At 42.9% G+C, this 72,089-nt stretch overlaps 1 protein-coding gene across 3 annotated transcripts; it reads left to right on the forward strand.

The window, feature by feature from the left end:
* The first annotated feature begins 24,897 nt into the window (after positions 1 to 24,897).
* RGMB (repulsive guidance molecule BMP co-receptor b) lies at positions 24,898 to 50,099 on the forward strand. Of its 3 annotated transcripts, none has more exons than XM_050945876.1 (6): positions 24,898 to 24,995; positions 25,155 to 25,461; positions 26,362 to 26,453; positions 29,945 to 30,159; positions 35,060 to 35,568; positions 49,191 to 50,099. In XM_050945876.1, the coding sequence occupies exons 3-6, from the start codon at positions 26,449 to 26,451 to the stop codon at positions 49,857 to 49,859; spliced, it is 1,398 nt and encodes a 465-aa protein (XP_050801833.1). In that variant the 5' UTR covers positions 24,898 to 24,995; positions 25,155 to 25,461; positions 26,362 to 26,448; the 3' UTR covers positions 49,860 to 50,099. The 3 variants fall into 3 exon arrangements, with proteins under 3 accessions (XP_050801833.1, XP_050801835.1, XP_050801834.1); XM_050945877.1 differs by having other exon boundaries at positions 24,976 to 24,995; positions 25,228 to 25,461; XM_050945878.1 differs by having other exon boundaries at positions 24,950 to 25,461; positions 26,393 to 26,453.
* Positions 50,100 to 72,089: the final 21,990 nt, after the last annotated feature.

Raw genomic sequence — 72,089 nt, forward strand, 5'->3', positions numbered from 1 at the left:
CCTCTACATCCTCAGCACTGTCCAAGGACAGAGACAGAGGAGTAGTTCAGGGGAAAAGAGAGAGAGAACTGCTGAAAGGAAGCCAGATTCCTACCCATCTCCCCTCTTCCATGCCAGAGGTAGGGGAACTAAGGGATGCTGCAAGTTGCATGAGATGCAGAGATGTTCCCCACCCTCATCATGCAAGGCCATGCCCAGGGCCAGTTTCCAGGCAGCCCATTGGGTTCAGGGATCTCAGTCAGACACTTTCTAATCAAGGGCTGCTCCAGGCACCAGCACACCAAGTGCGTGCCTGGGACGGCAAGCCATGGAGGGCGCTCTGCCGGTCGCCGCGAGGGCGGCAGGCAGGTTGCCTTCGGTGGCTTGCCTGCGGTGGGTCCGCTGGTCCCACGGCTTCGGCGGACCTCCCGCAGGTGAGCTGCTGAATCCGCAAGACTGAGGATCTCCTGCAGGCAAGCTGCCAAAGGCAGCCTGCCTGCAGTGCTTGGGGTGGTAAATTACCTAGAGCCGCCCCTGTTTCTAATGTTCCAACCACAATGGAACCCACAACATTTGTGACCATTTTAACCTAATCCTCTAAAATCAGACCTCCTTGGTTCCAGGTGGGAGGTGAAAAAAATCCAGGTGGGAGAAGGGTAGAGAGAAAACTTGCCCCTGTACACAGAAAGGAAAGGGGGCATACTGAACACTGCATCAACTGTTCCCCATCAAGATCACTTTCCACCAGCCCTGTCTCAAGGGTAGCTCCACTGCCTGCAGTGTGACCAAAGCCCCACCCTTTTAGCATACTAAAGCATTATTTTTAGGAAAAAAATAATATTTATTTACAGTTAAATTGTGTCTTTTTGCATTCTTCCTGTCATTGTGTACTTATAAATAGTAAGTTAAGCCTTGAAGTAAAGAAATGAGGCCATTGTATTTTGCTAAACTTTTTTTGGTTTTCATGTTATAAAGAAACACTAGCAGATGAAGAGTCCAGTTTTATTTCTCTCTCTGAAGACAGCTAGTTTTCATGAGCCATATGAGAGCAGAAATAATTAATGTACCTTTTATTCCTGACAAAAAAAAATCAAGTAAAAATTCAAGCTTCACACTCAATTAGTATAGTAGCTGATGTTTTGTTCTATAGGACAAAGACACGTGTATGTGTGAAAGCTGGGGCTAGAGGTGTGCGACGCCAGCAGATACCAGCCGAGCTCTGAAAAATTCATTGCTGAAAACCAGTCTGTTTCACCTGTGTGTTAATATGGTTATAACAATGAAATGCTTGTAAATTGCTGCATGCATTAAACTCCCTTACAGAATCTTTATCATATGCTATAAGGTAATTTTTAAGTTTTTGCTTTATGGCTGTAAAAAACGTTTGCTCTGAAATTGTGAACCAGGCGGGAGGAATGGACTTCTAACCATCAAGAAGTCTCATCAAAACTAAATAGGACATTGTAGGCTGTCACAATACTTGTTAATTTTCCCCTTTACATCCAGAGGAGGCTATGTGTAAAAAGGCTTGTACCATCAGCTTGAATTCTGGAAGAAGGAAATAAAAACACCTGACAAGAATTTTTTCTTTTCTCACTTTTGCTGTTTGGACTCCCATGAGGCTGGAGCTATGAAACCAAAGCACTGATCCCCAGAGTCTGCCTGAGTTAGCCCTAAAAGCCATTCAGAGCTGAGATTATTACAACTCTATCACGCTGAAAACCATAGACTGCAAGTCATTTGTGTGTATATGTTTTCTTGCTTTAACCTTGTAATAACGCTCATTTAGTTTTCCTAGTTAATAAATCTTTAGTTAGTTTATTACAGGATTGGCTACAAGCATTGTCTCTGGTGAGAGATCTAAGGTACATATTGACCTAAGATAAGCGCCTTGGGACTGGAAGCACCCTGAATCTGTTTGTGATCTGTGGTGTATAGCACCAAGACATCATTAGGCCAGCTTGCCTGGGTGGCAAGATACACTGGAATGCCCAAGAGGACTGGCTGGGACTCCATGGTGAGACTGTTACAGTGCTTTAGGAGTTCACACTTATTACTGGGTTGGTGAAATCTAATTACAGAACATACAGTCAGTTTGGGGTCTCTGCCAGTCTGCCCTGAGATTGGCACTCACGGTGGTGAACCACTTCAGACAGCCTGACAGGGTTCATCTAGCACATCTGTGCGTGCACTGAACATCATCAGAGAACATATATTATTTGCTCATAAATTACTAATGGAGGTTTTTCTTGAGAAGTGTTTATCAAAAGTAGGGCTCAGATGTTAAAGACCATCTCTGCAAAAACCTCACAAGTTTGGCAACATACGTGACGTATTCATAGTCAGTCTGCCTAAGGGTAACAGTTTTAGGAAAAACATCTTAACTTGCTTGAAAAGTGAGGCCAATTTGAGGCTTAAAGGCAGCCTGTAAAAGGAAAAAATGGTTTTGTGCCATCTTTTGTGCTTCTTTATAGGATATAAATTGTGATGGGGTTTTTGTGTGTGTGGTATTTTTTACATTAGAAACTCAGGGTTTGGCTAGCCTGGGAGACTGAAATGCTGAAATGCTGACATCACAAGAATCAAGAGATTGAAAGTTGACTGTTTAAAACTCACTGGTTTTTGTGTAGTAACTTCAGTGACTAATGAACGTTTTGGAGAAAAGATACTTTCACTACAAACACACCTGCAGTTAAGATGCAATTAATCAAAACACATACCTGAGATATCCAGCAAAATCACAGATCAGACTTCACTTTCCTGATATTACCAAGGCTTTAAGCAAGAAGGAAAAAAGGAAACAAACTACACAACTTCTGAGGCCTTCACTGTACTTTACAAAGAGGGTGTGGGGAAAACAAAGATTTTAATCCTTTTCTGGTCACTATTTAGGCCTCAGTCCAGCAAGATACTTCAGTAACTTTAAACATTAGTAGTCCCACTGACCACAATGGTACTGCTCACATGCTTAACTATACACATGTGCTTAAGTGTTTTATGGGATCAGAGCCTGAATGTTCAGCACCATACAGGGCTGAGAGTTTAGACCAGCCAGTCTCCACTGATTCTATCTCAAAATTCAAAATGGTGCTGATCATCCCCACTTATTTGGTTATACTGTGCTTGTCATCCATAGGCTCAACACGCAATCTAACTAGAATACTTTATTTAAAATAACCATAGAAGTCAAAATTCTCTGTAGATCCCATGGGATTTATGCAGATCTCATGTTATCCATTGACTGTGGGAGATGAAACTCCTACTTTTCCCCCAGGAGAAGCAAACCTTCACTCAAAGGGAAAACACGAAGGAAACAAATCAAGACTGGGTGCCTTCCTGAAAGAAGATACACTTTAGTCAAACACAAGTTACTGGGGGGTCAGACTCACTACAGAGTAACTGGGTGAAATTTAATGGTCTGTATTATGCAGGAGGTCAGACTGTTTGGTCTAATGGTCCCCTTAAAATATGTGCAAAACACCAGAAAGGGAACTTCATGGCATAGTCACATAGGGGATGATGTGATTCTGAGTGATGTGAAGAAAGCATCTGAGTTTGGAGAGGATACTCAGTTCTCAGCAGCCTAGCTTTCAGAGTGGAAGGTTAATCTCTCCAGGGGAGATTTTCAACAGCATCAGTAGCAGTTATTTGTATTACCATAGCACCTAGGAGCCCTAGTTGTGGACCAGGATCCCATTGTGTTAGGGGTTGTATAAATCCACAACAAAAAAGACAATTTCTGCCCCAAAGAGCTTATAGTCTAAGTATAAGATGAGAATGGATGTTGACAGATTGGGGAATACAAAGAAAAACTGAGACAGCGTTGTATAAATAGACAAAGCAGAAACAAGTTGGTGGAAAGGCTATATAACACATCAGTAGAGTGAATAGTGGGAAATGCCATGGTAGTGCCATTTTTAAAAAATATATATATAAGTCGGATTTACTTAGATGATCAGCTACATAGGAAGGGAGGTGGGGCAGGAGAGGAGCGGGTAAGAGGGGCAGGTGTGGCAAGATTAAGAAGCTGGTGTGAAGAGCTTGAGGAAGAAGCGGGGGTTGCAGCAAACAGCCAGTCCTCATAGGGCAGAGAAAGTCAGAGTTTTGACTGGAGTTTCTAAAGGTGCCTAACTCCTATTGAAAGGTGATGGAAGTTACCTTACCTGCTATGTGTGCCTTAGAAAATTGCTCTCTTTCTCAAAGACAAAGAATTGACTTTAGCTATAAAAACATTTTTAAAAATATAGAATCATCCTTCAGAAATAATGAAAATATGGCTTTATATGACAGGTGAACAACAATCAAAAATGATAACTTAAGGTTCAAAACACCCCCAAAACAGCTAGAAAATCTTGAGGTTCATCCATCTCCTGCAGCCTGGAACTCTTAGATGGAAAAGTTCACTCATCCCTGCTCCTGAAAAATGTTTTTACAACAATGCTGATTAGCATGTCAGTGCTTCATATGCCATTCACTTGCTCTACATAACTGCTGTAATATGACACAACTTTCTTCCATCATAGCCTGAAAAGGAAGTTAATAAAGTAGATTTATTAATAGCTGTTTGTTTTAGAATAATAGGCTAGGAACGATATATATATATATATATATATATATATATATATATATATATATATCGTTCCTAGCCTATTATTCTAAAATATATTCTATATATATATATATATATATTTTAAATGAATGTTTCTTGGCAGCACAGCAGTGCAAAGCAATCAAAGGTAAAGTCTCTGCTAAAGCTCAGGTATGCACACTAGCACTGAGCTCAATGTGTCGCTATATGAAACAATAATTCATAATGTTATGAATCAAAAGCCTTATATGTATCTCATAACAATTATGACATAATTCAGCTAAAAAATAGACCGGAAATTCTGTGACACTAAATTACAACAATATAGAGATAAAAATGGAACACTCACCAAGCTAATAACAGGAGGATGATTGGAAGCTCCAAGCATTTTATCAGTTGCCTGCTGTTCTTGGAACAAAGGCCAATAATAAAAGGAACGTGACTGCAGCACAGAAGCAGTCTTTCCCCTTGCATTCTAAGTGTAAGATTGCTTTAGGCTTTTAATTTGCCTGATCAAAAACAATTTGTGTTTCATTTTCCCCTGAAAATGTTTTTACTTTCACATTTTAAAAATAAATATATATAAGTGTTTTCAAAAAAGTTATATAGAAGGCAATCTTAAACACCATTCTCTTAATTTCCTAGCATCTTTCCTAGTCGTGGAACAGAGCAATCAGATAATAATGATGGGTGTGGTATAAGAATTTAGATAGACAGATTATTTGTCTAAACTAAGATTTGTATAGATAGCTGGATTTAAAAATGTAAAGAAGAATTGCAGTTTTGTTATTTTTAAGTATCATTGTCATCCTTTTCCTCATGCAAATAGCCCAAAAAACACTGATGGCTCACTTTACAAGTTTGGTACTGATTTTTCTTAAAAATCACAGATTATTTGGTGTTCCATACAGCCACAAATGACTGGCCTTTGAGATTTGTGAAAATCCTGCCCACACAGGTTCCTTGATTTCTGGAAGCACCATAGATCAGTTTGTGGGTGGGCAGGGAGGGGAATGACTGTGCTGCTCAGACTGCTGGTGATGGCCCTTGGGCTGACACATATTCCTTCGTAATCGGTTGCCTGCAGCTCAGCCCACTCTACTGGTCAGTCAGCACAACCTCTGCTCACAGGAGGGACAGCTCAGTAGCAAGAGAAGGAAATACTAGGAGCACAGGTATGTAACTGAATGCCAAGAGTTCCTGCATTCTAAATCCAGTGCTGATACTGACTCCTTCTGTGTCCTGGATCAAATCAGTGAATCTTTCAGCTTTAGATTCTCCAGCTGCAATTAAGAAGTTAGGCCCAGATCCTGAAAAAGGTATTAGGTACCTAACTTCCATTTAAATGAATGAGAGTTAAGCATCTGAATACCTTAGAGTATCTGGGACTTAACGTTGATAAAGTAATGTATGTGCTAAAATTTACTAGAATGCCACACAAAATCCTCCAGTGGAGGGAGTGAGGAGCAAGCTAGGGAGAACGGAATGGGGACTAAAGCCATCCAAGTCCCACTTTATTTATATAATTAACTCTAGCAAAATATTTTTCAAATTTGGATAGCAACTATGCACAGGCCCCAGTTCTGCAGCAAAAGGCTGTGTGAATACAAAGACGAACTTGAAGATGTAAGACACTCAGCTATATTTCGAATATGTCCCAAAGAATCCTTCTCGTCATCCACAGCCTGGTCCTCTGCCTAATGATGTGATGATCATTATGAGCAGAAGTCACTCACATATGGGAATTAGTGAAGCTGGCTCTACCAACAGACCTATATAAGTATCATGACACAATACACCCACTCATGAAATAACACAATGTACCTCCAGTACAAGTTTTAGCTTTCATTTACTCAGTATGAAATTTGTTTATAAGGTAAATTGGTCACAAACAATATTAATTTAATGTTGTATTTAAAACTTTTACCTGTGAAATAATTAACATTGCTGTAATTACTATTCACTGCAGCACAAAACAATGGAGAGGGAAAAAAAACCCCTCACAATCCTTACACTGCCCTTTTGTATAATGGAAAAGTAAGATTGACAATATTAACATTTATAAACAATTTCATATTAGTTTGCACATTTGTCAGATACTCATTTACTGTTCAGATTATCAAATAGGACATGTAGTGTTGCTGTTTGTCAACACAATACAATAATAAAATGTTTTAAAATGTATGCAAAGTTACAGATCAGTTACACTGCTCTACAGCCAAAATGCTTCTGAAATAAATGTAGTCTAATTTTACTAATTCTGGGTCATTGAGAACGAAAATGATGCTTAAAATTGTTGATTGGCTCTAGTTTTCAAGATATGCTATTGGGTCAGTATATACGACCCTTGACTTGCGAATGGCGGCGGATAAGTGAGTTATAAAGGGAAGGGATCTCAATTTAAACCAGAAATGACTAAAATACATCTTTGACTGGATCTATGAATAAATCTGTGACTGGGTTTGGACAGTACTTGCTTTTTAGGCAAAACAATGAATGATGCAATCTGAAGGTGGTATTGTGTCATACATGATATGAATTGCATCATGTTATTCCTAGAAGTCAAGGATGATGCAATCATAAGAAGCTTACATCACTCTGCTGAACAAATTGCCCTATATCAGCTCTAGAAATCATACAGTGTCGTGCTCTCTTATTTGTCAGTGTTTGATTTTGCAAAGAGACACATTTCTGTTTAGCCAAAGTGAGCAGAGATGCCTCGTACTTGTGTGAACAGTGCAGATAACTTCTGCTATGTTTGTGGTGAAGTGACTTTTGCATCACAAAAGCACAGTATAACCACTATGGTTAAGAAAGCCTATCACCTTTATTTTGGCTGTAAAATTGGAGATCAGGACAAGAGGTGGGCCCCACACATATGCTGCAACACTTGTGCAAGAAATCTTCGCCAGTGGTTGAACAGGAAAAGGAAATCTATACCTTTTGCAGTGCCAATGATTTGGAGAGAGTCAACAGATCATACCAGCAATTGTTACTTCTGCATGGTGCCTCCAGTCAGGAAAGGTGTGTCAAAGAAGAAAAAGTGGACTGTGCATTATCCAAACATTCCATCAGCTATACGCCCAGTACCCCACGGAGAAGGACTGCCGGTTCCTGATGCAGCAGAATCATTCTCACTTGAGTCAGACAAGGAAGAGGAAGAGGATGAAACTTCTGGTCCAGAACCATCAATGTCACAGGACCCACATTTTCTCCCATCCTCCTCCTCTGAACCACACCTCCTAACACAAGGTGAACTGAATGACCTTGTCAAGGATTTGGAACTACCCAAGAGTAAGGCAGAGCTGTTTGGGCTCCAGACTACAGCGGTGGAATCTCCTGGCAGGCTATCAGGGCAAATGGAGCCCATGAATGCTTGCAGACTATTGCTGGACAGTGACAAGAGATGCTCCATTTCATGAATACAAGAGACAAGCCAAGAAGCGCCGAGTAGACACTGAATAGGACTAAACTATGTACAGAATAGTTTTTTGCCTTTTCTTTCATAATAAATTTTATTTATATAACCCTTTTGCTGATTTTAAAAGTGTTACATAAACAGGACAGGTGAAATATTATCATGTCAAGCAACCATAAACACATGAAAAGACCTAGGTTTACAATTTATGATTAAAACTCTACTATCTACACAATATACATAGACATAAAATGTAAAAACTTAAATATCTTAGAAACAGTAGGCAGTTGTTTTAATTGTCATATTTGAATTAAGCACATCAAAATACATAATAAATATCATATTTTATCTCTGAAGCAGACGACTTCTCAAAAATTGTAGACCAGTGTTATTGGTCAGTCAAAGACAGATTTACAATGAAACACACAGTGCCCTGGCATGGGGCTCTGCAACCACTGTAGGGTCAGAAGCTGTGGGGGTGAGCAGAGAGGGAGCCATTTAAAAGCCATGCTGGAGGTGTAGCGTGCAGTGTGCTCTCCCAGCCGGTGAGCCAGGCTCCTGCTGCTAGATGGCACTGGCAGCCAGGTGAGGCAGGCTGGTGAGGGGCTGGTGAGGGGCGTGCTCCCCTGGTGGGGCATCCGCCCATGCCTATCCTGCTCCTCTAGATGCCAGGCAGTGCACGTGCAGTCCCTGGCATGCCCTGCTGCTGGCGGCCCTTGGATAAAGGCCAAGGGAAGTGAGCAGCACACTGGGGGGCTCAACTCTCACATGCTGCTGCCGCCATAGCTCCCTTTGGCAGCGAACAGGAGCAGCAGTGGCAGCGGCAGGGCAGGGCCGTGTTTACCAGCCAACCAGGTAAGGTAACCCAGCAGCTGTAACTGGGACTGCCCCAGCCCCCGCGCACTGTCCCCTATACACACACACACACACACACACACACACTAGCCCCTCCCCTCACTCCTGCACCCTCCCACTCACACTCAACCCCACCTACCCACCCCTCTCATGACTCCTGAACCACCCACCCCCACTCTGACACCAAACGGGAACTCCTGCACCCACCCCATCCCCACCTCTCACACCAAACAGAAGGTTCCCCAGGTAAGCACTCCACACCCCAACCCTCTGCCCCAGCCCTGAGCTCCCTTCCACATCCTAACTCTTGGGCAGCTCCCACACCCCAATGTTTTTTAAATAAAGCACTCTTATCCAAAGCACTTTACAATAGTTAGCTAATAGTACAAACAATATTTGGAAAGATCATTAAGTGGTCCGCTGAGACCCTTAGCAATTTTCAAGTGGTCTGAGGAAAAAAAGTTAGTCTACAAAAACAATCATAGAATATCAGGGTTTGAAGGGACCTCAGGAGGTCATCTAGTCCAACCCTCTGCTCAAAGCAGACAGATTTTTGCCCCAGATCCCTAAGTGGTCCCCTCAAGGATTGAGCTCATACCCCTGGGTTTAGCCGGCCAGTGCTCAAACCACTGAGCTATCCCCAATCAAGGTATGTCACTTTATTTTCATTTAGTTCATGTTACTTATAATATAGGAGGAGGATGAAGAAAAAGAGAATGAAAACAGGGATGAGGGAGATAAGAGAAAATGTTCTTTTTCTTAGCTGCGTCTCGAGAGAGGGCCCCCAAAATGAAGCTGAGCACAGGGCCTCACTAATTCTAAATCCGCCACTGTAGACAGTGGAAGGACAGAGTAGAAATATAACATTTTACCATACAGCTGAGTAGTGGTACTGACTAATAATTACAACTGCTTGACTAATTTACTTTCAAGCAATAATTCAGTGAGTTTAGTCCTTTGTGCAGAGGCTGATTTATTTATTTACACACACAAATGTATGTATTTGTGTTTGATGGACAGTTCTGTCCCTGCCTGCAAGTATATGGGATCTTGGGGAGCAATTACCACACAGGTGGGGTGCCAATTAATTTCTTTATTAAAGGAAAAAGGAAGTGGTGGGAATTTAACAATGAAATACGATGGGATGGGGTGTATAGGGTGTTTACAATAGACAATGATGGGGGGGTTCTTCTTATTGAACAGTGTAGGGAGTTCTAACAGTGGGGTACAGTAAGTGGGGTTCAGCACAATGGGACACAGTACAGTCAATAAGAGTATCAAAAGAAATGCAAAATAAAATGGTAGCTTCTATATAAAATGGTCAACAATCTTAGACAGAATGTATTAAGTGGTTAGAGGCCTTATACACAACGTAACACAATGGTATCAATGCAAATACAAAGTATATCAGAAAAGTGGAAGCAACCAATGGGGTGTTATAATTACAAGTAAAATGTGAATTACAGTGCAATAATACAATATGGGTGATAAGTGAAATTATGCAATGTAACGGTATAAAAGAAAATTAATGACTTAATTTGTGAGGCTAGGATAGCAGATAATCTGCAAGAGTGTACCTAAAGGCTGGGTCAAAGAACAGGAGGAGGGAGGGGAGTGAATGATTAGTGGCAACTGATGAGAGGAGAGTGCGGCTGGAAGCAGCGAGAGACTCTGAAGCCCTGCAAGGTAAGGACAATGGAGCAGTGTGATGGTTATCTTCGGTAGGGGAGGGGCAGCGGAGAAGTGTAAAGAAGGGCTAGAGAGAGGTTTAAGCAACAAGCGGACACCAAAAACAAAGGAGAAAAAAAAAAGCAGCAAAGAGTTTGGGAAGTTTCACAGAGGGAGAAGCAGCAAGGGGTTTGGGAAGTTCGGAGGGTGATGCAGACGCGGGGGCGGGGGAAGCAGCAAGGAGTTGGGAAGTTCGGAGAGAGTGCAGATGCGGGGGAAAAAGCAGCAAAGGGTTATAACAGGGAGACACGGAGGAGCACACAGAGGGGGAGATTGGAGCGGGGGAAAAACAGACACGGGAAAGTTCAGGGAGAGATCGGGACAGCGGGAAGATGAATTTAAGCAGCAAAAACCTTATCTATCTTAACCAACGACTAGGCAAAACAACAAATATCACAATTCTAAGCAAAACTATAACAAGCAACTATACGTAGCAACAAAACAGTAAACTATAACAAGGCAGGTGGACTTACAAGCTCTACAATCTTAACAAACTATGACTTATTAAAATAAAAAAACAAAACCTATGGTGCACCTTATGCTATGGGGAAGTCACAGAGGGCAGAGTGGTATGTGCCCAGGATACAGCTCCCAAGGCAGCCCCCAAGGAGGCCAAGGGATGGTGGCTGCACCAATGGATACAGCTGAAAGCAAGGAGCCCCGAGGCAAAGCCCGCAGGAGCAGAGCTTAGCAGCGGCACAAACTTATCTTTAGCGGCAAAGTGCCGCGGAGTTTAAGAGAGGTTTTAAGACACAGACCAAGGTTTAGCTTGAGTCTGTGTGCTGGGGAAACAGAGCTAGCAGCTAAAATAATAAAATAAAAGTAGGGAAAGTTTCACAGAGGGATTCTTACCAGTTCCCAAGGCAGCAGCAAAGGCAGAAGCAGCAGCAACATCAGAAGAAGCAAGGAGGGCTCGGTACAGTCTCAATAATCAGATCTCTCAGGTACCAATTCGTTCTTCGTGGGGGGGGGTTTAAAAAACCGGGGGTACTCTCAAAAATAAAACGAGAGCGGAGAAAGGACCCCCCAAAACCCCTGGCTGATCAGACCAGGCAGCAATGCAGGAACCTTTCTGATGTTTGTTCCAAAAATGTCTGCTTTTAAAGGCAAACTCAGGCAGTTTCCCGCCAGTAATCCTGATAGGCTCCCTCTGTCACAGGGGAGTAGGCACGGGGAAAAACTGCAGGTGAGCACAGAAACATGTCTGGGCAGAGTCCTGTGCAATAGGTGACTCAAAAGCACATGAGGCCTATGACTTATGCCCAGGATCTTAAAAACACAATAGGTCTTTGTAACGAGGCAGTGTGGCTCCCCTCCTCATCTGGGAGGGTCAAGCCCCGTCAATCATCCAGAGGGGCGGGGCCTCTAAGCGGAAATGCCACCCCCCAGAGGGTCAAGTGGCGACCAGGAAGAATAAAAGCTGGCCCTCAGCCCTCAGTTGGAGCCCAGCCACTGTCAGGAGCAGACCTGTCTGTGCGAGCTCCTGACTGGGAAGCCGCAGGCCGGTGTCTGGACTGGCCAGAACCTCCCCGTGCCTGCTACAATGAGGAGTGGCTGGAGCTTCCCCGCGCCTGCTACGACAAGGAGTTGCCGGAGCCGCCCCGGCCCTGTTGCGGCCCGGAGGACCCCCTGGAACAGGCCTGGCCGGACTTCCCAGAAGAGCTGCCGGACGTGCCGCCCAGGCCTGGCCGTGAGGAGCCGATGTGGTGGGACGTCCCTGAAGGTGATCCCACAAGCCAGGTAGGCTCGGAGGGGGATACAGGAAGTAGCCCGGGGAAGCCTGACGCCAGTCAGGCTGTAGAGCAAACCTTGCCGATGTCAGTGTGTTTCGGTCAGGACTCCCTTCCCCACTGACCGCTACTAGCGGCGTCAGCCACTATTAGGGCCCCGGGCTGGAACGCAGAGGAGAGGGTGGGCCTGTGTTCTCCCTGCCACCCTTAACTGGGTGGCAGACTCTCCCCTTTGACCTTGCCACTGCTCTGCCCTGCTCCAAAGGCCAGAGCCGTTAGAACTGTGTTTGGTACCCTGCCCGAACCAAAGGCTGGGCCCCCTTTGACTTTGCCACTGCCCGGTCCTATCCACAGGGACCGACTACCCGCATGGTGGGAGACAGTCCGAGAACCGAGACCCGCAGAGGACAAGTTGAGGCCGGTGTGGCTCCCCTCCTCATCCGGGAGGGTCAAGCCCCCGTGAGTCTCGCCTACAGTCTTGCAGCTCTGGACATTGCCTGACCTACACCGAGCCCAGGTTCAATGAGGTGATAACAGGACTAACCCTTTGAACAGGGCAGTGGTCCCATTTAGCACACAGCCTTTGAGAAGGGCAATGGCTCTTGTTAAACAACTTAAGGGGCCCTCCCTTTGAAAAGGGCAGTGGCCCTGGTAAACAACTTAACAGCCAGGGAAGGGCGGCCACAGGAGGAGAACAAAAACAAAATGGAGTATGGGGACAGCTGTGAGAAACACAATGGAATAGGGGGATAGCTGTAACAGACAAGTTCATGCAGTAGTAGCTTTGGAGAGGCTCATACATTGCACTGTAATTTCAATGTGGATTTCATCCCTTCCACACCATATAGCTCTTTCCCCCAGTAGTCAGGTTTTGGCACTAAAGTTGCCCCTCAGCCCTGCAAACTGATCCACACAGGTAGACCCTTATGCTCACACACAGCCCCATTAAAGCCAGAGAGGCTTCACATAAGACACATGGATCGATCCCTGTTCAAGTACCTTGCAGGATTAGGGCCTTAGTGAATGCAAATCAGCGCAGCAGATTTAGTGCGTTTTAATGATAGCAAGACACTTAATATGGCTCCACTGCACAGTCTCACAGGAAAACTACAACAACAAAAATAATCTTCTAAGAAAGGAGAATACAATTAGCTACTGAAAAGCAAACATGAGAATAATTATTAATGGCAATGTGATCTGGGGGAGAGGGCATTAGATGGAAGTTAGGAGAACTGCCTTCTGTTTCTGGCTCTACCAGTGCCCTGCTTTGCAACCTTAAGTAGGTCACTTCAACCTTTGTCATGTCTATATAGATTGTAAGCTGTGGGGCAGGGATGGTTTCTTGCTATATGTTTGTACAGTATCTATCACAATGGAGCCCTGATCTTGGGGGCTCTGAGCACTACTGCAATACAAATGGATCATTGTCAGATTGGAGAGGTAATTATTCTGGACACAGATACTTAAACAACTTAAAGGGGAGAATGCTCTAATCAAATTTAGGGCTGTTACAATTCAATACAATATAGTCTTGAGAAAACAGAGATAAGATTTAAATCGATAAAGTCAAGGTAAGCAGGAAATTTCCTCAACCTTATTATAGAGGAGATTATTGTGCCTGGAAGCAAGAACCTGGATGATATTTCTCCCCACCCCCAGGAACTTCTACAAAATTTCAGACCTTAGTCTATAAATCTCACCTGCTGAGGATCATCTACATCATTTCTTCCAGGACAGCCATGCTCTACCCTTCAACTCTTTTTTCCACCCCTTCTTCCAAGCTTCCCCTCTTTTTCTTCTTGCTACTCTTTTACTTAACCTAAAGCTCAAAGGGGCCCATAGGTGCCACAACAATATAAATAAAGCATTCACTTCAATAGCCTCACTGAACTGAAAAGTGAACACATCCAAACTGATGCTACATGCCGTCGCATCAATGTAACTTCAATGAAGCCAATTATTTTATATTAGGATAAAACTGGTGTAATAGAGAAGATAATGTGATTCATGGTGCCAGATCTCTTATCCACAGGTTTAACACCATTGATGATCTGTGTGCAAGTGAGTTCAGAATCAGGTGTGATATGTAATCACCTTGTTTATTTTGTATTAATGACTTTAATTTTCTGCTTATGTACAGTCCATTCTTTATCCCTTCTACATATTGAAGAAAGATTTATTTTGCATTCAGCATTTAATAATGTACCAGATAACTTTTACTTCCCTAAAACAAAGGGTGAAATCCTGGCCCCATTGCAATCAATGGGAGTTTTGCAATTGGCTCAGGTGGAGCCAGGATTTCCCCGTTTAAGGTGCCTTGGTGGAAGTAGTTCAAATAGTGGCTGTACTGGCTAGGAAGTACCAAAGAAGGATCTGAGTTTTGTATGGATGAAAAAATAAACATGAATCAACAATATGATTTGGTCATAAAAGAAAGCAATAGAACCCAATATGAAATTTAATAGGAGAATTAGGGGTAAACGAGTAATTATTTTGCTTTACTTGTTATTACACAGAGCTCACTTGAAGCAGAACAATTAGTTTTGAGTACCTCATTTTTCAAAACACAGACAAATTGGAGAGAATTCATAGAGCAACAAAACTGATCAAAGCTTTGGAAAATATAAGTTTTGAGGAAAGGTTATTCTGGGCACTGGGCATCACCAATCCAAAGAAAAGATGAGGAATGAGGCAATATGCGTTGATCAGCAACCAATCCATCAAAAGATGCTAATAAGAAACTAGGGATCAGTTATTCCTTCAGCCAATAAGGACAGAAGTTATGGGATTATGGTAAATATTGAGAGAGAAACAGTTAAAATAGGAACAGTTATGCAATGGAACCAGCTGCCAAAGGAGGCTGTGGAATTGCTGTCAGTGAACATATTCAAGGTTAGTCCTGACACCCATTAATTTAAAAAGGGTTTAAGAACAATTAAATTAATCCTGCCACAGAGAGATGGACTAGATGTCCGTTCCTTACCAAAAGGATTCTGTGAACTATTTGAGCCAAAATTAACGACATGCTAACATTGTTGTACAGAAAGTATTAATATTCATTGCTTATCTGACATTCACAAACTAGAGAGACTCTCCTTTCAAGCAGGCAATCAGTCTGCCCAGGTGTCTGAAGTACAAAGAACATCCGCAATATAATTCAGAGAAGAAAAAGAAAGTAAACATAGAAAGTGCTAAATGGAAGTTGCACAGTATGTGATTCATCCTGCCAGGTCAGCTGTCACCAAGCAACTTGAGACACAAGACTTATGTCTCCCAAAAAGAGACAGTTAATTCTATCCTTATTGGAAATACTTCATCTGGCAAAATAGAAGAAGCCAGAATTGTTCATCCTCCGGTTGTGCAACTCCTATACCTCTCTGGACAGTCTTAGTTTTCTGCACTGCCATGTACCCAGGCTGTGATTCAAGAGTGCTATCCCTTTCGGCCTGAGCAATTAGCCAATATCCAGGGTTTTGTGGGTTGTTTTTATTAGGAGGAGAAATCAATGATAGATATTTTTCTGATGCAATTCTGTTGATTTCCAAAGAATATACATAAAGTCCTGTTTCTCTGAACACAGTAGGATAAAACAAAAGGAGGCAGGTTTCTCATAATTCTACACTTGCCTTTCAAGCCAAAACTCTGCCCAAAATGCTCTCTTGGGGTTTTGTCTCAAGGCCACACCACAAATGCGTCTCTTGCTGTCTCCTGGTTTCTGCTTGCAACTTTTTTACCAACACACAGAAAGATAGTTATAAGAGAGACAATCCCCAGCCCCAGCACTTGTAATCAGTCTAGTCTGTGTGTGGTGGCTTCCATTGTTTCAGCCATAAAGGGTCATTGTTCTCTCATTTGACCTGAATGGAAGGTGCTAACATGCCCATCAGCTGAGTGAGTTCTGTGATGGCCCATATAGATCAAAGAAAGCCACCCAGCTTCTAGCATAACAACAGCATGTGGAAAAGGCTGATCTTCAACTGGCTGCTTCCTTTTTTGACAGCCAAGGCATCATGAAAAACAAGTTACCCACAAGCAAAAGCAAACCGTGGCTCAAGCAGTGGCTTCTTCCACATTCTGATTTGTAGATCTTTGGCACAATAGTGTAGTAATCTACATGCTTGGCTGGCTGGTAAAATGTATAAACAAACTTGTCCTCTAATGTGCTGGGTACTCACAACTTGAATGACTCCACAGTAGCTGTATCCTGCAGGAGGCACGCAACCCCTTGTAAGCATCACTTACTTGGGGACTTTTCCCTGGACTAGAATGTGTATTCAAATTAACAAACTCTGTACGAGTTGTATAACTACATGTAATGCAATGGATTGCAAATATGTTATAATATGTTGCTGCTAAGTGGTGAAAATGTCTGTCATCTCATGAGAAATATACTGTCATATGACACAGGAAATACCTTGTAGCAAATAGCAGGCCAGGTTCTCAGCTGCTGTACATTTGGCATAGTTCCATTGACCTCAGTGGAATTACACTGATTTCCACCAGCTGAGAATGTTTCATTCTGTGAGGCAATGAGTAATTATCCATTTATGCCTCATACTCCTCAAGCCAAAAAAAGTCTCTTCCTCCCAAAGCCTAATTAGAGTCTGTAGTTTTGAAGTTTACTAGACTAGTATCCTAATGTTTTTATTAAAAAGCATGTAAAATCTACAGCTTTGACATTATAGGATGTGGGGGGGTGTAGTATATTTGTTTTGATTGGATGGATATAATTTTTAAAGGCAGAGGCAATTCTAAGACAAACAGAAGGTCTGTTTCTTACCTTACACCAGTGTAAATCAGAAAGTAACTCAGCTGAAGTAAATGGAGTTACACCAATGCAAAATCAATGAAAAGAGATCAGAATCAGACTCAAAGGGGAGTCTGAACCTTCACCCTATCTGGAAGGACTAACTTTGAGGGTCTGATTCTGATTTCATTTTATATTGGTTTTACACCAGTGTAACTGCTTTTATGACTATAGTAATTCCTGATTTACACCATTGTGAGATCAGAATCAGGGTCTGTCATGGTATAATTCCCTACTCTGAACCTTAGCATCCAAAAGATGGGGTACCAGCATGAATTCCTCTAAGCTCCATTACCAGTTTAGTACTTGTAGCGCTGCCACCAACCAGGAATTCCAGTGCCTGGTACACTCTGGTCCCCCCAAAACCTTGCCCGGGGACCCCCAAGACCCAGACCCTCTGGATCTTAACACAAGGAAAGTAAACCCTTTCCCTCACCGTTGCCTCTCTCAGGCTTCCCCTCCCTGGGTTACCCTGGAAGATCACTGTGATTCAAACTCCTTGAATCTTAAAACAGAGAGGAAAATTCACCTTCCCCCCCCACTTCTCTCTCCCCCTCCCAGACTCTCCCTGAGAAAGAAAGTAATCCTAACACAGAGAAAATTAACCTTTCTCTCGCCCTTCCCTCCTTTCTCCCCACCAAATCCCTGGTGGATCCAGATCCAGTCCCCTGGGATCTCACCAGAATAAAAAAACAATCAGGTTCTTAAACAAGAAAAAGCTTTTAATTAAAGAAGGAAAAACAGTAAAAATTATTTGTAAATTTAAGATGGAATATGTCATAGAGTCTTTCAGCTATAGATACTGGGAATACCCTCCCAGCCTAAGTATACAAGTACAAATTAAAATCCTTTCAGCAAAATACAAATTTGAACTCCTTCCAGCCAAATACACATTTGCAAATAAAGAAAACAAACATATGCCTAACTCACTTTATCTACCTAGTACTTACTAGCCTGGACATATAAGAGACTGTATCAGAGAGATTGGAGAAAAACCTGGTTGCACATCTGGTCACTCTCAGAACCCAGAGAGAACAACCACCAAATTCTAACAGCACACACAAAAACTTCCCTCCCTCAAGATTTGAAAGTATCCTGTCCCCTGATTGGTCCTCTGGTCAGGTGACAGCCAGGCTCACTGATCTTGTTAACCCTTTACAGGCAAAAGAGACATGAAGTACTCCTGTTCTATTAACCCTTAACTATCTATTTATGACAGGGTCAGAGGACATAACAAAGTGTAGGGCCTGATTCTCCTCTTACTTACAGCGGCATACATCAGGAGTAACGCCAATGAAGAGATTTGCAGAAATGGATGGATTCTAAATCTATTGGTAGGCCTCGAAACAAATGGCATGATTCATAGATTCTAAGACTGGAAGGGACCTCAAGAGGTCATCGAGTCCAGTCCCCTGCCCTCCTGGCAGGACCAAATACTGTCTAGACCATCTCTGATAGACATTTATCTAACCTACTCTTAAATAGCTCCAGAGATGGAGGTTCCACAACCTGCCTAGGCAATTTATTCCAGTGTTTAACCACTCTGACAGTTAGGAACTTTTTCCTAATGTCCAATCTAAACCTCCCTTGCTGCAGTTTAAGCCCATTGCTTCTTGTTCTATCCTTAGAGGCTAAGATGAACAAGTTTTCTCCCCACTCCTGATGACACCCTTTTAGATACCTGAAAACTGCTATCGTGTCCCCTCTCAGTCTTCTCTTTTCCAAACTAAACAAACCCAATTCTTTCAGCCTTCCTTCATAGGTCATGTTCTCAAGACCTTTAATCATTTTTGTTGCTCTTCTCTGGACCCTCTCCAGTATCTCCACATCTTTCTTGAAATGCGATGCCCAGAACTGGACACAATACTCCAGTTGAGGCCTGACCAGCACAGAGTAGAGCGGAAGAATGACTTCTCATGTCTTGCTCACAACATTGTTCTGTTAATGCATCCCAGAATCATGTTTGCTTTTTTTTGCAACAATATCACACTGTTGACTCATATTTAGATTGTGACCCACTATAACCCCTAGATCCCTTTCTGCCGTACTCCTTCCTAGACAGTCTCGACCCATTCTGTATGTGTGAAACTGATTTTTTTCTTCCTAAATGGAGCACTTTGCATTTCTCTTTGTTAACTTCATCCTGTTTATCTCAGACCATTTCTCTAATTTGTCCAGATCATTTTGAATTATGACCCTGTCCTCCAAAGCAGTTGCAATCCCTCCGAGTTTGGTATCATCTGCAAACTTAATAAGCGTACTTTCTATGCCAATATCTAAGTCGTTGATGAAGATATTGAACAGAGCCAGTCCCAAAACAGACCCCTGAGGAACCCCACTTGTTGTACCTTTCCAGCAGGATTGGGAACCATTAATAACTACTCTCTGAGTATGGTTGTCCAGCCAGTTATGCACCCACCTTATAGTAGCCCCATCTAAACTGTATTTGCCTAGGTTATCGATAAGAATATCATGCGAGACCGTATCAAATGCCTTACTAAAGTCTAGGAATACCACATCCACCGCTTCTCCCTTATCCACAAGACTCGTTATCCTATCAGAGAAAGCTATCAGGTTGGTTTGACATGATTTGTTCTTTACAAATCCATGCTGGCTATTCCCTATCACCTTACCACCTTCAAGTGTTTGAGGATGATTTCCTTAATTACTTGCTCCATTATCTTCCCTGGCACACAAGTCAAACTAACTGGTCTGTAGTTTCCTGGGTTGTTTTTATTTCCCTTTTTATAGATGGGCACTATATTTGCCCTTTTCCTGTCTTCTGGAATGCCTACCTATGAACTTCAGAGCCACCTTTTTCTGAACATCTGAGCTTGCAGCAGCTCCCACTGAAGTTATTGAACACCAGTAGTCTGGTAAATTACAGTCATGTTAAAGCAGTAACTATGGTTATGTTGATAACTCTAACTGTGTGTGGATGAAGGATGCCTGTCCTCCTCCTTTAACAATATCCCACTTTATTTTGTCATCCTCTATCACCTCCTTTTGAGTTTAAAACAAAAATAGTATTTTCCTAAAATCAATATTTGTAAAAGATTTTAGAAATGTATTGCATTTTATTGGGAGTATATATATGTCATTAAAGGTGTCACCCTTACTGTAGTAATGATTCATATTTGCTTGTGAAGATGAACTAAATGGAGTAATAGCAAATACTATATGATATGGATAGCATGTCGGTTAATAGTGAAGGCCCTTCCTCTTGAAGTCACAAATGCTCTTCTGCATATCAAAAGGGAGTTTAAACAATACACAGTAGGTTATGTACCCCCTGCCCCCCAAAAAGGTCATTAAGCAATTTTTTCTGTATAAAATCCTTGGAAGTCTGGCAGGAAAAAAGTGAATACATTTTATGAATGGGTTATCTTGCTTGAAATATTTATCTGGTTTTAGACAAGACACAGTCCAGCTCTATTTAGAGCAATAATTTCCATACTCAAATATGGAAACTGTTTCTATCCAGCCTTTTCTATCAAGCTAGGTATTTATACTCTACCTTTCACTGCAGTATGTGAGGCCCTGTCTACAGTAAGGAAATTTCCATTTGTGTAACTGATGTAGTCTGTGGTGGTGGCATGGACATCACTCCGGCCCTGCTTCAGTTTCCCTTCACTCAGGTTACAAACAAGTCTAGACAGACTTTTTCATCAAAGGCCACCCATTTCCAAAAGTCTCATTTATTAACAACAACCATAAGCATAAGTAGGACCTTACTCAGATACACCCAGGGAGATTCATCATCTCAGGCTCAGTCCAACTAGCAGTTTCAGGATACTTTCCTTTTCTGCACCTGGAAGAGTCTTTCCTTCTGGGACCCTTTCCAGTTCCTTCTCTGGGTTACTCTTGTCCAGTCGTTCCTTAACCAGGAATCTCCAGCTCTTGCCTTTGGAATGGGGCTGTATTAGTTTGTCCTACACTCTCTTCTGAACCAGGAGTCATCCTCTTCACAATGGGTTTTGTTAATCACCTCCTCCGGCCCTTTCTGAGGGTATGGCTACACTTGAAATTTCAAAGCGCTGCCGCGGCAGCGCTTTGAAGTGTGAGTGTGGTCGGAGCGCCAGCGCTGGGAGGGAGCTCTCCCAGCGCTGCACGTAAACCACATCCTCTACGGGTGTAGCTTGCAGCGCTGGGAACCGCGCTCCCAGTGCTGCGGCACTGATTACACTGAGGCTTTACAGCGCTGTATCTTGCAGCGCTCAGGGGGGTGTTTTTTCACACCCCTGAGCTTGAAAGTTGCAGAGCTGTAAAGTGCCAGTGTAGCCAAGGCCTTAGTAGGAGCCTTTCTAAGTGGAGCTGAGTTGTGGGTTAGCCTGCTGTGGGGCCTGTGCCGTGCCAGATTCTCCCAGTCAGCCTTTTCCTTTATCAGCCATCAGGCTTCAACAAGCCAGCCTTTCCCAGCTGCTGCTGCCCTTAGGTCCTTACAGTTATATCAATCTATACACAGATATATGGGCCCTTTCAAACCCTTAGGAGGCTATGCCAAATAGCTGGCTGGGCTGATCACTAGGAACTACTGCCCCTAAGGGCCAGACTTCCCCATCCCATATCCCCTAAAGTAGATGGGAGGCACTGGCACAAATTGGGGGTTACAGTTGTGCAGTTTATGCCGGTAACATGGCAAAGGAAGTTGTACTAATTAAACTTTGCTTTGCTTTGTACCAGTGCAGCACATCAACATGAGGGGTCTGTGCAAATTCCCTAATTATAGTTCAGGCCTGGGGCTCTTGCAAAATGCATTCTTTCCGTGTGAGTAGCCAACACCTAGGCTTGAGCATGTCTGGGTTTCCTGTTGTATGCTGGGGAATATAGTCTTTTCTGTCAGGGCAGAGGGTGGGGAGACAAGACAAGAGCTGGCTGGAATTTTCCATCTGAAACTGTTTTTAAAGTGAAAGGTGGCCTTTTTTAGAAAATTTTTCAACATTTTAAACTTTAACTTTTTAACAGTGAAAACCCCAAAATCCCATGTTCTATTTTTCAGTATTGTTTCCCCTTTCCCCTCCGCATGTCCTCCTTTGTTGAAGGGAAAAGGTGGAGGAGGGCATAAGAAAAGAGGAAAGAACAAGATCTGAGAAACTGAAAAAAAAAACCTTTTGGTATTGTATTGATTTTTGTTTCTTTGACGAAAATTCAGAAAATTTTCAAAATTTTCATGAAAATTTTTGAGAATTTTAAAAGAACAAACAAAAAAGCAAACTATTTTTTACAAGGGCATGTCATTCTTCCTTCAGTGCTCCTACCTGTAAAACAGGTAATGTTTACTATGGGCTTGTCTACATCAGAAAGTTGCAGCGCTGGTGAGGGAGTTACAGCGCTGCAACTTAGGAGGTGTACACATCTGCAGGGCACCACCAGCGCTGCAACTCCCTGTTTGCAGCGCTGGCCGTACTCCCGTTTTGTCTCGGGTGTAGAGGATCCAGCGCTGGTGATCCAGCGCTGGTAATCAAATATAGACACTTACCAGCGCTTTTCTTGACCTCCGTGGAATAAGCAGGTATCCCAGCATACCTGAGGAAGCCTCTGGTAATCAAGCTGGTCTCCTTCCCCGGTTTGCTCTCGCGTTCCCCGAACCCCGAGCAAGCAGGTCTCCTTCCCTGCGGTTTGCTGGGTGGTTCCGGGAACGCGAGAGCAAACCGGGAAAGGAGACCAGCTTCGCCGCGGTTTGCTCTCGCGTTCCCCGAACCTCCCTTGAAGCCGCCCAACAGCGCTGCAGTGTGGCCACATCTAACACCACTTGCAGCGCTGGTTGCTGTAAGTGTGGCCACTCTGCAGCGCTGGCCCTATACAGCTGTACTAATACAGCTGTAACAACCAGCGCTGCAAAATTTTAGATGTAGACATGGCCTATGTCAGCTAGGAGTGGGAATGCCTACTGAATGTGGACCTTATGCTTTCCAGCATCTAATGATCTCTCTTCAATCTTGTGTTTTGCGATACTGTGGGTGCTGTACTGCTTTTACCACATGAAAATGTGTAAGGGAAAATACACTTGTCTGACTCCTAAGGGTGTTGTGAGGCTTAATGAGTGTTTGGAAAGCAGCACATTCAGATTCTTAGATGGAAGTTGTGCTATAAATGTAAAATATTAACTACTTTAGTGTTGGATCACAGTGTTAAGAGCAAACTTCAATTTGTGACTAATAAAGATCACTGTGAATGTACAGAATATTTCAGGTGCCTGTTAATAAACAGTGCAAATGTAGTTGTGAGGCGTATGCCCTTTCTGGTTCCCCAGAGCCTAGGGAAACTCCCCTGTGAATAATTTGCCTAGGTCGGTGTCAAAGTGCTGGAAATCAGACAAAAATCATAGGAGGGGCTGCTGCCCTAGCCAAGTTGGGTTGGCAATGAGCTAAAGGGATCTATTCTAGACCAAATTAAAAATTATTTATTTAATTGTATTTATTTTAGTCCTGACTTCTAAGATGGTTTCTAAGACATATTGACTAATGTTTCAGGAGAGAAGAAAAGAAGCATGCCTTGCTCGATTATCTTTGTTGCACTGGCAAAAGCCCAGGAAAGAGAGAGAACAGTTAAGGGCTGGGATTGCATTAGAAAACATCCTCTCAAAACAGCTTTCTGGGATTGCTTTGAACTCGCACTCATCATTATTTCATGCGTCGAATCTTCTTTGTGCTTGTGGAAGGGGGAAAAGAGAAACACACGAGATTTGCCTTCAGGATTTTTAATCAAAGCTACTGCTCTCCTGATTGCTGCAGTGGATTTTCAAACGCCAAAGCAAGTGGGTAAATTAAAATCCCATGTTCCTGTGGGCTAGGAACAGAGCTGTTTTGAAATCTTCTTTAACGAGAAGAGCATGTTCCTATTGTTTCACTTGCCCTAGCCGAGAAGTTCCAAAGAGATCCTCTATCCAGGGCCACCTCGCAAACGCAGAGAGAGAAAGCGAAATTAACTAAAGGGAGAAAAAGGCTGGGCAAGGGTTGGTTGCTCTCTTATCAAGCTGTTTTAGGCCTGATCCAAAACCCACCGAAATCCATTAGGAGTTTCCATGGATTTCAATGGGATTTTAATCAGTCCCTCAATCGCTAGACTGAGCAAATGAGTGGCCGGGAATTCACACAGGAAAGGGGGTGGGGGGAAGCGGTTAGCACTATCGGTGCATCTTGCTGTGCATCTGCTCAGTGTTTGCAAGCAACGCACAGTCCAAAAAACAAGAGAGCCACATCCAGCTCTTCGCATCCCTTCTGTGGCGCTTAAAAAGCAATATTCTGGTTGAAAAGGAGAGGGGTCCCGACTCCGAAGGAGACTTGCAGGGCTGGATCCTGAGACTACACAGTAGCGTTTATAATCCGCCCCAACCCCAATAATTTTGAGAATTCAAAACTATGAGCATAAAGCCAAATTTTCTTCCTGTTAAATGTAGCCACTTATTGCTAGGTCAGATTTTCAGCCAAAAGGTCTGTGCCGATTCTTTGTTGTTGTTGTTGTTTAAATTCAGTGTTAGCCCAAGAACTGGACAGCAATGTACATAATAAAACGCCATCAAGAGAGGGAAGGAAAACAGATTGTCCGCTGGCAGCAAAACATCTGGAGAAGCCTGGCAGAGGCTTGGGGCGCGGGGGAGGGGGAAGGACCCCTTGAAACTGCTTTGCGTGTTCAGGTTATAAAAGGGCTGCTAATACCTAAATAAATAAGGGGGTTGTTGGGGGCGGGGGGGCTTTGATGTTGTAACACGCTGCCTGCTTTTGCTGAGGAAGTCTGATACTACGTCGTGAACAAGTGTGAGGAGGTTGTAAAAGGCAGGCAGCGTACATTGAGGCAGTGCTACGTGGGCCAGTAAAAGGCTCCTTTGTCCAAAGCCTCGAATGGGAAGGGCTGGCGCGGCCATGCCCAGCTGATCATCCAGATGTGCAGGTACATTCCAGAGGCTGTAGGAGCCACTGGCAGGGGTCTGCGGACTTGAGGAGGTGGAGAAACGGTGCTACTACTCCAGTGTCCCTTGGAGGGGGGGGGGGCAGTTTCTCAGGCGGGAGAAGGGAATTATTGTGCTCTCTCGCTTCCCCCTCCCCCCAGTTTGTTTTCTATAGGTGGCGGAAAGATCACGCTGTCATTAAAGGCATATCCCCTCCCTTTGTGCCGGTGCCAGGAAGGGAGAGACAGATAAACAGTCACTCCGAGGTGGTGGGGGAGTTCATTGGCGCCCCAGATGAAGCCGATCGCTCGCAGAAGTGTCATTATGAGTCCTACCTTCCAAGGGGAAAGGGGCTGCTCCGTTGTCCCTGCCCTTTCGCTCTGCGAAAGAGCTGAATGACGCGCTGGGCTCTTGCTATTATTGTTCCAGCTGGCAAGCGTCAGGGATGAAGACACGGGGATGTTTGTGGTGAGTTGTTTGTTTTGTTTTGTTGGAGTCAGAGCTCGGGGTTTTGTGTGTGTCGTCAATCCACCTGTCTTTAGTTTTCGAAGGAGCCATATGTGGGGAAGGAAAACATGCTAAACAATCCAGCCGGACATCTGAAATCACTTACATGTTTGCAAATTACAAATTGCATCTGATAAAATAAACACCTCTTGCTCTACATTGTTTCCAACTGATGTAACCCTGGAGTGTTTCAAGAATGCTATATAGGTCTGCAGCAGGGGTCTACGTAGGTTTCACTTTTTAGCTGACAAGAAGAACAACGAAGGGTCAGTTATTAGCATTTAGAGGAAGAAAGGGCACAAGGTCCAGGGAACTTGCTCCAAAGGATCCAAAAGCTAGTATGTGTGTGTGAGAGTATATTTCTGTACTCCAGACGGTGCTGGGCTTCATTTCAGGAAGCCCTATAGGAACCCTAAAGAAGGAAGAAGTGGCTGGTGTGCTTTCTTTTTTGCATTGACAGTCTCATGGCAGCTAAACGCAAACTCAGGTGCGTTAGGAAAACCGAAGTGTAACTGATGGCAGTAATCGCATTGCCTGGAAGGGGGGCGGGGGAGCTCTAAACATTTTAGCTAGAGATTGCAAAGATTTTAAAGCTTTCTTGGGAGTTTCTGGCTAATGAGAGGTTAATTTTGTTTCGGAGGGAAGCTTGTGCTGGTTTCCTGCGATAAATGGACAGGAAGAGCATTACCTCCCCGGTTCTGGCAGGCGGTTTCCAAATGCTTTCTGCACCTGCTACGTTCAGGCTTTAGTCAGTATTTGCAAAGTCCAGGACCACGTCAATATAGTGTTTAGGTCCAAGCAATGAACGCTTCCTAGGCCTTCCGAAGACGGACATAACGTTTTTAATTATCTAATATACAGGTCTTAATTTGCAAAGTATCCCATCCTCTAGGAGAACAGGATGCAGCGTTGACTCCACCGATCTGCGCAACACCCTAAGGGTTAAATATGATGTAAGTACAAAAATATTTAGAAGTCGATTTATTAAGTACTTATTGCTGATGCTTCTACTTTCGTTACACAGGCAAATAAAAAATAGTGGGGAATATAATGAAGTGTTCTGCAAATTGAAACCCCAGGTTTGATTCCCAGTTATTCTTCCTCCACACACACCAATGTAATAAGCAGACCATGAGGATATTCCTGTTGTATTTTTGGAAACGGAGATTGTAGCAACAGGGGAACAGTTAAGGCATCACACATGCCCTTTTGGAAAATAAACCACAGCTTGTTTAAAATGCTGTAATGCTTCTTGCATAGGGTTGACTTTTAACCAGTTACATGGTTATTTAATTTCTTTTTTTTGCTGGGTCATTGCTTGTTTTGCTATTTGTTTCCTTTTTTCCTCGGGGTAAAAGAAAGCGAGAAAGAAACGTCCGAGCCTTTTAAAAATCTTGACTTATTTTCTTTTTACATTTTCAACTCACAGCTGGGACCCTCGTTTTGGTGAGCTGTACTTTCATGGATTGTAATATTAAATGTAAACCTCAAATCCATGCAGACAAATCTGATACTGTTTATAAAAATAAAATGTGTGGATTTCAATTAATTCGTAATTGACGTTCATTCTGAAGCACAGCGCACACTAACGATGACCTTTCCATGCCAATATCACAGCTAATTTAGTTCCCAGTCTGAAGTGTCAGGATATTATCTCGCAGTGTAACTGTAAAAAGTAACACCGTCTGCTGGAAGGCTATAGATTTTTATAATACTAAACACACAAATACTAGGCATCTGAATCTCAGGCTTGACAAAATTTACAATTGAACACTAAAGCACCTCAGATCAAAAAATGTAGTTTCTCCTTTCAGGGAACAGTTATATTTCATGACCCAAATATTTGGAGTAACTCAAGAGTGCCCTCTATTGTCAAGGAGCCGCTCATAGAACAGAACATACGAGCTCAGCGAAAGAATTGGAACAAAACCAGAAGTCCTCATAGGCAAAGCCTCCCACTGACTTCAATGAGAATGTTTCAGTGGGGATTTCAGAATCTGATTGTAGCCCGATAAATAACTTAAGAAAATACCTACATTAAAACAGTAACTCACAAAAGTCAATGCAAGCCAGCAAACCAAGTCACTTCGAGTTTTCTTGGCACAGAACTAGCCTTCAATTTTCTTTAATGGGTCACCAAATGGGAGAAGTTAAGGATGGAGTGAAAGATCTTTGAAATTCGTGATTTTTGTCCACTTAAGTCGCATGGTTTTTTTTAACTAAAAAGAAAATCGCAAAGCATAACTGTATCTAACATCTGATATCACAATTGCTCCAAAGGCAATGGTTAATGTCCGACTTGTGTATAGAACAAATCATTTCTATGTACAATACTGGTGCCACTATGATGATATTGTTGATATAAAATGCAAGATTTGAATTGGGCCTTAGGGGTAATCAGATCTTTGTCATGGGCACTCAGGATATGGCCGAGAAAAGGACACTGTAAACATATTTAGTTTAATATATAATTAGGCTCCCTTAATAAAAGTTAACTATGGCAGTCTTCGTAATTCATAGCAAATAGATATAGAAAATTACTATACTTACACGGTAGTTTGTACAGACATAGCTTTTATTTTTATATATGAAAACAGCGTAGTCCAACAAATGACTGTTTCTCAACTTTATTATTTTCTTTTTTCGTGTTTCCTAATGCCTGTGGGGTGGAGATATGGGGAGGGGGCCATGGCCAAATTTCAGTACAACTTAACAAGGAAAAGGAGGTGAGGGAATTGCTGCGGAGCCGATCACTGCAGAGTTCAGACCAAACACCCAGGAGTGCTGGAACAATTTTTATGGGGGCGGGGGCTGAAAGCCACTGAAAAAAAAACTATAAACCCTGTATATTGTAGAAACCACTTCAAGCTAGGGGATGCAGCAGCACCCCTAGTTCGAGCACCTATGCAAACATCCTTCATTACTGGACAGGCCTGCTAGTTTTTTTTAAACATAATTATCATTAAAAGCACGAACAGTAATTACAAAACTCCCATTTTGCTCGGTATGCTAACTCCTCAACACAGAGCAGTTCTGGGAGAAAGAGAAGAGAAAGTGGATTCAAATGGTAAAGCAATTCATGAAGATTAGATTTCCACTTCACACCTACCGATAACATAATCGGTCACAATTCCCCCCTGTAGTCTGTGTGTATTTCCCCTTCTTCCGTCTCCTTGTCTGAGTTTCCTTTACATAATCAGGGGCCTACTTGAGCGCATACGAGCTAGTCAGCAGTTCGCCTAGAGGCTACAGCAACTGCACGCAAACGAGCAGCGTTACAACGGTGAGATGCCTTCGTTCTTAGCGATGTCGCTAAATCTTAAATTCTCCTTTAAATAACCAAGATGTTAAAATTCGCCCAGTCTAGAGTAAACTCGAAATTCACGAATCCGACCTGCCTGTTTAACCACAGCGTCCGGATGCAAGGCGTCTGTCCCCCCAGGCCGATAAAGTGTTTCGAGATTAATTTAAGGATAGAAAGTCACCGGAAACTAGCTACAGCCACGGACAAGAAGGTGAAGTCATTCCCTCGGGCTGAGTCCTCCGAGGCTCCATTGATACCCTCCGCAGCCAATCACAACCCCGGCACCGCTGCGCCTGCATTCAGATTAGGAACGCAAGCAAACCCAACGTTCCAAATTGGAATGCTTGGCGCAGAGGTCCCAGGGCTGTGATTAGCTGCTGCAAAGATGCATACAGCTGAATCACATGACTTTGGAAGACACTTCTTAGATGATACAAAGCAGAGCCGGCGAAATTCCTCATTTAGAGACTGGAATGAATCTGTATCCGTCGGAAAGCAGCATTTTGCGAGGCAGGTCTCTCAGCAAGAAGGGGGGGCGGGGAGGCAGAATACTAGAGTGTCTAAGGGACCAGGTCTCTCATCGGGAAAAAAGACAGTTGAGAAGGGAAGGGAGGTGCCTCAGCACAAGAAACGACCCAGGCAAGGCGAGAGATCCCAGCACCCGAGCGGGAAACCAGCAGGAAAAAAGCTCTCTTCGCACTTTTCACTCCCAGGGGGCTGCTGTGTGCTTCTTGAATCCACGGCAGGAAAACAATAAGCCCAGGAGGCGGATAAAGCAGGGTAGGGACCCGCCAGCAAATCACCTCGGTCTCCTCCACAGTCCGCCCAGCTTCCATCAGGGAGGAGGGGGCTTGGCGGAGGCCGGGCTCCTACGAAGCTCGCGTCGGACTTGTTGGTTGGGCTCGGCCAGCCAATGGGAGCCTGGCGGGCGGGGTGGGCGAGTGCGGAGCTGAGATTGATTGGCTGGCCGGGGAGCCGTGCGGGAGAGGCGCAGGCCGAGCCCAAGAGCTCCGCGCGTCCCGAGGGCGGGGGGCGAGCCTCACTCTTTGTGTTTGTGTCTCTCCCTGCAATGCTGCGCTGCCCGGCTGCACCCGCTCCCGCCTGGCCTGCTGACGGCCTCTCCCCGCCGTGGGGCTGAAGGAGGAAGAGGAGGAAGCCAGGAGGCCGGCTCGCCTGCCCATGCAGCAGCCCAGTCCCGTCGCCGCCGGAGTCCCGCAGACCTGCATGGACGGGCATGGGGAGAGCAGCACCTTCCTGCGCCGCCGCCGGGGCTGAGCAACGCCATCGCCGGCTGCACCAGCCGCCGCCGGCCGCCCTGTTTCTCCTCTTCAACCTCGGGCTGCTGCTGCGCACAGGTACCGCCGCCGCGGCTTTCCCCGGGGAGCAGCGCTCGCTCCCTCTTCGCCTGGTCAGGCTGGCAGCCGAGCACGCCCCGTGCCTCGCCAGAGCCCCTGGCCGGGACGGAGTTCCGATCGAGGGGCCCGTTACCTGTGCCCCCCGCCTGCCGCTTTTTCTCGGGACCAGCCGTTACTGGGTTAGGATGGGCAGTCGCTTGTTTGGGGGGCGGGAGTCGCCTTAAAAGGGGAGCGAAGCCTCTGCTTGATCGGCTTGTGGGAGAGCCTGACTGCTTCCCCTCAGGACATAAACCTTCGGGAAACCCCAGCTCCCCAACCTGCCTAGCGATCGTTAGAGGGAGGGGAGCTGTCTCCGTTTGGGGAAGGGGGGTGTTGTTTGAGCTTTAGACCCATGGGGCTTTATTGCTCACTGCGGTGATGTTTACTGAAAGTCAGGGCTGAGATCAGGTTTCTCTTTCCACCGCCTCCTCTCTGGGGAGAGAGAGGGGGAACCTTGTGCTTTTCTTCTGTTCCCTGCAGCTGGAGTTGGGGGATGGTCTAATTCATTTTTAAAATTTCTAAAATCGCCCCTTAATACTGATTAGTAGTTTCATGGTGTGTTGCCCTTCTCTAGTAAAACTTGATCAGCCTGGTTAGTCTGTTTGGGTCTGTAGGGTTAATGCCCATCAGCTGTGCGCCATCCATCACCTTTGTGATGTACAGCTTCCTTCAGGGTTTATGTTTCTTCTGAAATATTTCTTAGGGGAGTTGCATTCCTCTGCTGAGAAATGTTCTCATGTGTGGAGTAAGGGAGGAGGAAAAGTAAAGTTTAAAATGAGTTTTTAACAGGATTATCTCCTAAATGTGAAATTGATTAAGATATAAAAACCAAGATTTTCAGTTGTTAATGGGAAGAAACATGGTTTAAAGCTGTACATTGACTATAGGTAAGAGACTATAACTGCACCCCGTTGCAAGGTGTCATGGAAAAATACACAATGTGTAAGAGATTCAGAAAAGTAAATGTCACTGAATCTGTCTTTGTTCCCTAAAATGCACACTCATATTAATGAATTGAAATCGTAGAATTTTTATTACTGTATTAGGGTTAACAAAACATAGAAATTAAAGATCAGCCCTATAAAGAGGGCCCTAGAGTGACAAACCTTAAGAAGCAGAGATCTGTATTTGAAATCTTCTTAATCTAAAGAGGTTTTTAGAATATGTAGAAGAGAACTTGATCTTTTTTCCCACTGTGTATGTGGAGAAGCTGCTTTAATGATGATATTCAGAAAAAAAAAATTAGAAAGCCATGTATGGTGGCTTTTAAATTGTTCTAGTATTATTTTTTTTAAATCATTTTCGAGAACGTGGTAAACTCTTTATCAGATCTCTTCAGGAATGTCTCCTAGAAATACCTTGTATGTCTCATTATTTGTGATAAAATTATATTACCTATTTTTAGATACCTAAATATTTCTGTGCTAGAGTGATGGGCAAAGTTATACGCCCTGTTCATTTGAACTTTCCCTTAGATAATGCAGAGTGAAAAGGCAGCCATATTCTACTAATATTAGCAAAAGTCCCAGTCAAATAACTGGATGCTATGTAGAAGACAGTGATAAAATTGATCTATTTACTAGTCCACCAGTGGTTAACTGGTGAAATTTAGCTGAGAAGTTAGTTTTATTTTGTTACAAGAACTACTTGCTTATCTTAAGAAAAGTTGGAAAATGTAACATTCCAAAAGGCGTCCTCATTAAAGTCCATATCGTTTTCATCCAGAAATTTGCTAGAGTGATAGTTCATTTTTGTGAAAGAATGTTCTCTTTAGCTAGTAATTCTTCCAAAATATCTATAATTTTAGTTGAATTATTCACATGTACAAGTGTTTGCAGGAGAACACCCTTCAGATTTAATAAAATCACTTGCTTACTGTACCTCCTGGCAGTGATGATCCTCTCTGAGCAGTGCTTTTGAAATGAAATGGTTTCTGCATATTTCACAGTGGTTAGCCAAGTGTAGTTTTGCAGATGGGCAGATATATGGCTTTTATTACTGCTCCCATGTCACTTGCCTCATCACCATTATAGTTTACCTTACATTAATAACACTTCTGCGATGCGTGTTCTTATAGCAATAAGAATGTATAAAATGTGTATATTGATACTTTTTAAAATCTGCATTGTCTTCGCCTGTTATTGGTGAACCTCATCATAAGGCCAAGTGTGCACTGTCATTATAAACTTCTGGGTGTACGAGAGTTAGTCATTATAAAGGAGGGTCATCAAAGGTTAAGAGATGAAACTAATAATCCCATTTTCTCTTCCCTCTCCCTTTTGAATATCAGGGAACAAATAGAGTTAAAATTAGTGACAGGCTTGCTTTCTTCCCCACCACCTTGTGTCTTGTATGTAGTTTAAGAACACTTTTTAATCAGAATTTTGAAGACCACTAACCCCCACTCATGCTGAAGCCAAGGGAAACAAGCAGAAAGTGAGAATAGGTGTAAAGAAGGTTCGATGGGTGGGGAAAGGCTGTTTAAAATGGTATTGTATTTTTGCCTTTTCTCCCCTGCTCCCCTGAGCATGCACATATTATTTTCATAAATATTTCCACACTCCACTTAATCCTCATATTTTATATGATTTTATAATTTCAAATAAATTTATACATAGCTGAATTTTATAGCTCATAAAAAGAACAAATAGCCAGAACATATTTTTAATGGAAGCTGTTGGTTCTTGGACAGCTAGCTGTTGTGTGAAGTCCTAAATTATACTAAGTTCCTTTAGCCATAATGGTGGTCTTCAGTTCTATGCCTCCTTTCCAGTGTAAATATGATTTTTGAAACTCTTCTTTCTCTGGAGTAGAGTTTAAAGTAGTGCGACAACTCAGGGATTTTTCTAGTTTGAATTAGAAGAAACATACCTTTTATTTTATTTTAACTGTTTGTTTAAAACTCTTAATACTGTAGGGTAGAAGTAAGTTTAATATACTGGAGTGTAGGGTATTTAAACTAACATTGTCCGTTTTTTAATAGGCAATGTATTCAGATCCACGCTCCAGAGTTCGAAGGAAATTTATTTTTTGGTGTAAGGAAGGTGGAATAATATTTCAGATGTTTCTTCTTAAGTTTCCCAAGCCAGGAATGTTAGCTTATGAAAAGCTTCAGTGTTCATTAAAAGCATTTTCATCTTGAAAGCACTTATACCTTCCTGCTAAAATTTGGTGGCAGGTAGGAGTATCTAAATAGTGGATATAAACCTATAGCTCTTGGTTTTTTAACAAGATGCATAACACAGTATTCAGTAAAAGATTACCAAAAACCGAGTAACCTATAGAATATCAATAAGTATTAATCTAACTTTTCCCCTTCTTTACACCCTTCCCTCCTCCAGGATGTTAGGTGATTAAACAGATATTTTTCACTTGTTTTTTTTCTAAATTATAGTGTGTTGATTCTTCCTAGATTGTGAATTCTTTAGGGCAGAGATTATGGTCACAGTGCTTAGTATGCTATAGATGACCCCAGAATAGAAAAATAAAGTAGTATGTAGATTACTAAAGTAAAGCACCTAAAGTAACATTTTTAAGATAGATCTATATGTAGCCAGGTAAGTGTTGCTCAAAAGATGTCTCCCTGGTAAGTTGGTTTCCAGTTAGTGGAATATCTATTTGCTTTTCTTGCGCAAGTCCTCTTCACCTGGCATTGAATAGCTTATTAAGTCCCTCACTCAGTGCAATTTTAAAAATAGGTATTATAAGAATGTTCCAGTTTATTGCTTCAAATAAATGTGGTTGGATGTTTTCTGCAGTACAATATGGTGTGTATTATATACAGAACCAGGTCTTCTGCTTCTAATTGCAAAGAAAGCTGTCTGCATTCATACCTCCTTCGGTACTACATGCAGTTCTTTGTCTTGTTTTCCCCTCCCCCGTGAGTTCTGTTATAAGTGTTGTGTGAAGAGTCAGGTCAGAGGATTCAAAAGCATGACATTAAGGGCTGAATGGGCAGGGAAAGGGAGGGTTAAGGGAAGCAGTTACTTGCCAGGATTGTAGTTATACTTCCTCTCCAGAAGCCAGGTGACCATGGTATTGTGTGAAACTAGTCTGTTCTTTATAAGAACTAAAGTGTAAGTCTGCCACCTGCATTTCATGATCTGCTTCTGTTTCTTTCCCCACACACGCCCTCCGTATTCCAGGTAATAAAATGCTATTGCAATGCTTGTTTTCCACAGTTGACAAACCCTTACCTGTAGTTTTAAAGTATAGCGTAAAGGGTTTTTTCATTTGTATAAAGAAAATGACTGATGAAGCACTAGCTATGGCAGTGCCCAAGAATGAAAGTACATTGAGTTTTATGGCCTGCATTTTTTCCCCTTCTTGAAGAGAGTGTAACCGTGATCTCTGCACCACGTGGTTCATTTCCTGCAGCAGAAAGCTTAATATTTAAATTTATGGCAAAATCTCCTCTCTTCTCAGGAATATGATTTACCAAAAAACTAAAACCTTTAACTAATTTGTCATGAAAAACATTAAAAGATTAATGAAGATGTAGTTTATTGACTAACTGATCAATTTAAGCATGGGTTTGCAATATCATCTTGGTATAATATGGAGAAGAAACACTGGGTTTGTATTTGGCAGGATATAATTTTTTAAATCAACCACCTGCCATTGTTTTCGTGGAAACTAAGTCTCCTGTGGGTCACTTGAGCCTTTTGGGAGAGGCAATCTATATTGCTACTTAGTTTTTAAAACATTTTTCTTTTAAGCAATATGGCTGGAAATTTCCCAATGAGAGAGATTATCTGCTGAGTAACCTTCAGGCTACTGTCTGTAGTGTTCAGGGGGGGAAGAATGAACTGTGCTCTAAAATGTGTGTGTCTCTCTCTCTCTCCTCTATTCTTGTGCTTAGGTGACTGCCAGCTGCAAACACCATGTCGAATCCAAAAGTGCACCACAGACTTTGTGTCATTAACTTCGCATCTAAACTCTGCTCTTGATGGCTTTGATTTGGAGTTCTGCAAAGCCCTGCGAGCATATTCTGCCTGCACCTATCGCAATTCCAAAGTCTGTCGTGGAAACCTAGTTTATCATTCTGCTGTGCTAGGGATCAGCGACCTCATGAGCCAGAGAAACTGCTCCAAGGATGGGCCAACATCTTCTACTAACCCTGAAGTTACCCACGACCCCTGTAATTACAGTGGCCGCATAGGAGCCAGAGAACTTCGGGGAGGGGAGCAAACCCCTCCTACTTACCTCTTTTGTGGTTTGTTTGGTGATCCTCACCTTAGGACTTTTAAGGATCACTTTCAGACATGCAAAGTGGAAGGTGCCTGGCCTCTCATAGACAATAACTACTTATCAGTGCAAGTCACGAATGTGCCTCTGGTGCCAGGATCCAGTGCTACTGCTACAAATAAGGTATGGATTGTTCTCTCTTTTCTCTCTTGCCCACCACTCCCCTCAGTGTTAAGTGGAATTTGAAGCTTGAAGCAAAGATCAAAATACAGCACAGACTCAAACATTTATTGCTCCTACTTTTAGACTTATGGGGTCAGGGTGTTTTGTGCAGTAGCTTTTTGATGCATGGATGACTGGGCTTTGCTCCAGAAAGCCCCCCTAAGCAAAAGGGCCATTTAAAAAAATTTTTTTTAAGTGGAGGAACCATTCTCACCTCATCAGAAGTGTTCAAGATTAGAGATTAATGCTTAAATTAGCTATGGGTGAAACTGAATGTAAATTGCAATTCTTTGAGGTGTAGGCAGGGGGTGACTGTTCCAGCTGCTTTGCTTTAATCTACAAAACTGCAAGATATGAAAGTGTTGTGGAACAGTACTGTCCCACCCCCCCGCACACTCTTGACTGGTGCAAATGGAAAGGTACATAGAAATAGAGAGCTCTGAGCTGAGACAGGTGGAGGAAAAGGGGCTATAGAGTACATTTGAAAGGAGGAAGATGTGTAAAATGCAGCAGTCTTAAGAGAGCCCAAATGGTAACTGAAATGGCCCAATGAATTCCATGAAAATTCAAGGAGCAGCACTTTGAAAATCTCACTTATCTGAACTTTGTTACAAGGGGCCCTTAAAACTGCTGTTGCTAAAAGTGGTGGAGTGGCATGGGGAAATATCTCTGCATTTGATGGTGTGTTGTATTGCCGGTTTCACTGTTTTTTTCGATGGTGCATGGCCTGACCCCCAACCCAAAGAGGGTGCTTACCAGTAACCAGAACAAAAAACTGAAAGGGAAACCAAGTGAACAGGCAGCAAGCAGGTGCATGCCCAGGGAGGGATTGGCATGGGTTTCTTAGATCATTCAAGGCAGCATAGGAGCAAAAATATCATTGGTTTTTTGTTTTGTTTTTTTTTAACTACAGAATAAACTGTTTAAAGGGAGTGGTAGCTTTTTTCTGATATCTTTAGAAAATAATACCAAAAAAAAAAGCAAGTTGACTGTGTGCCTTTATTAGCACACTGGTTCCTAATGGAAATGACATACAGTGGTGGTACAATAACCATTTAAGGCACAAACAGGGGTAAGTATCTTAATGTTTAAGCTCTGCTTACCCTGCCCAGGTACCACCACCCACAATCTAGTTTTGGGGTGTTCTCTTTGCAGTCACTGGGTATAGAACTAGATCAGGATCTGCAAATTTAACCCCAAGGCAACTATGCTGTAATTTATAATAAATGAAGAGCAGCCTTGCTGTTCAGTTCTGTGATGGCATCCAGTGTTGACACTAATACAGGTGAGATGAAATCTCTGGGTTGAACAGTAGTAGAGTTATGTGAGAGGAACCAGTGCTGGACTGACAAAGCATCCCCGGTTCTGAATTTTTAGTAATGAACCTTCATGTCTAAGCACAAGCTGCATGCCCAAAGAAACCTTGAAAGATGCATACTTTCCATAATCTGCTTCTCAGCATAGACGTGCAACTTTTTCTTCAAGAAAATGCTTACTGAAGCTGATTCCTTCAAGGCACTTAAACATAGGAATACAAGAAGGGAAAATATTTCATAGAATACAAAATACTTTTTCATACTAAGTTTTGCTAGGCAGCTGTAGAAAACATCCTTGAAACAGGGAGGTTCTCTTGGTAGGGATAGAAGAAGGCAAGAACACATAGGTGTGTATACAGCTGTGCAGATAGCCCAGGTGAAGTTTTGTGTTAAGATAATAAATGTGGACGTAATGTAAGAGGGTAAATCTCAGTAACATGCTGGGGTAGAGGAACTTGTTCATTTCTAAGCATATGGTTCTTGAATTACTTCCAATGTAAAGCCATATAAGAAGTATTCTCCCCCTGCCCCCTAAGTCCTCTGGAGGAGTGCTGTTTGACGCTTTCTTTTTATAATGTGTGTTAATGTTAAAACCTGACCTAAGAATTCACCTCAGCACCCACAGGGATGTTAAATATGCAGAGGCAGTTAATAAGGGGGCTGCGAGTGATAGATGCTGTGCAGTACGTGAGGTTTTTCTTTCTTTGCCAGGCAATCCAATTTTTATCAGAACACCTCTTTGTGGGAGTTGAAGGCTGTGTACCTACTGCACTGGAAGCATTGCAAGATATTTGTGAACTAAAGCATCTTTCTGAGCCTTAGATTTTTTTACAAAGCACAGACTCCTGTAAGTGAGAGAAAAGGCCTCTTAAGTTATCTTGTCAGTGCAGGATTGATCCCTATAATATATTTTCTATCTAGTTTCTAGTGAAGGAGTTCTAACATTTTGTGGCAGAATTTACTCTCATCATAGTGGATATTACTAAGTTTAATTTTAAAACTTACTTAGATTTCAAAAATTCACTTTAAATCTAACCTTTCACTACTTAGACTGTTTGTTTGCTGCATTTCTCTCAGCTTAGAGCATGAAATGAAAACAAGCTAGTCAGTTTCTCATCAGCCTTACTTTCAGGACTGCATATGCTAGTAGTCATGCAGTATTTTGGACTGCAAACAGTCCAGAGGAATGTTGTGGGTTTTTAATAAAGAGAGATTCTTTTTCTCTCTCTGCTTTCAGTTTTGCAAAAGCTTGTTTTCAAAAACATTCTGAATTTTGGATCAAATGCCAGCTGATAATGAACCGCTTGACCCATTCCACAGGAAACCAATGAAAAGAGGAAATGGATGCTCACCTTGCAGTTTCCTCTGCATGCCTTTCTCAAGCGGGAGAGGTTTGGGGCATTACATAGGATTAGGATGGATCGAGGGCAATGATTGGTCTATTTGATAGTTTCTATCTGTACTCCCTCTTGGTAGCATGGCTCCAGCAAGAGCCATACAGTTACTGGTTGTGTCCACTTAACCTTGCTTTTCCTCCACCTTGACAAGCAGGTATGGGGATGTGTGGCTTGGTGAGCCATAGCTATCTTACAGCTTTATTCTGGGAAATCTCCCTGCAGGTAGGTGCCCATGGCATGTATAATGCTTTGCTTCCTCTTTCCCCACCCCCAAACCCTAACTGCAACAGAGCCTGCTGGAGTGGCATCCTTTTGCCATTTTTTTAATTTGGGGGGACTCTCCCTGCTTTTCTTGCCCCCCACTTCTCCTCTGTGGCATGAATAAAAGAGAGCATGGGGCTCACTGTTCCTGTCATTCCCTACATGAAGGCTGTTTCCCAAGGGTGGAAGGAGTGGGCTTAGACACTTGGTGCTTTTGGCAGTTTCAGTTTTATAGGTGTTTACATATTCTTGCTTTTCATGATGCAGACAGCAAGGAAACCTCTTTCTTCAGAATTAACTAAATTAGGGGCATTGCATAGTCTGTAGCCAAGATGGGAATAGTTGGAACTTGTAACTTTGCTTTTTTTCATACCTAGTTTTTATTTATACTGTGACCATCAGTGTGGGAACCCAGTGCCTTTCAGATGGAGGAGGAAGGCTAGTCCAGTGGGCTCGGGCACTAGCCTAGGACTCAGACTTGGGCTCAAGACCCTGCTTCACTATGGACTTCCTGTGTGACCTTGGGCATATCACTTAGCCTCTCTATATCTCTGTTCCCCATAGGTAAAATGTGTATAAATAGTACTTCCCTCTCTCACAAAGGGCAGGGCGCATAAATACATTAAAGATTGCGGGAGCCTTATAAGTACCTTGAAGGAAGACTCTACTCTTTTATAGTGATTTTTTTTTTTTTTTATTCTAGGGGAGGAAATGTTTACTTACCACATCCTTTCAGCAAGTGGTCTAGATGCCAGTAATGCATTTACTCTCTTTTCTCACCAATACTTTGTCTCCAGGCCCTGCTGATTAGCAGAAGAGAATGTTGTAGAAGCACAGTCCCATCTGTGCTCCTACATGGGAAACTTTCTTCTGATGTAGCAGTGATTAGGAACTGACAAAGACTGTTCTCTATAGTTTGGGTGGTGAGGAGGGGAAGGCTAGTGGTAGAGAAGGGGAGAATGGGCAGTGGAGGAACACAGAGCTTTTACTACAGTAGGCACAGTTAAAAACCTTAGGTGATTGCAAATACAAAGGATCTCTATCAGTTGCATTAGAAGTATAGTGAAACATTGAGAAGTTAAATGGTCTGTCTTCTTGCTAAAATCCTTTCATATATTTTGTAGTCTGGCTTCTGTTTTGCAGGAAGAGCTTTCATTGTACTGAACTTGCTCTGCTACTCCCCTTTGAATAATTTAACTAGAATGAGAACATCTTATTATCATCATCATTCTATTGTCATTTTAAGGGCCATGAGATTGTTGGCCATGTAAAATAATATTGACCTTTGTATGCTTCTTGCAGTGATGCTAGTGTCTGAAGTCAGGATGAACTCAGTTTTAATTTTCAGAAAGGGCAAAACTTGCCTCTGTAGAGTGAAATATCTAGGAGTAAAATGTGTTTAAAAAAAAAAAACCCCTCCCCCCAAAAACCCAAACTTGTTGGAGCTGATAATTCCAACTTGATCTTGTATAATTGCCAACAAAGCAAATCCCTTTAAGAGGGAAAATAGTGTGCAAACTAAGGGTTAAAAATGAAGGGTCTGAGGCATCCTGCCTGTGCAAGTAATTAGAGCAGTCAGGCATGCAAACTGGGTAGTAACCTGGGCAAATGGCTTGTTAGGCACTAAACATCCATTTGTGTGTGCACTTAGCTAACTCTCATATGCAGTTACCAGAGCAACTTTCATGCAGACCTGGGCCTTTGACTTTTGGAAAGGTTTTTGTTAATTTACTTAAGATCAAGAACTCCATCCTAAATGAGAAGAAGTTCCTGTGTATGTCTATGCTAAAAAGTGTATGCTGGCTCTTAATCTAGCTGAATCCTTGCTTGTGAAGGGTCAGACTGGCAGCTCTGCTTGAGACTGAAGTGATCTGTTTACCTTCAAACAGGTAAAGCACTGGCTTTGGCAGTGAGGTTATTTCTTCCTAGTACCCTCTCAAATGTGCTTCAAGCTGAACCTAGAAGAGCTACCTTTAGTGTTGAATAATCTCTGCTCATTCATTTTTTTTTTCCTTTTTGGTTATTTGTCTTTGCGCACGGGGAGGGAGGGATATCTAGGGAGAAAATGTGCTGGTGAGTTCCCAGCTCCCACACTACCCTTCCACTCCTAAGGAATTGACATTGTCCTGGAGCCCTGTTTGAAGGACCCCTGTCTTTCAGCTATGATAACTAAGTGACTGCTAGCTCACAGCATGGAGTGTGAGCAAGAAAGCCATTAAAACTGAATGTCTAACTTCTTGAAGGTCCCATAGAAGTACATATTAAGGATCAGGTTGAGAAGGGTGTGTGGCAAAAGCTGGAAGTTAGTTATGGAAGAAGAAGGCAGATGTACTGAGGCTGGCTTTGTGAGCAGGAGCAGAAGCAAAAGAGAATCTTTCATTGTGCTAAGAGCAGTTGCAAAATTCTCAGTGTTGCATGTTTTCTTGCCAATTATTATATATAACATAGAAAAATGGAATTTCACATGGAAGAAACATCTCATACTTAGCAGTGAGGTCAAGAGATCTCATCACCAAACTTACTGAGTACTTCTGTCAACATTATCAGCCTTCAGGGGTTCCCTTACTAAATGGCTTTTCTTATCTTTTCCCTCGCTGAGCTGTGCTTTATTATTCATGAATATTGTGCTTCTTGCATCATTTCTATTTCTGAGGGGATAAAACTGAAGCATTTGTTGTTGAGGATGTGTGGAAAGTGCACAAAGAACAGTATTTATTTTTTTCCCAAAATGATATGGGGGGAGGGGGAGAAAAGGTAGGTCAGTCTAACTTGGAGCCATGTTACTTGGTTTGCCTAATACTGCTTTAGAATATAAAATTGCTGTACTGGGTTAGATCAGTGGTTCATCTAGCTCAGTGTCCTGTCTCGACATTTGCTGTTACCAGAGCTTCAGAGGGCGTGTACAGAGCAGGGCAGCTTTCTTGGCCTCCTGTCTTCTGGTAGTCAGAACTCCCTAGACATGGGTTAACAGATTCAAAGGTTTTCACAGCTTCCAAGTTATTTAGTTTCATGAGGTCTGTTGCTGAAATGCTAGTTCTGTAACTTCTTAAACCAGTGTTTGGTGAATTACCCCAGTGCAGTGGTTCCCAAACTGGGGTTCATGAAATGTTACAGGGGCTTCTCAGGGAAAAATTCCCTGATGGTGGACAGAGTTGTCCCTAGGGACCCCAGGCAACATGGGGCCAGCAGCCCGGAGCGCCTGGACTTCCAAGAGCTAAGCAGATCAAAGCAAGAATATCTATCACACTGAGGAGATTTAAACTTCAATACTCCTTATAAGTAATGGAAAGGGAGGTGGATCTTTCTTTTTTGCTGTTTTTGAAATGAAATGGGCAGTTAGTATTGTTTTTAAAATTATTATGTTTAAGCTTTGTTGTAATGTGCGTTGTTTGCCTGGACAGCTCAAGACCTGAATGCTTGTGTAGGAGGAACTCTTTGAGTTGGCTTCTTAAATACCTTCCTGCTGTTTCACATCTGATAGTTCTTGATGAAACGTAGGAACTTTGTCTTATAACAGGCTTATTCAAAGTGATACAAGTTACGAAAGTGAGATCTTGGAAGAGTGGTGCCGTTCTCTTAATGTAATGAAAATACTGTAATGATTAATAATAATAATAATGTGTAATAAGTATGTCATAAAAACAAATTTAATATTTCCAAGATCACTGCTTTTATAACTTATACTCAGGTAAAGAAGAAAATCCCTGGAAACATTCATTTTTAGGAGGGGGTTTGCAAGACTTGACATTTTAGTGAAAGGGGTTCACACGTAGTTAAAGTTTGGGAACCACTTCCCCAGTGCATTAGTAGGACTACATTTCTCTTCACACATTACTCCTACCCCAGTCTCTTTTCATGGACTGGAAAAGCACCATAATAAGTCAAGATACTGCATTTCCTTTCAATTTTGCCAATAGATCATGCACTTCAAACTGCAGATTTAAACACTAATGATAAATCCTAATTCTAAGATGTAAGAAGGCACAGATAATGTTTTTGCTGATTCAAACTGCATACTCGACAGTACTGCGGAGCCTTTGCTAAGATATAGAGATACCTCAGGCAGATAGAACTGTTTCTGGATCACATTTATTTGCATGCCATCACTTGCCAAAGGGAACACTCTCTAGTAAAGTATACAGTATTTTTTATGGCACAAGGATGTTGCTACTTTCATGTTTTTAAATTTATATTTAAAATGTCTGCACCTTAGAATACTTGCATACGTTTTATTGCTGTAGCCTTTGTTCTTCCACATGTATAACTGTCTCGTTACATATGTGAAATCCACTTGTAAGCTCTTCAAGGCAAGAGATCCTGTGGCTTTATTTGTGATGGCAGGCATTTATTAATTCTTGTATTACAATAGCATCTGGAGGCCTCAGTTGAGTTTCGAGCCAGTAGTAGGAGGCTGCATGCAAAGGTATAGTGAGATACAATCCCTGCCTCAAAGAGCTTATGGTTTAAATAGGCGAAGGGCGGTGGGACAGGAACAGGCACAGAAAGATTAAGTGACTTGTCCAAATCACAGCAGGTCAGTGGCAAAACTGGCAATAGAACTTGGTGTCATGGCTCCCACCATGATTTTTAATTCTGTAAATAGTTTGGACTATTCTATAGCAATATCTAAATTCAAAATGAAGGGGGCTTGGCCTGATCCCATACAGCTTGTTCAGGCAAAATCTTTGACTTCTGTACTGGTTTTGCCTGCAGTAGCCATAGAAGATTGGGCACTTAATGTTACATTCTGATATGGGAGCTGGGTTGTACTTATTATCTCTTCTTTGTTCTTGTGGGTGGGGACGATCACAGGGAATGAAATATTGAAAGTGAAGGAGCAGAGCCAGAGTAATTTGGAGGGGGTGGGGAGGGGAAGGGAGAAATGTTTTTAACAAAGGCATTGATGTTTTAAATGCACAGCAGTACAACCCATCAATAATAAATGGTGTGGTATAGTGCAAATGTGCCAAATTGAGTTATTGCAGTATATGGATTAGTTCATAGAAATAAGTAAGCAATACAAATGTTGCATTGAGGTTCACTCTTTCAGAGACTAAAAAGTTTCAAAGGACACCAGGAGAAGAGTGTGTGTGGTTTTGCGTATACGAAATGTGCTGTTTCTATAACTCCTAAAGAGGAGAGATGAAGGAGAAATCTGATGTTCTCAGGGTATGGCTACACTTGAAATTTCAAAGCGCTGCAGGCGCAGCGCTTTGAAGTGTGAGTGTGGTCGGAGCGCCAGCGCTGGGAGAGAGCTCTCCCAGCGCTGCACGTAAACCACATCCCTTACGGGTGTAGCTTGCAGCGCTGGGAGCCGCACTCCCAGCGCTGCGGCACTGATTACACTGAGGCTTTACAGCGCTGTATCTTGCAGTGCTCAGGGGGGTGTTTTTTCACACCCCTGAGCGTGAAAGTTGCAGCGCTATAAAGTGCCAGTGAAGCCAAGGCCTCATGATGAGAGAGCAAATATGTAACAATATATTAGTCACATTGCTTAATGCAGTCCTGGAAGGTGTTCTGATACTTTGGTAATGAGAGGGGTATAAGAATCTATATAGACTAGAAAACCAGATATTGGGGCAGAGAGGAAATGACTAGGAATTCCATGGAGGTGGCAAACAGACATAATAAGGGAAGGAGGTAGGTGTTTAAATGTTGGTACTTGCTGTCTTGTTGTGTTCTCTTTTTAAGAGGAAAAACAGGAATTAATATAAACATGTGAATACTACATATTAGTAAATAAAAAAAAATCTTAACATTTGTTTGAGCTAATAGCTTGTATGTCTCATACACAATGGAGGAAGTGATACAATACAAGCTGCAAAACTTCATGTATAAAGTAACTTTTTTGCATTTGGTGATGCAAGCTGAGGAGGTAACTGCACTAATGTTAAGATATTAAAAAAGCCCAGGTTCCAGCAGCAGTGCTAGCTCACTCATGTTGCATGTACTGTTTGTTTTACAATCTGCTATTAACATTCCCCCCCCCCCCCCCCCCCCCCATTGGCCAGATTCTGCTCCCCCATGTGCATAACTCCCTTTTCAAAGTAATGTGACTTTAATTTATGAATCTGAGAAGAGAATTTAGTATGTGTAACGTGGCTGAGTCTAGGCCCTTAAGGAAGTGGAGCTCTTCAGTTATCTTTTGCATTGAAAATGTAACTACGAAATTATTTACTGCATTGAATTTCCCTGGCATTTGTCATACGAGTGAAAGTCTCTTTGCTTCCCTGTGGTTTTGCACAGTTACTAGTACTTAAGAACATTTGAAGACTGAATGCAAGAGAGTTAAAGTAAAGCCTAATAAGGAGCTGCAGTACTGGTAATCTTATTAAAATGTCTCTCTTGAAGGAGGAAGATTAAAATGTTAGCTTCTTGTTCCAGTTGTGGAAAATTCAAGTGTACACAGCTGTGGAACTCTGCAATGAAATAGCAGCACCAAACCACTCCAACTAAACTCTGATTCTAGTACCATAGTTGCATTATGGGGCTCATCTGGACTAGGATTGAAAGCATTTTTAAAATGTCTTGGCTAAAATGTTTTATCTAACATGGATAAAGAGGTATATACTTTTATAAATAAGCCCACGGAGAAGCAGTAGCTGTTCTGTATTTGAGAACCCATAGAATCTTCCTGTATTTACTAGCAGCTTGGGAAAGCTCCACCTTCAAAAACTCAGCTCTTCGTGAGAGTTTTATGAAAGAATTTGTTTAAAAAAAAAAAAAATTGTGTTCAGCAAACTGAAAGTGGCGAGGATTTTGCTCATTCCAGAAACGCCTTTGTCTTATGAGATCAAGCCGTGGAAAGTTTCAGCCCAAAACATTGAGTAGAAATTGACAGTTTTTGTAGGTAACCTTTATGTAACTGAGGCCGGCTTAGAGCGGGAATGGGAAGTGTTGTTTTTGGGGTGGTTCATCCTAATAATTGCGGTAACTTTTGAGAGCGCCGCACATGCCCAGAGCACTTGGTTCGCAGACTGACTTTGCTTTATGAAAGTGGTTCCTTCATACAGATGCAAATACATTAAGGCACTTGCGGCAGTTGGAATTCCTTTTTGGCTTTTCTTTCTTCCTGGTCTTTGAATGCTGTAATAGATCAACAGCTGTGTGTGGGCGTTTACTTGGGTTGAATCAAGTGTTATATGTGCACATAGGAACAAATGGCAAACTTAGATGCAAAGATTGTGAAATGATTAAATATCCAACTGTTTTTTAAATACAGTTTGATGCAGCAGAGGTGGGGAAGGGAGGGATTTAGGGTGAAATTCACCTCTTCTCTCCCCCCACCTCCAATGGCCAGGAATAGAGTACTCTACAGGTGTGGAGTACAGAGAGAATCAAGAGGGAGCAAGTTGGGTAGGGAGTATTAAATCCACCACAACCCAACATACCTCCCTTTTCACTATTCGCTTTTCTGGACTGGACTGGATGTTGCAGCCTCTCCTTGCCCCCACAAGTGGGTATTCTAGCCAATGCTTAATCTGTAATGAGAAGTGCCGAGGCTCAAGCACATTTTTTTTTTATTCATAACTGATGCAGGAAGCCCAGGGGCGCTGGGGCTATGAACTGCCAAGCCTAGGGATGCCGGAACTCAGCTGTGGCAAGCCCTGGCACAAATTATACACTGCTTCTAGCTCACTGTATCTCTAAGTGTGGAGCCCAGCACATTCCAGTGGCCTTCTCATTGCTAGCCAGTTTGGGGACGTCGTGGAGACCTCAGAGTCTATACCCTGCCCTTTCCTAGCTATTCAGCTTGTGCTCCTTGTGCAACACCATTGCAGGGCTGGAGTGGTGTGGAGGCCTTTCTCTCCCTATGTATGAGTCTTACCCTTGATGAAGAAAGGAGAGTCCTAGTGAGAGCAGTTGGTGACTGTTTCTTATTTCTGTTGTAGCTTGCCAGAAGCAGAGCAAAAATGTTTGTTTCCTTCTGTCGTATCCAGACTTCCTCATGGTCTTCAGGCAGAGAAAGTGTCCCTCTGCACAAGCAGGACCAACTGATTGAAATTTAGGTTTGAGAAACTAGAGACAAATGACTTAGTGCTTAGAGAAGCATTAAGTCAGTCATGGAGCCTATTGATTGTTAGGGAATTAGTGTGGGTGGTTATATGGAAAAGCAAGTTCTGTGTGGTGTCATTAAAGCAATGTGAGCTGTTAACCTCAGAGTCACTCAGGTGCTGAGCAGTCTTGCACAGAATTTTCCTTCAGCTGGGATATCAATCATTCTTTTCTTGCAGAGTGTCACGAATAGGCCTAAAGAACGTTACCATTGCTGTGCCGTTTGTGTCCAGGGCCATTAATTAATCTGTTTTGCAGTCCTGTATTAAAGCAGCTTTGTGGAAGCTTCATTTATTGAGGCACAGGGATCAGATGCACAGCACATTACTCAAGACAATGTCCAGGATATCTTCCTTCTGGGCTGCTGGACTAAACTAAGCATAAAAGATTGGAAGTAAAGTGGAATGGTGGGCTCATACACTAGACAAAAGCGGTGACTGTCTAAGGGGGAGTAAGTAATTGGTATATTGTCTGTCTGGATTTTGAACAAAATCCTTCAGTCTCAGCTGTGGCTCAGGCATATGAATTTCACAGATTGCAGACTACAGCTGGTCCCAAGCTTGCTGTATAACTTGATTAAAGCAAAGAAAACTCGTTGGAAAATTCCAGTCAGACCATACCAGTGGGAACATGTGGAACTAAAATAGTGAGTGCTCTGTCTGTATGTGTGAGAATGTAATGCTAACTAACTGGGGCAGATGAAACATTAAAACTAAGTATTGTGTGTTTGAAGAGGGTTTGGACTGAGGAGAGGAGGTAATAGTAAGGGAAATCATCACTTTCATTTACTAATAGCAAGATGAGTGCAAAGTTAATGTTTAATCTTCCTCCTCCTAGAAGGGAGAGGTGTTGTTCCGATTGCCTGTAATCCAGCTGTTTATGAGCCTTAACGCTTGTATTTCAGAGCTGAGAGGTAAGACTCAAAAGCTGCTGTGCACTAGTGTGGTGGCTAACTGAAACTAAAACATTCAAGGGCTGCTAGAAACTCAAGACATCCATAGGGCGGGGAATGTTCATGAACACATTTTGGAGTACTTTGAATTTCTTGGCAATGTACTTAAAATTGCTTTGCAGTTTGTCATTTTTCTCTTGCTTTATGATGTATATAGCTGTGTGAACATACAGACATTAAAATACTGCTTATTTCTGTATTTAAAAAAACCCCTAGATTGTTCAATTCAGTATTTCCTCTCCTCTTCACTGTTGGAAGGAAGCTGCAGACATGCCATTTATTTAAATAAAAATAAGATACCTCTACAGAGCTCTAGGGACCCCAACAAATAACATAACAACATAACCTGCTTGCTTCCCCTGTGAAGACTGGAGGATCTGATTTCTATTGTGTCTAGACTTTAAATAACAAACATTTAAGATTCAATATGCCATTAGCATCATAAAAAGGTACAAACTTCTGGGTATGCTTAGCAAGCCACCTCTTAAAGCAGGAATCAGCAACCTTTGGCCCGCGGACTGTCAGGGTAAGCCCCCTGCTGGGCCAGGTTGTTTACTTGCCACGTTTGCAGGTTCGGCCGATTGCTTTTCGCCATCCCAGGCCAATGGGAGCTTCTGGAAGTGGCGTGGGCCGAGGGACATACTGGCCACTATTTCCTGCATCCCCCACTGGCCTGGGGCGGTGAACCATGGCCAGTGGGAGCCATGATCAGCTGAACCTGCAGATGCGGCAGGTAAACAAACTGGCCTGGCCTACCAAGGGGCTTACCCTGGCGGCCCGTGTGCCAAAGGTTGCTGATCCGACTTAAAGCAAAATTTGCTCTGGACTTTTATTATCTTGTTCAGAGTGGTGCATTTTCTTATAAGCCACCTGTTTTATTCCCCTTCTGCCTGTAATATGTATGTTCTGTAGCTGCTAGTGGACTGGAGGTGTCAAATCTCTCAGTTTATAAAGGTTAAGTCCAAACACTGAATAACAAATGGCAGATTGTCAAATAATTACAGAAGAGAACAGCTAGTCACTGCTTGCATATTGAATTGATGGATGTAATAATACTGTGCTCTTTCTACAGCATTTTCAGGTTGTGCAAGGATTAGCTATATATTAGAGGGGGTACAGTGAATATTCTCTCCATGTTCATGTTGTCAGTAGCACCCCTTGCACTCTGATTGCTAATTGCATTAGAGCACACTGCTCTCTCCATGGGGAGAAACTGGTTGTGCCACAGAAGATAGTGGCGTGGGAATTATTTGGCACATACAGCTCCATGAGATTGAATTCCAAAGTGTTAAGGGAGCATTAGGAGAGGGAGTTGTGGCTCTCAGCGATATATACAACCTGTTCCCTTTTTGGCCTCTCTTTCCAGTTGCTGTCCTCCACTATTGTGAGTTTCCTGCTAATTAAGAACTCCATTTAAGTTGCCTTTTGCTAGACTATGTTTTAGAGTTTTGGGTATGGGTGCACGGTTAGATGTACTTTTCTGTAGGAATTGAATGATGGCCAGCTTGGTGGGCAGCTATTCAGCCCTTGATCATTCTCAGTCTATGTGGTGATAATGGTTTTGAGATGAATTTCCCCTCTAATTTCCTTGTTTTCTTCCAGATAACTATTATCTTCAAATCATACCAAGACTGCACAGAGCAGAAGGTGTACCAGGCAGTGACTGATGACCTACCGGCGGCTTTTGTAGATGGCACAACAAGTGGAGGTGACAGTGACACCAAGAGCTTGCGCATAGTGGAGAGAGTCAGTGGCAGATACGTGGAGATGCATGCCAGGTACATCGGGGCCACTGTGTTTGTGCGCCAAGTTGGACGTTACCTAACGCTGGCCATTCGCATGCCAGAAGAGCTGGCCATGGCTTATGAAGAAAGCCAGGACCTCCAGCTGTGTGTGAATGGCTGCCCCTCGAGTGAACGCATTGATGACAGTGGTCACTTACCTTTGCCCGTCATGGGGCAGCCTCTTCCACATGCTGCCTCTACGCAGCCCTGGTCTGTGTACACACTGGAGAGTGCCACTACCAAATGCCATGAAAAGATGCTGGTGAAGGACATCTATTTTTACTCTTGTGTGTTTGATCTGCTCACCACTGGTGATGCTAACTTCACGGCAGCAGCGCATAGTGCCTTGCAAGACGTAGAGGCACTGCACCCCAGGAAAGAGCGCTGGCACATCTTCCCCAACAGTGGAAATGGTGACATGGGCAAAAATAGCCAATTGGCCGTTAGTCTTGGACTTGTGTGCTTAATCCTTCTTGCGTTTTTGTAGGGTTTTTTGTCTATAACAAAGTTTTAAAATATATATTGTCATAATATATTGAGTAAAGCTAAGAGTATATATGTATATACCATGTATATGAAGGGATGTTTGTCTTGGGACACCCGCCAGATTGTACATATCGTGTTTGTTTTACATGTATGTTGGATGTAGTATTCTTTGATTTGTATCAATTTGTTTTGCAGTTGGTGAAATGTTTTATAATGTCCCTGCATTGGGACCTCATAGAAAGCACTTTATTTTTTATATAATGAAATATTTATGTGTGTATCTGGGTAATATGTATAATATACATGTACATACACCACACTCAGTGCTCCCTCTAAGTATTACATAGTTTAACAAACTTTTATATGTAAGTACTTTTTCTATGTTCCTCTTCTTCCGATCCTTAATTTCCTCCCAAGACCACCAGTCATTCTACTGTGAATACAGCACTAACTTGCTGTTCTGTCTAAGTGGATCATTCAGAACTGAGTCTGCTTATGATTTATTCAGCAACATGCTGTATGTAGAACAGTCTTGGATGTTTCTCTAGCTCACTTGACATGTTTTAAGTGTATAGCAGGATGTTGAATATTGCCCTTCCCTCAAGACCATTAGTTTTATTCTGTGAATGAGTTGAAATTGAGGGATCATTTGGTTGCCTAGGCTCAAGGAGAGCACCTGAGATTTTTTAATTGCCTAGGTTATATCACTGTAGGATATCAAGGAGCATGCTAGGAGATTTTCCTTACGGGGGCGACCTACCTAAACACACTTTTCCTTAACAGTCCTTGTCACAGCTGTCCATCTTCTCTTGGGGCTGACTGATAGCTGCAATGTGAATCTAATCAGCTGGAGGGGTGCTAAGAGACCTAAGAAATTCCCTTCCATAAGCAGTGATTCTACCAAATGTGTTAGAATATAGGGAGAGGGAGATCTCAACAGAGTCCTCATGCATGGTAGGGATAAAGTTCAACCATTAGGTCACTGAATGAATCTAGTGCCTTAAATTATTGCAAGAAAGAGGTAACATCTTACACAGTAAAGATTTGCAACAGTAAAAATACCCACATGTATGCCCTCCCCGCCCCCACTGTTATGATTGCTAATTGGTCTAAGTGTGTGTTTGTATTCTGTTTTTCTCTTGGAAACAGTGTTGCGTAGATTAGTGAATCTCTAGCATTCCAAGGATATGTCTGCACTGCATTTTAAATCCTATGACAATGAGGCTCAGAGCCCAGGTCTACAGACTCGGGTTTGGGGGCTCACTCTGCCGCACTTAAAACCGTAGTGTTCTGAAACCCACTCACCTTCAGGCATCAGAACCTGAGCTCCAGACCTCAGCCTGAATGTTTGTGGCTATTTTTAGTTCTGTAATGTGAGGCCCAGTCTATAGACCTAGGCACCGCGGCAGGTTGATGAGGGGTGATTGTGGTCTTTTGTGGGGTGGGAGTGTTGTGTATACATGAATAACAGACTGGACTAGTCCTTGCTTTCATTACTCTAAAGTTTAGTAAGTAAACTTTACTAAGTGTTTGTTGGGTAGTGTGAGAGGTGGTACTTGAAAGTTAAATCTCTCCTCTTTTTGCATGGAATGATGAAGGGCTAGACAGATTAAGGATGGTTTCCTTTTAGCAATTGCTGGGACTCTCTGTTGGCAGAGAGACTTAACTTAACACTGGACTGTGTGGAAGATTTACGTGTCACTTACATTGGGCTGGGAATGCTGTTTTGAAAACCAATTAAACTAGCTTGGTTTGGCTAGCTGGTGTGGAAGGCAGAATGCTGTACTAGACAAGAACACTCTAATCTGTTCATAGTTTGCCCCATCCTTTCTGCCTGGCCACACTGTTTAAACTGAGTTAGCTGGAAATGGTTTTCCAACTGCTCTAGGTAATGTAGTTTCTGGCCTACTATAGAATTGGGTAGAAAAAGGGAGCTTTCCTGTTTTGCTGCTCTAACGTGTCTGGGGAAAACCCTTGTATTTTGAGTGGCTGAATTTCCCCATTAGTGCACTGAGTTTAAAAGAATTGTGGTGGCTAGAGTTGCTACCCCAGTACAAGTACATAGTAAATGATGCAGGTCTACTAGCTAGTTTCCTGTACCCTTAGTCCCACAAATACACATACGTGTGTGTGTGTGTGTGTGTATACACTAGTAGTAAATTGTGAGCCCCATAGACAAGTAAAATTTCAGAAATGTTGTGCTTCCTTCAATGCGTTTTCTTGTTCCTGCTGTGGGATTTCTTGAGGAAAATGTTATTTGCACATGTTGGTTTTTGAAGTCCACACTAGCCAAAAGATCTTTATTTAATGCCAAACATTTGGATATTTTGAAGCTTAGTGAATGGTCTCGGGGGACAGTTTACACTTAGAGGGAACACTGGTTTTCACAGACACTCCAAATAGCTGTCTTTTTTAGAAGGCTTCAAATTTTATTTTTATGCTTGGAAACCCCACAATGTGTCAGTCTTTGCAAAACCTTCTAGATGTGGTTCATGGATATACCAGTAATTATATGTTTTGTGTAAAAGAGTGACTGTGCAGTGTGTAAATACTTTAAATTATTATGATAGAAGAATAAAGTTACATACCATGCTGTGGAATGTTTGTAATGTGGTGTTAGTGACCCCTGGTGGTTTAACAGAGAAACTTCGGTACATGTAGTTATAGTAGCTGGTAACCCTTAAACCAAAGCCCTGTATTTATTTTCTGCTAGTACAAGACTGTGCTGTACACAACCTCTGTGCTCCCTTACACAGTTAATTTATAAGAGGCAAATAAAGTAGCAAGTGTAGTGAAATTTATAATCAGTAATAGCAAAACAGGCCCATTTAAAAGAGTGAATAGTGTGTAGTAGCTGATTCCGGAAACATCCACTTAGCATCTCACTTATGTACTCTTTCCCTGCACTGTGTGGGGAGACATTTGGCGAATTGTAAATCCAGTGGTCTCCTCTTGCTGCTTCTGTTTGAGTAAGATTTATCAAGTCCATCCGTGCAGCTATGCAATGTCTACCAAATCAGGAGAACCTTTGAAAGATGTAGAAAATCCACCACTAACTGTATATGGATGTTTACATTTACAAAATGTCCAACTCTGGATTTTACATAAATCATTTTCACAGAATACCTTGAACTTACTAAACAGTCATGGAAACATAATATATTAGCTACAAAGCTAATACTATGTTGCACCAAGCTTGTTTATATTTGAAGCATTAAAAAAAGTGAATATCTGTCTTCTGGTACTACTCACTAGGGCTGAAAAGTAACATCTAATAAGTGGCAGATGCCCCATTTAGGTGGCAGATGCCCCATTTAGAAGAGCTATAGCTGGAGACTTTAAATGTACATGTGCCACTACTGTGTACAGCAGGATGACAGGGGCAGCACTAGAGTATAGTTGCAAATGTGCATGACTTACCACTACTAGATTTGTAGAAGGTCATACATAAGATGTCAGCAGTTTAACTTGTACCAAAGCTTAATTAAACTGAAAATAGACACTGTTTTTCCTTTGCACTTACTTGGATTTTTCAAAATGTTTGGTGTCTTGGATGCTATTGTTTGTTCATAGGATTAAAAGTTAAGCATGGGCTTTTTTGTAGCACTTGTCACCACGAGCTTTCCCAAACCTATGCTGATTTATCTTCGTAACATTGTGAGAGAAACATCTACATTTTTATAAATAGAAAAACGGAGGCACGGAGTGACTTTCCATAGGCAGAGAACCCAAGGTTTAGTATTTGCAGTGCCTTAACTGTACATTCAGCACCTGATGCAATAGTTTCTGAGTGGAGGCCTTGGTAAGATAAATTAAACCTTGCATTGTGTAGACTCTCAACAGATTGGGTTCTTGTGGAGCAAGAGAGAAAGTAAGTTCCAAGAACATGACCATGTCCCTGAAAACACACTGGCTGTGGCCCCTGTGGTTGAACTAAGGTGCTCAAGCTAAAAAGTTTCTCATTGTACAAGAGAGCAACAATCTTGTTGGTAAATAGAGCCCAAGTTATTTAAACTGGCATATGTTGTATGTTGTTGATTGCATATTGCATATTTTTCCATGGCTTCTGGAAGTGGTGTAACCTTCCTCATGATTTAAAAAAACAAGCCACTTTCAAACTACCAGACTAATCACGGAGATTTGCAACAGTGGATGTTCCATCAGCAGACAAGCTTATAGAAATCTTTTGCCACAACTCCTGGATACTCACCAGTTTGCAATCTTGTGATCCAGAGATACTCATCTGTCTTCATAAATACATTTTGTAACTACCTGCCTGCATTGGGATGGTTTTGGTAGGTATTCATGTCTCAACTCAGAAATAGCACTTCCTTCCCTCTCACCAGACTTCTGGCTATTAAAAAATGTCATCTATGTAATAAGACAAGTTGAGTGAGGCAATATCTTCTATTGCAGTAGTTCTCAACCTGGGGTGTACATCAACTCATCTAGATATTTGCCTAGTTTGTACTGACTCCACTAGGGCTTTTTATGGAGTCTGTTGTAAAACTAAAATTTCATATAGACAATGAGACAGTAAGCAATTCTTCAGTAACAGTGTGCCATGACACTTCTGTATTATGCTGACAAAATCAGACATGTAGGTTAAGTGAGATGAAAGTTGGGGTATGCAAAACAAATCTGATTCCTGAAAGGGGTACAGTAGTCTGGAAAGGTTGAGAACTACTGTTACATTGGACCAACTTCTGTTTGATGAGAGAGACAAGCTCTTGAAGAGCTCTGAGTAGCCTGAAATCTTCTTTCGTCAATCAAAGTTGAAGATATTACCTCAGTGACCTTGTCTCTTTCATCTTGGGACTAAGATGTCTACAACAACACTGTAACTAATCTATGTAATGCTCAGAGATGCATGTTGATGACTTAATTTTAGCTATTCAGTGTTTTGATCCGTTTTCTTAACGTGCTACTAGGTTCCCTCCACCTCAAAAATAAGGATAATTTGTGTTAGTATCAGACACACAATCAGCTAAAATTATGCAGACATTTATTGTAATACTGGCAGAAACTAATCACATCTGATCCAATTCAACTAATTTGTAAATTACTTTGAGACTAAATGCTGTTAATTAGAAAATCACTAGGGACCAGGTAAGATGGATTACAGCCTTTGAATATGCAGAGCTATTAACCAGGTATAAAAAAGCCCTTCAGTATATGCAATTTTAAGTGTTAGTTGCAGGGATTGTTTATAATCACTGATGCTACTGTTATGACAATTTGTGTGTACACACTATGTAAAGAACTCACTCAAAAGGAACAATGATACCTGCTCTCACATTGATACATTTCTAGATTTTTGTATGTGATTTTTCAGTATGGATCAAGAACTGCCTCTGAACAGCACTAGCTTTGCAGAATGAACTGGTAGACAAGGCATAAGCCCTGGATTGTAGGTGATAATGGGGTTTCACTTTACATTGTATGGGGGCAGGGTGGTCTGTACCTTAATACCCTGGAGGTTTCTCAGTGGAAGAGAAGAGGCAGGGGCTTGGGAATGTTTGTGCATTAGGGCCTCCTTTCCCAGATAGATTTGAAGAAATGGGAGGATACTGTGTGCTTTCACGTACATTCAGGATAAAGCCCTTGGCCCAAGCCGAGGCCTGTGGGAGCAAGACAAACTGGATAGTGGGGCAAGAATCATAGAATATCAGGGTTGGAAGGGACCTCAGGAGGTCATCTAGTCCAACCCCCATGCTCAAAGCAGGACCAGTCCCCAGACAGATTTTTTTTTCTTACCCCAGTTCCCTAAATGGCCCACTCAAGGATTCAACTCATAATGCTGGATTTAGCAGGCCCATGCTCAAACCACTGGGTGGAAAATAAGTGAGATAGGACAGTAATGTTGGTTGTATGGGAAGTGAGACTGACAGGGATGGAGGAGATAGGCATAAGTTGCAACATAGTATTAAACCTAAATATTGCAGCACTTTACAATTAGCTTTGTCTAATGTGCCTCACTGTTGTGTCACCCATCATGCTGCCCTTGAAGCAAATACCCAGCCCTCCAAACCAAGATGATGTACCCATCCCTGCTCCCTTCTTTCCAATGTAATTCATACAACTTCTTGCATCAGATTTAGATTATAAACTGTTAGGAGAAGCCAATACCCAGAGTTTCTAGGTTTGCACTGAGAGCTGCCTGAGTTCAGGGACTCGCTTAGCCAGTTCTCAGCGTAGGCTTAGTGCCTAGGGGCAGGTCTCCATTAGCACTTACGTTGATATAAGTTACATTGCTCAGGATGTGAAAAAGCCAACCCCTCTCCCGCCCCCTGCCCCAAGTTGCACCAACCTGTGCCTGGATGTGAACTGTGCTATGTCCTCAGAAGACACTCTCCCATGGAGGTGAAGTAATTATGCTGAAGGAGAGCTCTCACCTGTCTGCATTGAGTGTCTTCACCAGCCATGCTACAGCAACGTAGCTGCATCAGTGCACTTATGTTGCTCCTCTAGTGGAGATTAGCCCTAGGTTTGTAAAGCACCATGTTAATTTGTGGCCTGGAAGCACAAAAAGACATACATAGGCATTGAAATGCCTAACTATTAGACACTGAGAAAAATCAGTGGAATAACACTAGGCTCCACAAAGGTACCTAGGCTCCCTGTACAATGCACGGAGAGAGACAGGAGGCCTAGGAATGGAATCCCTGCAAGCCACATCCAGAAACTGTCTGCTGGAGTCAAGTGGTTTAGGCATCTAAGCCGTTTCTGCAAGAAATGCCAGAAGAGGTGGTACTACCTCCCTTATAGCTTTTAATCCATGGGTAAGAACACTCACCCAGGATGTGGGAGACTCAGGTTCAAGTCCCTCATCTGCAAGGGAACTGGGCCCTACCTCCCAGCCTGTAGAGTCTCACACTGATTTTTAAATGATTATTTAAGTATTTATCCAATGAGAAACAGGAAAGAATGAGGGAGCCCCAGAGCACACTATCCCATAGTCCTGTGGTTAGGCAGCCAAGTGCCCCCCTTCAACTCCTTTTGCCCCCCTCAGACAGATTGAAGATGGGTCTCCTATGTTTCTAGGCTGAAAGATATAAAAGCGGTGGCATCACTTCCTGAGCTTGGTTTTTTTAATGGGGCCTGAGCCAGGAGGAGTGCTCTGACCCCCACCTACCAAATCTAGTGCTGCAGGCAAGATAGGCAGAGGAACTCCTAGCTTCCCTGTTTGTGGATTGTCCTACATTTTAGGCATGAGCTACTTATACAGATGCCCAAAGGGAGGAAGCAGTACACATGCTCAGAGACAGACATAAGCATCTAGGAGACTTTTACAGTAAAACTTCAGGTGCCAAGTGAATTTAGGCACCTATAAGATTAAGCGACAGTCACACAGGGGTTGGGTGGATCACAGTGGTACCAAAAACCTGGGGCTTGGATACCTAAAACCCAGGTTTAGGGACCTAGCTCCCTTTGTGGAGGAGGAGGCCCCATGCTTTTGTATATATTTTGAGGGGTTCCTACCAGTTTTCCTCATACTTAGGCTGTCTCACATCTTCCATTATAAAATATGTGTGACCCTTTTTAAAAAGTGCTTATCTCCACTTTTTCCAACAGGCCTTTGAAAATTCAATAGGGAAAAAGCCTTTGGACTAGCAAAGTGCCTCGTCTTTGTCTCATTAAGTACCGTTCTGGTTTTGGGGAACAAACTTTTGAAAACTGCCCTTTGCTTGTAGTCCTCAGGAAAGCATGGCGGCATGCCAAAATCACAACTCAGCATGAGTATTCTCCAAGAGCCAGGCCCAGACTTCAGCACACACTGTACTAGGAATGCCAGGCACCTGCAGCAATGGAAGAAGGGAGAGAACCAGGCTACATTCCCCAGGACCAGCTCATGGAGCGAGCAGCCCAGCCCCTCCCCCCTTTGGGAACACCAGGAGTCTGGGGAGGGGGTTGATACTCTTTCAAGTTCTGTCCCCAAAATAAGGTCTGCCCATATGTGCCAAAACCACAAATGAGCCCATTCACCTTAGACTGTACAGCTTGATGAGCTCCGTGCATTTTGCAAATACCCATGGGATCAGCTGAGATCCCTGGGCTTGGCTTCATTGTGGGGGGGGGGGGGGGGGAAGGAATGTGGCAGTATCTCCCAACCACCACTCTGTGGTGGCACCAGATGAGCTGTCACTACAGTACATTGTGCTGATCTGTGACCAGCCCACTCCCTCTTGCCCTTCTTACATGAGAAAAGCTCTAGTTAACAATGCTGCCATCTAAATCATCATCATCAGTCCTCATTGTCTCACTGAGATGAACTGGACAGTTCATACCTTGCAGTGCTATTGTTCCAGGCTCGTTGCAGAGTCACATTGACACCACTAGATTAGATCATTTTGGTCACATTTTTGAAGTTTTCTTCATAACCATAACACCTAGACCTTTAATTAAAAAAAAAAAAAAAAAAAAAAAAAAAGAGGCTATAGAACAAAAGGGCAGATTCAGAGAGGTGCTGGTATAGAGCATAGGTGCTGAGTTTTATTTTTCTCCAGAGGTGCTCCACCCCCCTCAACCCTGAGGCTCTTCCCTTTCCCTTGAGGCCCCACCCTTGCTCTGCCTCTTCCCCCCCCCCCCCTCCCGGCTCTGAGTCCTCGCCTGCCCACTGCTCTGCACCCTCTCCCAGCCGCCACACAGTGGCTTGAGCCCCAGAGCACCCATAAGTCGGCACCTATGGTACAGAATATGGCTGTTCCCAAGCACTGGAAGCTACCACACCGGCAGCAGCTCTCCTAAATTACCAGGAAGCTGGTTGGGATGGGGGGAAAGAATCAGTCTGGGCTCCTCCCCACCACACCCAGCACCTGGGCCCAATAGCTCGACAACCTTCTACTGGTGACAGCCAGAGCCATCCCTTGGATACAGCGAATTGGGGCCACCACTTCAGGCCCCCCACTTTGGCGGGGAGAGGGGGATCGTAGGCTGCTGCTGTAATTGGCCAGAGCCCAGCATGTTCAGTTCTGGAAGGGACAGGTTAGTCTCAGAAGTGATGGATTTGTCACTTCCGCCCCGGGCCCCACACCCCCCCAGGGATGGTGCCAGCTGGTGCCAGCTGATGTAGTTAGTTCTGTAAAGCAAGGGGTAGATGACTGTGCTACAATAGTGAAGGTTCAGCTTTCTGCTGCTGCTGCTGAATGGTGGAGGTGGCATAACATTTGCACGTCGATATTTTTAGCTTTTTAGGGAGTCTAGGGAATTACATCTATGTTAAAAGCAGATTATTTAGATTGCAAGCCAAGCACTCACAAGTTAGGAACTGCCAGGATTGCCTGTGCAATTTTACTTCTATTCTTTTGTGCATCGAGCCTGTGCACTGAATGAGGCAGTTATAGGGAATAATAAATAATAATAATAATAAAGAGTGCATGAGCAGCAGAAGAGAAAAGCATGTGTAGAACAGGGAAAGGGAGAGAAGAGGAATTGTTCTGGGAGGATGAACATTTGCTGGATTTTGTGGTGTTTATGTTTACTGTTATTAATGTGTTTCACAGTACATGGAGTTAATCTAAGGGAAAACAGACTCAGAAAGGGACCATCCACAGGAAGAAAGTAAAAAGTGGTGTGAAGAAAATGAAAAAGAAAGAAAGACACTGCGAGGAAGAATCCCTCCTTATACCTTACTTGAAAACTGTTGCTGCAAAGGAATCCCAATACATTTTTCGTATCTTGAAGGATAAATATTTTAATTACACCTCTACCCCGATATACCATGACCCGATATAACATGAATTCGGATATAACATGGTAAAGCAGCACTCTGGGTGAGCGGGGCTGCACACTCCAGTGGATCAAAGCAAGTTCAATATAACGCGATAAGATTTTTTGGCTCCCAAGGACAGCAGTATATTGGAGTAGAGGTGTATATGTATGTGAGACTAAGGGAGGAGCTCCCTCACCTAATTCCAATCTGTCTCCACCTCCATTTTCTCTCCCCTGCAAAAAAAGAGGGATAAAATTGATAGACAATACTTCATATGAAGAGCTAAAACTAGTGTTACATACTTGTCAAAGGATGCTGGAGTTAGCTTCTTTAATAAATCAATACTGAATTATGATAGGTGCTGATATGCTAAAACAGATTTTAAAAATTCCATTCCAGACATTTGAATGCAGTGTTGTAGCCATGGCAAGGATAGTGTTCTGAGGGAGGTAGTTAATGTTGCACAGTTTCTGGAGGAAGCTGGCCGTTTGCGTGGTGAGCGGCTTGAGGATGGCTTCTGTGAGTCCCAATATTCCTTCACTAACAGTTCTATGGCCAGATATCATGGGTGCGCTTGGGTTCTCCCACATACCCCAAGAGAACCTGCTTCAATATGGAAATTAAACCTTCTCCTATCACACATCTCTGGTTGTCACACTGGAACCCATACAGGATATCGTCAAACAATTACAACCCATACTCAATGGGGACCACACCCTGAAATAAATATTTCCTGAATCCCCTTTTGGAATTCAAACACTCCCTCCCCAGCCTGTCCAAGCTCATTATCAGAAGCAAGCTCCCTACAGACCAGGACACACCAACCCAAAGCAGCACCAGACCCTGCCAGAACAATAGATGCAAAACCTGTGGACATGTCTCCATTGCTATGATGATAGATACCTCCCAAATATATATACCTTTCAAGATCCATGGGTCCTACACATGCCTAGCACAACATGTGGTGTTCCTCATTCAGTGCACTACATGCCCCAACAACTACTATGGGGGTGAAACTAGACAATCACTATGTTTTCAAATGAACTCATACAGGAAAATGATAAAAGACAGAAACACCACATTACTTGTGAGTAAACACTCTTCACAAATCAATCCCACCATATCTGACCTCTCAGTCCTCATTGTAAAAAGGAAAATTTACACAACACCTTCAAAAGATGAGCCGGGGAGCTTAAATTCATAATTTTGCTGGATACTAAAAATCATGGACTGAATAAAGAGACTGGATTTATGGCTTATTACAACAATCTATAACTTACTAACAATATCCCTCTACATGCTTCTGTTCTACTCTGTTCTTTTCCCTGCTGTGACTAGAGGGGTGTGGAGTTTTCATGGCCCTGAGTGACAAAGTTATACCAATATAGGTTTGTAGTATAGACCTGCCCTGAGTATGTTTCCTCGACCTAAAGAGCATTCTGTAAGCTCAAAAGTTTCTCTTCCTCACCAAAAGAAGTTGGTCCAATTTCAGATACTGTACTAAGTACTTAGATCATATATAAAAAGACCAAGACACTGGACAATCAAATTGGGGGTTGCATGTACCATGCATAGGAAGTGATGGTCTTCTAGAAGCTCCTATGCATATAAAACACTGCAAGGGTTACCTCTTCTTGAAATTCAGTCCACCTGCATGTGCGTGTATTTAAAGAGATCAGTAAATATCTATATCAGGACACTAAAGTTGTTCACCAGGCCTTAGGTGACTGGTAATTACACACCCACACACGTTGGGCTAGTCGAATTCTTTCAGGAAGCACACAGTACTGAATATTTTAATCTCAATCAGCTTTATTGTGTCCATCATGGATACCCCTCTTTACAGAGTTATTTTAAATCATATTTTAAATCATCAAAAGATTCTGTGATGGGGCAGCTTCCCCTCACTGGCAGAAAAGGGGTTAAAAGCAGCTGGAGGGAGGCAGCCAGTTAGAAACGGTCTGAGAGGAGTAGCCAATCATGGCCTGGCAGATTCATATAAGAAGGTCTGCAGGGCAGAGCAGAGGTCACTAGCTGACTGGAGAAGACCAGGTTCCTAGAAGGAGGAAGAAGTGCCAGCACCTGGGACAGAGCAGTGCTGCAAGCAGGGACTAGGGGAGCTAGAGGGAGCTCCTGGCTGGCTGCTATGGCCCGCAGGCTGAGACCCTGAGGTAAGGGCAGAAAGTTGGTTGGAGCAACATGGGAAGTGGCCTCAGGACAAAGGACTGTAATTGCCACTAAGTTAGTGGCTGGATGGAGATTGCAGGTCCCCCAAAAGGGGAGAACACAGAGTATGGCACAGCTGGAGAGCAGTGTCACTAAAGAGGATGCCACAGTCCTGGCAGTGGTGCGGGTCCTGGAATGAAAGTGATGGCAGCGAGGCACCATCAGAGGAGGGTGCCCTGGCGAGCAGACCTAATTCCCATGACAGCCAGCAGGAGGCACCAGAGTGGTGAGTCCAACCACATCACAGATTCCTACTACAAAACTTGAGTATTCAGAGATACAAGGTGAAACTGTTAAAAGAGCATGAAACAGCCATCATGGATTGTGGCTCTACATTTGGTTTTCACCGCAGCTTTATCATTTAATTTCGATCCACTTAGAGAAGCTTGACACTATTGGTGTTCCTATTTCGCATAGGGAATAGAGCACTTTAAAAAGTGAAGACACTTTCTACATCTGGGCTTAGGTTATATGGTAAAATATCTAATTTTACAATTATAAAACAGGAACTGAATGGACCTTTGTTCAGCTGTGCTGCTATTGACCCTCTTAATGCTGGAAGAACTCTGTTGGGCTGGCAGTGCTGAACAGAAGATTCATTCAGTAACTTAAAAATTCCCATGCTGTGTGACAGCTCTTTGTTTTCTTACTCAAGCAACTTGTTTTGCAAGGGAACCAGTGGGTAAAATTATAGCAAGCAAGAGGAGAATTCATAACATGGTATAACAATGTTCATGTTATGGTCCAGAGGACAGAGAGCTAGAGAAGGACTCAGGAGACTTGGACTGTATTCTCAGCAATGCTCCGGACCCGCTGTGACCTTGGGTGAGTCTCGTCACCACTGCTTGCCTTTTTCCACTCCAACCCAATGTCTGTCTTGTCTATTTAGCAAAACTGACATATGCCACTGCAACCTACCTGGATAATACTTTAGGTTTCCTTTTGAGTCATTTAGCCTCCAGCCAAGTTCTCAGTAATTCAATGTTAAGGATCAGTATGTAAAGTGGATAGAGTGGCTGCTTGATTTTTAGATTCAGGGTAAAGTTTTCAAAAGAATGCGGGGTCCAAACCCTCAAAGGTATTTAGGTGCCACTCTCCCCCTGTAGGTGCCTAAATCCATCATTTAGGCACCACTGATATTTTCAACACTGCCACTCGGTTGCCCCTAAGGCAGTGAGGTAACTAAATTTCTGGTGGTTGGCATTCACAAGCTGTCCAAGTCCTGATACTACTCCACAGCTAATGAGCAGCTTTGAACCCAACCTCAGGCTGAAGCTCCGGGGCTCTGAAGAGGTATTCTCAAAGTAGATGGGAGAAAAAGCATCTCACCAACAGGGCCCGGTACTTGGGTCCTGTGTGTGTTCTCTGAGCTGATACCTGTCAAACCCCTCAGGAGGGCCAGATGCAGGCCACTGAAGAGGACTGTCAGCTTAGCACTCACACAAAAGAGAGCCAGAGCACATGGAAACAGGTTGTGTGAGTGAAAGAGAAACAGTTTCAGCAGCCATGGCATGGTGATACCTAAGCAGGGGTACTGGCTGAAGTATCCCCAGGAGAAGGTTCATGCAAAAATCAATCCCTGAGTTATTAACTCTAAATAGGATATTTTCCCTGTCCTCCTCCATCTCATTTACAGGTACTTCTTGGCAAAACACCAAGAATGGGATTTTCATTTAGAGAGATTCAAAATGCTAATTTAATTCCTTTCTTACCCTGAGAAATCATTTCAGGGAACTTCTGGAAGCTGATGTGACTATCTACTCCTCAACTCAGGAAAGCAGTCACAATCCCCTTCTACCCGCCCCTTCCCACAATTTAAAACGTAATTTAAGCCAACAACAACATATGAAATCCACAAGAAATGTGCCACACTTCACTGTTCATTGAGGCAGCTTTTTGTCACTTCCTTGTATCTGCATATTGTCTACATAGACAGATAGTAAGCAAATCAGAACACAGACAATGTCTTTCTACACAGCTAAAATGCCTACCACATTATTCATGTTATGTAAATAATCATCTTGCCAAACAAAGGGAGGAAGATGGAAGCACCAAGCCTGCTAGTGATGGGATTATAAAGCAAAAGATTGGCAGTTGGACAAATTTTTGCCTTGGACATTCTCAACATATGGCCTGTTCCATTCATACAGTGGTCTTTGCATTAATATACACTATTATTGAGCCAAACATTTAGAAACTCAGCTTTCTTTAGGCTTGTCCTAATAAAAGCAGTTTAAATTAGCCAGGCAGAAAGCCTCTCTAGGGAGATATGATAGCATAACTTCTTATCTGCCCCAGCTGAGACTAATTTGGTTGGCATAGAGGAACCCTTTAACCTGGCCTTTAAGCCCACCTGCCACCAGGATTCATGCCAAGTTGCCATCTCTAGAGGAAGAGGATGGATTGGTGCCACTGAGGCCATTTGTCAGTATCTCTCTGGATGAGTGATGCTGCTAAAATTACAGTAGGGTGGTTTGCTGAGGAGCATTTTGAATCGATTGCCTGTAGGGGTTGAAGGAAGGGGGAAATGCTGGGCTCAGGTGGTTCCATTGATGAGGTCGCAACCTTTGGATACTCATGACCCCAATTTAAACATCTGTATTTATGATTGTGAGTTTTGCACAACCCTAAAAGAAATTAAATTATCAGGCCTGCCATGGTAATAACCTAATCAAGTTAGATTTATGCCACAGGAAGGATACATTTATTAGAGCTTGTTTGCCACCATCCCCTGTAATAGCATGTGGGAGTTCATCAGGAACAAAGGTATCTTCAGTGACTAAAGTAGAAAACAGATTGGTTATTTTCAAAGGATTAACCCCCCCCCCCATACACACACACACACACAGAGTAGAAATACTCTAGTTTAATCTGCTGACTACAATGCTCAGCATAAAGAAAGAGAAAAGATAATATAATAATGGTTATACTTGGCACGAGTATTCTTCGGAAGGTGTCTTTCCACTTACAAAAGTTCCTGCTAAGTAACGTACTGGGCCCCATGCCTGTAAACCGTATGCTTAAATTTGCTACGTGAGTGGAACTGTTGATTGAAATGGCCCTCCTCACAATAGTAAAGTTTAGCATGTATGTTAGTGTTTGCAGGATTGAAGCCTTATTCATTAATGGTGTGGAGTAAAGCGGGGAGCAGTCTCAGCTATTTCTTTCTCTGAATTTTCATCTAGAGTTTTGCTTTGTGTCCCAAAAGCCACCTTTAAAAGTTACAGATTTATTGACATTGCTATTAGTTCAGGGCTCGCCTGTAGAATACTGCCAAACACACATTGTACAGGTATAATACAAAGGCAAGGAAATTCAGGCAGATGGCTGCTAATTTGTCTACAACTCACTCTGTGGTGCCTTGGTATTGTAAGTGACTCAATGCATGCTGCAATATAATAGCTAGTAAGTATACCACCATCACTTAGAGTCAGAGCCTTAGCCCTGAATTTCTTGGCTTTTCTGTGTGCCCATATAGTGTTTCTTACCACAATGCTTTGCTTTTCTCTCTGTGTGCGGCGGGGAAGGGGGCGAGGGGGGACTGGGGCATTGGGGGAAATAAGGTAACAAAATAAATAAACTGAATATTAGAAAATGTGAATTGAATAGAAAAGTATAAACACAGATGCAGAAATAAAGCAAGACTGGTTTAAACCGACTAAGGATCTGGCTCACAAGCTCCTAACACTGGAATGGGCATTTGAAGAAACAAACACTTCCATGAACAGTGTCTTTAGTCTGTGGTTCATTCAGATCCAGAGTAAAGCTGATGAAGTAATTATGATTTACCCACTATACGATACTCCTCATTTTACTTCATATAGGGTGGACTTGGTCAGATAGACTATTACAAGATCCATTATGATCCTTCCATTGACAATAATGTAAAGGTTCCAATGACGGCTTCTCACTGCTCAGAGATGAGCTTGTGAACCCAAAAGGTTGCAATCTGATTTAATTAAGATTAACAACCTAACAATTTCAAACTCAAATTCTTTTTACCAATATGCAGATCTTGTAAAATTCACATGTGCAAAAGTGCAGTAACTGATTTTACAAGTTAGCTGATGTGCACTTGAATATCAAACAGCAAAATCTAGTCCCATTTGCAGCATTAAAAATGGTTTGAAAAGGAACTGCTGAATAGGGGGACTGAGACCTAGATCCATGAAAGTTCTTAGGTGCTGCAGTGCTGAGCATCACGGCACCCAATGTTTAGGCACCTAGAACATCACAGAACCAACACTGTGATCCACAAAGCAGAGTTAGGCACCTGGGCTCCCTATACAATGCCTGGGGAGGTACCTTAGACTGTGATACACAAAGCCAGCAAGCTAGGTGGGAAGCTGCCTACACTAGCCAATGGGAGATGCCAACCAGAGGGCTGTGTTCTAAGCTCTTCCCCTCTCACAGAGATGTAAGTCTGGGCTTCAGGGAGGTGCTTAGCTCTGCTAGCCACTCATGAACCAGGGGTGGCCAAATGCCTAATTTCCCAAGTTGAATTTGAGGGCAATACTTTAGTGTAAACATTTTAATGTTGCTTTCTAATGCAAAAGGTCACCAAACTCCACTGAAGTGCTAGGTGCCTATGACATTGCAATTTTTAAAATTCACGTAAAGAATGGATCACAGAAAATATTTAGAACTAATCATTTTAAAACACCATCCTATACTTACCTGATTCAAGCTATTCTGGAAAGGATACAAGTTTGCAATCCAAATTAAAACACATAACACATTTTAATCAGACTCAAACCAAAATGGCAGAACATATTATGTAATTCCATGAAAAATTTGGGTTTGAAATGTAAACAGCGATTGATCCTCAAGTCTAATGGCACCTATGGAATTTGCTCCTGAAACAAATGGGGATCAGGGGAGATCACAAAGCAATAGTGTGTTGTGCTCATATTCAAATTTGTTGCTTAGGAAATAGGCTACTCAGTGTTGCTTGAGATGTAGCCTCCGTATGGCAATTATGTTCAGTCCCACACAGTAAACTGTAATAAAGTAACCTGAAAGTGCTGAAAGCATTGATACCAAGGGATTGGCCCTTGTCTGAGAGCAAAGGATTCAGTCTTCTGGTCAATGGAAGACTGAAGAAGGCATTTCTTGCCAGAGTTGTAATCTGTCCAGCAATAGGGAGGAGTCCAGTATCACCCCATTCATGGTCTCACGCCCTTGAGGCCAGCGATGTTTGACTGCTGGCCAATGACAAGAGGACAGGTGTTTATATATTGTCCTAATTATTTTGTTCCATTTCTAGTTATGGTAGACAGTTTAAAAAAACCCATGCTTCTCAAGTTACAATGATTTCACCATCAGTTTAAATATTAACGTCTTAATGATGTAGTCAGAAAACAGACTGTAAACACTACATTCGAAATAGCAGCTAAAAATCAATTAAAAACCAGAAAATAATACACCAGTATGGCTGGAAAAGGGCAGTGCTTAATTTGTGCCAGGGCTGAGCCTGGCACCTCTAGGCTTACTGCGTCAGTTATGAAAGTAAAAAAATAGTTTGAGCCCCAACACCTCCTTTCATTACAAATTAAGCACTGGAAAAGGGTACTCTTACTTTAAAGCCTTGCATCTATTTCCATTGTATTCCAATAATGGCCTTGGATAGGAGCAATGCAAACCTGAAAAGGAACAAAAGAAGAGTATGAAATCAGGAGCATTCCTAGAAAAATAGAGAAGTAGCTCTCTACCAGCTGTAGTAGCTGATATCGGGGCAGAACACAGTTTGGCAGCTAGCTTCTGTCAAAGAGCTGCAGGGGAATGAAGAATCCAAAGCTCCCCTTTTTTAAAGTCACTTCAGCCCCTGCTCAAAAGGGAGTGGGAAAGAGGACATGCATCCCATCTGATAAGAGAAGCCTCAATGGCCTCTGTAGCAAACTTACATCCCGCAGTTTGAGTGCCGAAAGCCCCAGCTCCCCACTACCCACTTTTCCCCTGGCACTTTCTAAACATCAGTTCTCCATTTAGATATAAAAAACAGCAGCACACTGAAAGCCTGGGGGCAGCAGAAAATGAATTAAATGTATAGTAAAAGAAACAAGGAACACTGCACAGTTTGGATTATTTATTTTCTTAATTCATTTAGAAACCTCAATTTTTTTAACTGACTTTAATCTGCCACAGACTTTCTGAGGGAGTGCTGCAAACACAGGAAACAGCCCCACTACACTTAGGTTCATCTTAATGCAGAGCATGGGGCCCGGCTCCTGAGGTGCTTTGGAGAGCTGGCTTGAATCTTATGGACTTCAGGGAAATCATGTTGGGAAGTAGGTGGGCCGGTGGCTTTGTGGTTATAAGGGGGCTTGAAGGAGAGCAGACTAGATGGGTAAGGCCAGGGTCGGCTCTAGACATTTTGCCACCTCAAGCACGGAGAGTCCGCTGGTCCCGCAGCTTCAGTGGACCCTCTGCAGGTACGCCTGTGGGAGGTCCACCGAAGCCGCGGGACCAGCGGACCCTCTGCAGGCAAGCTGCTGAAGGCACCCTGCCTGCCGCCCTCGTGGCGACCGGCAGAGCGCCCCAGTGGCTTGCCACCCCAGGCACGCGCTTGGAGTGCTGGTGCCGGGAGCCACCCCTGGGTAGGGCATAGGTGGGACCAAAGAAGGGCCAGTTCACTTTAAGAAAGGTGTAGCTTTCTTTTGCTGTGTCATGCCCCCCATTAGACTGCAAGATCTTTAGAGCAGGGAATGAGTCTATCTGTATTTTCTATAAGGTGCTGAAGCATTAAAAAAAAGTAGTAAATAACAATTAAAATGATGTTAGAATGGTAGCCTTCCAAAATAATGGAAGGGAGCTCTGCCATGCAAGTATTGGAAAATTTGAGTGGCTGAAGTGCTAGCAACAAATCAGCATTTGCAATGGGATAGACGAAAATCCTGGACCACTAGATCACTGCTGGAGGTGCTGCTTCTCTCTCTCTTTCATTCCTTTGCATTTACAGTGTTCAGCTCCAGGGCAGTGCAATAATTCCAAGAGACTCTACAGTATGAGGAAGCTCGCAAATCCCTGTCCAGGAGCTGAGAGATGAGAACTCCACTGTGAGCAGGGTGACCAGATGTCCTGATTTTATAGGGACAGTCCTGATTTTGGGGCCTCTTTCTTATATAGGATCCTATTACCCCCCATTCCCTGTCCTGATTTTTCACACTTGCTGTCTGGTGACCCTAACTGTGAGTGGCTTTGGAGTAGACAGGGGCAGGGTAGAAACTGCAACAGAGGCAGGAAGTGGGAGGGAACAAATTGCTCCTTTCCTTGGCTTCCATGGGGCCTTAGCATTTGAATAGATTCTGCCAGTTTTTCCCCACTCAGCTGGTGTGGTGTGATCCCTTCCCCCTCTGGGTCATGCTCTACCAGTGGGTACCTACTTGCAGCCTACCTTATGATCACACCCACCAGCTAAATGATCCAGCAGGTCTTTTCCATCTCTAATATTTGCAATTTTTACAATCTAATTTTTGATATTTCTAAGGCTATACAGTGATAATTTCCCTAGAATTATAAACTTGTAAATTAGTTCAGCCACAGATATAACTGATCCCCTCTATTTGTACTACTAAGATCATTTAGACTATTTTTCAATATGAAAATCATGTAGCTATTTCAGTTTATGATTTTAGATGAACATGTTGGCTCCACCATCTTCAAAATTCTGAATTCTGGAGTGTAACCAAGATGATCTTTCTGCTCTGGAATTCAAAGTGTGGCTAAATTAAATTTCCTTTACATATGAATTAGGATCAAGAGCAAATAGACACTAGCACAGACCATACTGAGCATAAAAATCTTCCCTGTTGGATCTGGAACATTCACTGGGCTTGTAATAAAAAAGGAAGCTTATGGTTAATCTTCAATATTTCATTATCTGACAAATCAATGCACATCCTCAACTCTTCAGGGGAAATCATCCATATTAAATTCCAGGTAGCACATTTTTGGAAATTATTGCTCATTACAAGTAAACTTTTTTTTAAATAATAATCAGTATTTTACTATATGAGCAAAAGTTGACACCTTGCCCTTGGAATTTATTTAGGCATTTTAAAGAATAGTCTTTAAAAAAAAAAGACACAGATCTGAATTGTCTATGAGATACGCTTAAGCCAGGCTATTGTTCAGCATAATAACTGAAGGCATACTACCCCCTAGTGGCTCACAGGGTTCACAGTTTGGTTCAATGGCTCTCGGTACCCCCACTAGACAAGTTAGTCAAGCACCCCTGGTGTGGGATGATTCACGAGACATGCTGTCCTTTAAAATATGATTTATTCTGTCAGAATTTTGGTAGCACCTTGTGACAGATATGGCAATTTCCTGCAATATCCTTGAAAACACCTTATTGAATTAGGTTTAAGTATCTTTGGAGCCAACCATATTAAATGCAATGGTTATGCATTGTTGTGAACATGTATGTAACCCCTCTAGGGGGGAGATGGGATGTGAACCCAGGGAAATGACAGGCAAGCAATATCCTCTCAGACTGTGGCTGTGAGAAGTATCAGCTGCATCAAAGATTGAAGTACCACCTCCCAAATTGGACATCTGATCTAGCAGCTAGGTCCAGCGCATAGTGTTTACAAATACTATATAAGTGTATTGCTCGACCTAGAAGCCTTGTAAATTTCAGATATTGGAACATGTCAGAAACTGGCTGAGGATGTTGCTTGGGCTCTGGTCAAGTAACCCTTAACAGACAAGTGGGAGAAAACACGGTTACCTACCTTTCATAACTGTTGTTCTTCGAGATGTGTTGTTCACATCCATTCCACATTAGTGTGCGCGTGCCGAATGCACGGACATCAGAAACTTTTTCCCTTACAGGCTCCCATCGGGTCAGCAGGGGAACCCACCAAAGCGGTGCCTCCATGCCAGTGTATATTTACTCCTGCCGACCTGACCCCCCTTCAGTTCCTTCTTGCCGGAGACTCCGACAGAGGGGGAGGAGGGTGGGAAGTGTAATGAACATGAACAATACCTCTCAAACAACAGTTATGAAACGTAGGTAATCATTTTTTCTTCTTTGAGTGCTTGTTCACGTCCATTCCACATTAGGTGACTCACAAGCTTACCATAGGAGGAGGGTAGGAGTCATGGAGCAATTGATTGAAGAACAGCCCTGCCAACCACTGCATCATCTCTGGCTTGCGGCTTGACTACATAGTGAGCTGTGAAAGTGTGCACCAATGACCAGGTGGCTGATTTACAGATATCCTGGATCAGGATGTGCGTCTGGAAAGCTGTTGAGGATGCCTGTGCCCTTGTCGAATGAGCGGTGATCGCTGGGGCTGGAACCTTGGCAAGCTCATAGCAAAAGCGGATGCAGTCCGCAATCCACAATGAAATGTGTTGTGCTGAGACCGGAAGCCCTTTCATTCCATCAGCTATGGCGACAAACAACTGTGTCAACTTGCAGAAAGGTTTAGTTCACTCCAAATAGAACATCAGGGCCCTTCGGACATCCAGAGTGTGCAGGCTACGGTGACTCAGGTCCATGTGTGGTTTAGGAAAGAACATTGGTAAACAAATGTCCTGGCCCATATGGAATTGAGACTATTTTAGGGAGGAATTTTGGGTGTGGCCTGAGTTGCACTTTGTCCCTATAGAAAACTGTATAAGGAGGCTCCACAGTTAGGGCTCGTAACTTGGACACCCTCCTCAAAGATGTAATGGCCACCAGGAATGTAACTTTCCAAGAAAGGTGCAGGAGAAAGCAAGAGGCCAGGGGCTCGAACGTGGGCCCCATAAGCTTGGAAAGGACCAGATTTAGGTTCCAGGGAGGGACTGGTGGGCGCAAGTAGGGTTACGCTCTTTCTAGTCCCTTGAGGAACTGCACCACCACGGGGTTAGAGAACATAGAGCATCCAGATTCCCCCTGGTGGAATGCTGAAATGGCAGCTAGATGCACCCTGATTGAGGAAGGAGCGAGACCCTGATGCCTGAGGTGCAGGAGGTATTCTAGGATGACTGGAATAGTGGCCTAGAGTGGCTGTATCTGCTTAGGCTCACACCAGCAGGAAAATCTTTTCCACTTAGCTAGGTAGGCAGCCCTAGTGGAAGGTTTCCTACTGCTAAGGAGAATTTGTTGTACCGGAAGAGAGCACTGGCTCTCCATAGCATTTAGCCAGAGAGCTTCCAGGCCATGAGGTGCAGAGACTGCAGATCCGGGTGGAGCAGGCGCCCTCTGTCCTGTGTGATGAGGTCCCGGTGTAGGGCAGGGAATTGGAGTGGCCACTTACAGCTCTAGCAGGGTTGTAAACCAGTGCTGCCGAGGCCAGGCTG

Source organism: Gopherus flavomarginatus, chromosome 3, assembly GCF_025201925.1.
Source record: "Gopherus flavomarginatus isolate rGopFla2 chromosome 3, rGopFla2.mat.asm, whole genome shotgun sequence".
NCBI classification, from domain to species: domain Eukaryota; kingdom Metazoa; phylum Chordata; order Testudines; family Testudinidae; genus Gopherus; species Gopherus flavomarginatus.

Coding starts and splice junctions, on each gene's coding strand:
- RGMB (XM_050945876.1), top strand. Junction 30,160..35,059: donor CGGGCTGCTGCTGCGCACAG/GTACCGCCGCCG, acceptor TCTTGTGCTTAG/GTGACTGCCAGCTGCAAACA. Junction 35,569..49,190: donor GTGCTACTGCTACAAATAAG/GTATGGATTGTT, acceptor GTTTTCTTCCAG/ATAACTATTATCTTCAAATC.